The 65,000-nt window shown below is 62.0% G+C and overlaps 2 protein-coding genes across 13 annotated transcripts in view; both read right to left on the bottom strand.

Annotated features, from left to right (window-relative positions):
• The window catches only part of ASB1 (ankyrin repeat and SOCS box containing 1), a 491,590-nt gene extending 468,574 nt beyond the window's left edge, over window positions 1-23,016 (bottom strand). The window contains exons 1-5 of one of the 2 annotated variants that reach the window (XR_009550593.1): window positions 22,887-23,016; window positions 20,886-21,027; window positions 20,068-20,370; window positions 19,521-19,906; window positions 17,682-18,367 (exon numbers count right to left, since the gene is read on the bottom strand). Coding sequence is in view for 1 of the 2 variants with exons in the window: in XM_007536497.3 (XP_007536559.2) it covers window positions 18,240-18,367; window positions 19,521-19,906; window positions 20,068-20,370; window positions 20,886-21,027; window positions 22,887-22,935 (1,008 nt within the window). In the remaining variant the exon portion in view is untranslated. Of the gene's footprint in view, window positions 1-15,929; window positions 18,368-19,520; window positions 19,907-20,067; window positions 20,371-20,885; window positions 21,028-22,886 lie in introns of those variants that run through there. The other variant, XM_007536497.3, reaches the window with a different exon arrangement.
• Window positions 23,017-29,038: 6,022 nt separating this feature from the next.
• Window positions 29,039-62,824, bottom strand: TRAF3IP1 (TRAF3 interacting protein 1). 11 transcript variants are annotated; one of them, XM_060193573.1, is made up of 18 exons: window positions 62,645-62,824; window positions 55,271-55,339; window positions 54,627-54,788; window positions 53,995-54,132; window positions 52,744-53,136; window positions 51,643-51,714; window positions 51,066-51,144; window positions 45,543-45,641; window positions 44,869-44,955; window positions 41,823-41,924; window positions 39,772-39,792; window positions 38,966-39,038; window positions 38,403-38,486; window positions 37,351-37,465; window positions 37,174-37,204; window positions 34,953-35,029; window positions 29,735-29,958; window positions 29,039-29,276 (listed from the first exon to the last, which is right to left on the bottom strand). In XM_060193573.1, the coding sequence occupies exons 1-18, from the start codon at window positions 62,765-62,767 to the stop codon at window positions 29,111-29,113; spliced, it is 2,115 nt and encodes a 704-aa protein (XP_060049556.1). In that variant the 5' UTR covers window positions 62,768-62,824; the 3' UTR covers window positions 29,039-29,110. The 11 variants fall into 11 exon arrangements, with proteins under 11 accessions (XP_060049556.1, XP_060049557.1, XP_060049559.1 ...); XM_060193574.1 differs by having other exon boundaries at window positions 38,403-38,483; XM_060193576.1 differs by having other exon boundaries at window positions 62,686-62,821.
• Window positions 62,825-65,000: the final 2,176 nt, after the last annotated feature.

The raw sequence follows: 65,000 nt of genomic DNA, 5'->3' as shown, positions 1-65,000 counted from the left end.
CGAGACCTGCTGAGACCAAGGCTGCCCTGTGGAAAGTGCAGGCCATTGTGAGACTGCTGACAGCCCATTCTCCCTACCACACACAGACAGACACACACAGACAGACACACACTCACACACACACTCACACACTCACACACACTCACACTCACACACTCACACACACACTCACACACACACTCACTCACACACACACTCACATACACTCACACACACAATCACACTCACACACACACACTCACTCACACACACGCTCACACACACACTCACACACACACGCTCACACACACACACTCACACACACACACAGACACACACACACTCACACACACACACATACTCACACACACTCACACACACACACACACACACTCACACACACTCACACAGACACACACACACACAGACACACACTCACACACACACTCACACACACACTCACTCACACACACACACACACTCACACACAGACACACACAGACTCACACACACACACTCACACACACTCACACACACACTCACACACATACACTCACACACACACTCACACACACACACTCACACACACACTCACACACATACACCCACACACACACACACACACTCACACACATACACTCACACACACACTCACACACACACACTCACACATACAGACACACACACAGACACACACAGACTCACACTCACACACACACACACTCACACACAGACACACACAGACTCACACACAGACTCACACACTCACACACACTCACACACACACACACTCACACCACTCACACACACACTCACACACACACACACACACTCACACACACTCTCACACACACACACACACTCACACACACACACACACACACTCACACACACACACTCACACACACACACACACACACACACACACGGCAGCTTCACCAGCTCTGTTTTGCTACAAAAGATTTCAGAGATGCAGGAGACGGCACATACTGTGTGGGCCTTAGTGGAGACGCCGCTCCTCTTCCGCCACTGTCTTCTGTCTGTCCGTCCCGTCCCGGCGTCTCTTGGGTGTTTTCTCCTCCTTCCCCTCTGGTTAGCAGGCTTCTCCCCCAGGTGAAATCTATCCAGCTCACTCGTTTGAAGGTCTTTGCAAACCTTCATCACTTCCCCGTGAGGCCCAGCTGAGAGCTGCACAATGTCCGTGCACAGCGTGCGCTCGGTGCCTCACGGCCCCGGGGCTCAGGAGGTGGCACAGCGGCTACAGCGTCGGGCCCTCTAGCAGGAGACCCAAGTGCCACGCCAGGCACCACAAGTCCCACAGAGGGATGCACATGCTCTCTCTCACCCGCTCCCTCTCTCTCATTAAAAAAAAAAAACAAAAAAAGAATTCCCTCCATCTGTGTATGTAAGCGTCACATACCCATCTGCCTACTCGCCTACATCCTACCTGTCAAGATGACTGAAGATTTGAATGCCGACCTGACAAAGCAAGAGACTATTTCAGACGAGGAAATCAAACAGAACTCCAGGGCGTGGTGGGCACAGAATAGTTTCTGACCTGTGGGGAGCTGAGCTGCCCGCTGGGTGACGGCAATACACGGCTCTGAAGGAGGGAGCTTCAGAGCTGCGAGTTCTTCCCTCCGTCTCTCTTTCCATCTGAAATAAAAGTCACCTGGTGGGGGAGCCCAGGTGATGGTGGTGGCGAGCTGAGAAAGCCTGAGGCAGCGGGGGAGCTGGAAAGCCCTGGAGGCCTGCGCCTGGGGCGGGAGTCGGAGTGTGTCAGCGTCAGGTCCCTGCTGGGGACACTGGACTGTCCCCACCAACCAGCACGGCATGATCCCGTGTGCAGGCTGCAAACCCCCTGCCCAGAGCAGCGGCGAGTCCAGACCAAGGGGCAGAGCAGTGGGAGCTGGGTTATGTGCCGCCCTGGGGACACGGCGCAGAATGCAGCTTACCGGAGAACAGGCCCAACCAGGGCTCCTGTATTTCTCCCAATATTCTCTTCATTATTCATTTTCTTTTTTCTGACACAGAGCCAGGGAGAAAAACTCACAGAGAAACACCAGAACGCTGTCAGCTCAAGCTAAAGAAGGTGTGAGGGAACGGAAACTGGGTCCTTGAAGCCACAGGCACGGAAGTCTTTGGCAGAACTCCTAAGATAGCTCCTAAGCACGAGGTTGTCTTATTTTATTTTATTTTTATTTTATTTTATTTTATGAACTCATAAATTTTTATACCAAATTCAAATATGGGTAACACAAGGTTTGTTTCTTCTCCTTCTTTTAAACCAGGACACTGCTCAGCTCTGGCTTACGGTGGTGCGAGGGATAAAAGTGGGACCTTGGAACCTCCGGCATGCGAGTCTCTTCGCTGCCTACCCTGCCCTCTTACTTTAAGTAGTTATATTTTGCTGTATTATTGTATTTATATATGGAGAGAGAGAGAAGGAGAGAATGATGTCTAAGACGTCTCCCAGCCCAAGGGCTTCTTTTAAAAATATTTTTATTTTTCACTACTTTTTCAGATATCTTTAGTAATGAGAGATAGGTCTAAAGACAGAAAGATGCTATCTGCCCAAGCTCTCCGTTTTTATTATTTTATCACATTTATTTTATTTTAGTTAGGGTTAGCAATGAGAGCTAGAGATACAGAAAGATACAGAGTGAGTGATATGGGCTGATGCAAAGAGACTCTCCTACCTGAAGCTGTGAGGTTCCTGCAACACCATGATGCAGGGCTGAGCAAGGCTCTGGTAAAAAATAAATAATAAAGGGGCCGGGTGGTGGCACACAAGGTTGAGCGCACATGTTACGGGGCTCAAGGACCCAGGTTTGAGTCCCTGGTCCCCATCTGCAGGGGGAAAGCTTCACAAGTGGTGAAGCAGGGCTGCAGGTATCTCTCTCTCCCTGTCTATCACCCCCTTCCCTCTCAATTTCTGGCTGTGTCTATCCAATAAATAAATATTTTTTAAACTTGTTTAAATTAAAAATAAATGTGTGTGTGTGTGTGTGTGTGTGTGTGTGTGTGTGTGTGTGTGTGTGTGTATCAGAGAGTAGAAGGAGAGTAGAAGTCTGCTTGGGTCAGACTTATGCTGGAGACCTGGGGTTTCAGCCTGAGCCTTTAGAACCTCAGGCATGAAATCTTTTTTTTTTAATTAATTAATTAATTCCCTTTTTTGTTACCCTTGTTGTTTTATTGTTGTGGTTATTATTGTTGTTGTTGTTGGATAACAAAGAAAAATGGAGAGAGGAGGGGAAGACAGAGGAGGAGGAGAGAAAGACAGACACCTGCAGACTTGCCTCACTGCTTGTGAAACGACCTCCCTGTAGGTGGGGAGCCGGGGGCTTGAACCAGGATCCTTGAGCTGGTCCTTGCACTTTGCGCCACGTACACATAACCCGCTGCACTACCACCCACCCCCCTCCTGTGATAACACACTTTTATATGGACAAAGTTCTAATCCCTTCAACAACCAAAACCTGTAAGAACAATTAAAGAAATTCGGTAAAGCTTCAGAATACAAAAGCAACATACACAACCCAGTTGTGTTTCTAGATGTGAAGGAGTAAAAATCTGAAGGAGGAGTAAGGAGACCATCTCCATTTCCAACACAGTGGAAACAGAGCTTATGGAGGAGGAACCCAGCCCAGGAGCAGAGAGATGACACACTGAGAACTGTGAGAAACCCAAGAAGCCAACAAGGAGATGCGTGCAGACACCGCGGACCAGAGGAGCTGACCCTGCTGAGACCCTACAGCCCACATCAGACCAGCCCTACCAAACTCCACCGGCATTTTTCACAGAACTAGGCCAAGAAAGAACTGCCAAAACGTTTATAAAAACTAATTCAAGGCATACAGATTGGAAGAGAAGTCAAACCCTCCCTATTTGCAGATGACATGATAGTATACATAGAAAAACCTAAGGAATCCAGCAGAAAGCTTTTGGAAATCACCAGGCAATAAATATAGTAACGTGTCAGGCTACAAAATTAACATTCAAAAGTCAGTGGCATTCTCTATGCAAACACTAAGTTAGAAAAAGTTGAAATCCAGAAATAAATTCCTTTTACTATAGCAACAAAAACAATAAAATATCTAGGAATAAGAAGTGAAAGACTTGTATACTGAAAATTATGAGTCATTACTCAAGGAAACTGAAAAAGACACAAAGAAGTGGAAAGATATTCCATGTTCATGGGTCGGTAGAATTAACATCATCAAAATGAATATATTACCCAGAGCCATCTACAAATTTAATGCTATCCCCATCAAGATCCCAAGCACACTTTTTAGAAGAATAGAAAAAATGCTACAAATGTTTATCTGGAACCAGAAAAGACCTAGAATTGCCAAAACAATCTTGAGAAGAAAGAACAGAACCGGAGGCATCACACTCCCAGATCTCAAACTGTATTATAGGGCCATGGTCATCAAACTGCTTGGTACTGGAACATGAACAGACACACTGACCAGTGGAATAGAATTGAGAGCCCAGAAATGAGCCCCCACACCTATGGACATCTAATCTTTGACAAAGGGGCCCAGACTATTAAGTGGGGAAAGCAGAGTCTCTTCAACAAATGGTGTTGGAAACAATGGGTTGAAACATGCAGAAGAATGAAACTGAATCACTGTATTTCACCAAATACAAAAGTAAATTTCAAGTGAATCAAGGACTTGAATGTTAGACCACAAACTATCAGATACTTAGAGGAAAATATTGGCAGAACTCTTTTCTGTATAAATTTTAAAGACATCTTCAATGAAACGAATCCAATTACAAAGAAGACTAAGACAGGGTGGGGGGAGACAGCATCATGGTTATGCAAACAGACTCTCATGCCTGAGGCTCCTAAGTCCCAGGTTCAATCCCCCACACCACCATAAGCCAGAGCTGAGCAGTGCTCTGGTGTTTCTCTGTGTATCTCTCTCTCTGCATCTCTCAAAAAAATTAATAAAGTTGGGGGGTCGGGCGGTGGCGCAGTGGGTTAAGCGCATGTGGCGCAAAGCGCAGGAACCGGCGTAAGGATCCCGGTTCGAGCCCCCGGCTCCCCACCTGCAGGGGAGTCGCTTCACAGGCGGTGAAGCAGGTCTGCAGGTGTCTATCTTTCTCTCCTCCTCTCTGTCTTCCCCTCCTCTCTCCATTTCTCTCTGTCCTATCCAACAACGAATTGCATCAACAAGGGCAATAATAATAACCACAACGAAGCTACAACAAGGGCAACAAAAGGGGGAAAAAAAATGGCCTCCAGGAGCGGTGGATTCATGATGCAGGCACCGAGCCCAGCAATAACCCTGGGGGAAAAAAAATAAAAATAAAAATAAAAAAATAAATAAATTAAAAAAAGATTAATAAAGTTTTTAAAAAAAAGACTAAGACAAGCATAAACCTATGGGACTACATCAAATTAAAAAGCCTTTGGGAGTCAGGCAGTAGCACAGCGAGTTAAGCACACGTGGCACAAAGTGCAAGGACTGGCGAAAGGATCCCAGTTTGAGCCCCCGGCTCCCCACCTGCAGAGGAGTCACTTCGCAGGTGGTGAAGCAGGTCTGCAGGTGTCTGTCTTTCTCTCCCCCTGTCTTCCCCTCCTCTCTCCATTTCTCTCTGTCCTATCCAACTATGACACATCAATAACAACAACAATAATTTCAAAAATAAAACAACAAGGACAACAAAAGGGAATAAATTAAAATAAAATTTAAAAAAGCTTCTGCACAGCAAAAGAAACCACTACCCAAACCAAGAGACCCCTCACAGAATGGGAGAAGATCTTTACATGCCATACATCAGACAAGAGGCTAATAATCAGAATAAATAAAGAGCTCGCCAAACTCAACAACAAGAAAACAAATAACCCCATCCAAAAATGGGGGGAGGACTTGGACAGAATATTCACCACAGAAGAGATCCAAAAGGCCAAGAAACACATGAAAAAATGTTCCAAGTCTCTGATTGTCAGAGAAATGCAAATAAAAACAACAATGAGATATCACTTCACTCCTGTGAGAATGTCACACATCAGAAAAGGTAACAGCAGCAAATGCTGGAGAGGGTGTGGGGTCAAAGGAACCCTCCTGCACTGCTGGTGGGAATGTCAATGGGTCCAGCCTCTGTGGAGAACAGTCTGGAGAACTCTCAGAAGGCTAGAAATGGACCTACCCTATGATCCTGCAATTCCTCTCCTGGGGATAGATCCTAAGGAACCCAACACATCCATTCAAAAAGATCTGTGTACACATATGTTCTTGGCAGCACAATGTGTAATAGCCAAAACCTGGAAGCAACCCAGGTGTCTAACAACAGATGAGTGACTGAGCAAGTCGTGGTCTAGATACACAATGGAATACTACTCAGCTGTAAAAAATGGTGACTTCACCATTTTCAGCCGATCTTGGATGGACCTTGAAGAAATCATGTTAAGTGAAATAAGTCAGAAACAGAAGGATGAATATGGGATGATCTCACTCTCAGGCAGAAGTTGAAAAACAAGATCAGAAAAGAAAACACAAGTAGAACCTGAAATGGAATTGGAGTATTACACCAAAGTAAAAGACTCTGGGGTGGGTGGGTGGGGAGAATACAGGTCCAAGAAGGATTCAGAGGACCTAGTGGGGGTTGTATTGTTATATGGGAAACTGGGAAATGTTATGCATGTACAAACTATTGTATTTACTATCGAATGTAAAACATTTATTTCCCCAATAAAGAAAATTTTAATAAATAATAAAATAAAACCATAAGAGACTCTGACTAGCCAAAGCATTTATGAGAAAAAGAAGAGGGGGTGGGGAGCAGGGGACTGCAGGTGCCACCTCTCAGGGCAAAGTCCCCCCAGGGACCTCGGAGCCTCAAGCGGGAGAGTGAATGTGGAGCCTGGCGGTGGCGCACCTGGTTGAGTGCACACACTACAGTGCACAAGGACCCGGGTTCAATGCCCTCGTCCCCACCTGCAGGGGGGAAGTTTCATGAGTGGGGAAGCAGGGCTGCAGGTGTCTGTCTCTCTCCCTCCGCCTCCTCCCGCCTCTCAATTTCTGTTTCTATCCAGTCAATAAATAGTAATAAGAATTAAAAAGAAAGCCTGAATATAAATTGCTGTGCTTTCTCCTGGCCCTAAAGTCTACTTTTCAACAGCGACGACGTCAGTGAAGGCTGACCCACAGGGGGCCTCAGTTCCCGCAGCTGCTGTCCCTGAGATCAGGCTGAGACCCCTCCCACCTCCCACTCTGCTGCAAGATGGACACAGCGGCCCCTGCCCCTTCCCTGAGACCCCAAGGGTATCTCCAAGCAGGCGAGACAGCCCCCAACACACCCTGGCCCGGGATGGAAAGATGCCCCCCTCTCGCCCCACACCCACTGGGCCTGATGCTGATGGCGCAAATATGCTGTTTTTTAGGGGTGGTGAAGGGTCTACAGTCAACAGTAAATGCACTTGTTGGTCCAAGTGTCAAATCTCTCAGTTTTCTGCAGACACTCCCCCCAGCCCAAGTCCTCCCCCACCATCAGCACCAGGACCTGAACCTTTACTTTGGGGTAACACACCAGGCCTAGCCCACGTTCTGCTTGATGTTTCCCCTTCTGTTCTGGTGTCTCCACTTCTGTCCATGAGTGAGAACATCCCGTCTTCACCCTTCTCTTTCTGGCTGATCTCACTTCCCAGGATTCCTTCAGGCTCCATCAAAGATTAGGCAAAGTAGGTGAATCCATCCTTCTTCACAGCTGAGTAGTATTCCATTGTGGACAGAGACCACAGCTTTCTCAGCCGCTCCTCTGCTGTTGGGACACCTGGGTTGCCGCCAGGTTTTGGCTGTTACACATTGAGCTGCTGTGGGGGCGGGCAGGCGGGCGGCTGGTGGTGCACCCAGTTAAGCTCACATAGTACAGAGCACAAGGACCTGGGTTCAAGCCCCGTTCCCCACCTGTAGGGGGGACACTTCACAAGTGGTGAAGCAGGTCTGCAGATGTCTCTCTCCTTCTCTATCTCCCCCACCCGTCTCAATTTCTCTGTCCTGTCAAATTAAGTAAAGATAAAAAGGAAAGGGTGGGGGCAAGTGGCAGCACACCTGCTTGAGCGTACATGGTACAGAGACCCGGGTTCGAGCCCCTGCCCCCCCTGCAGGGGGAAAGTTTCAAGAGTGGTGAAGCAGGCTTGCAGGTGTCTTCTCTCTTCTCTCTCTCTCTCTCCCTATCACCCCCTTCCCTCTCAACTTCTGGCTGTTTCTATCCAATAAATAAAGATGATTTAAAAAAAAAAAAAACACCTCTTAAAGAGAGACAGCTGGACCAACCAATCAATCCATCACCTGGTCCCGGGTACAGACATCTCAATGTCCCTCAGGCTGAGGTGCGACCCCTGGGCCCTGGTGGCCGAGGCCTGGCGGGGGGTGAACGGGGCTGTGTGGACGCTGCTGTGACCGGACGACCGGCTGCTCTCAGGCAGTGGCTGAGGGGCGGTGGTCCTGCCCCATCCGTGACCCCGTCCACCTGTAGACACAGTTTCCTCCCACGGGGTGGGTGGGGTGCACGGTCCTTGCCTCTCCCCAGAGAATCGCCCCTGGTGCTCCCAGAGTAGGGCACGGACGGGTCACCAGCGTCAGGAAGCACCACGGGTCTGTCTGTCTGACCACTGCCAGGCCGAGCACCCCCTCCCCGGAAGGTGGACCCCGGAACTCCACCCCGACCCGGCCGCTTCCCCCTCTGGCTGAAGCGGATTCAGTTCAAACTCAGGGCTGAGCCCCACCAGGAGGGCCTCCAGCAGGGGTGGGCCCCCAAAACGTCTGCAGCCCAGCCAGGGGTCCCGGCGGCTCAGCCGCCCCCCCCAACACACACAGGCTGGGGGCCCCCGGGGACGGCCCTGGCCCTGCCGTGATCGGGAGGCGGATGTTATTCTGATTCTGCCCGCGGAAACTAGTCAGGTCGTAAACGTCTCGGCTGGCACCTCAGCTCGGGACGCAGGCCCCCCACGCGCCAGGCGGGCGCCCACCTGCACAGGAAGGCCACCGGGGCGCTCGGCAGGTGAGGGGGCATTAAAGGCCACCTCCCGCCCCACCGGGGGAGTGGGGCCCTGGCTCTAAGGAGGGGTGCTGAGAGGCGGGGACAGACTCCCCCCAGCATCCACATGGGGGTGCCCTGGCCCAGGGCTCAGTAAGCCGCTGCCAGGAAGGTTCTGTTTCTGCTCAGAAGTGCTCTGTGGGAGGTCTTATGCCCCCCACGTCTTCTGGGCATTAAAAGCAGAAGCAGACAGGGCGTCCACTTAGCCCCCTGCCCACACCCCTCCTCCGGCCCTGGGAGTCTTGGCTGGGCGGGCTGGGCGGCAGCGTCCCCAAGGGGTGAGGAGAGCATCCCCCCGGGTGCGACTCCCCTGGCAGGTGGGAAGAGGAGCCCTAGAGGCAGGGCGGTGGTGCACTGGTTAAGCACATAGTACAAAGCACAAGGGCCCATGCAAGGACCCGGGTTCAAGCCCCCACTCCCCACCTGCAGAAGGAAGCTTCACAAGCGGTGAAGCAGGGCTGCAGGTGTCTCTCTGTCTCTCTCCCTCTCTCAATCTCTCTCCGTCCCGTCCAATAAAATGGAAAAAATTCCCTCCCGGAGTAGTGGGTTCATAGTGCTGGCACCGAGTCCCAGAAATAACCCTGGAGGCAGAAGGAAGGAAAGAAGGCAGGAGGAAGAAATCAGGAAGGAAAGAAGAAAAGAAAGGAGGAAGGGAGGGAGGGAGGGAGGGAGGGAGGATGGAAGGGAGGAAGGGAGGGAGGATGGAAGGGAGGAAGGGAGGAAGGAAGGGAGGGAGGGAGGATGGAAGGGAGGAAGGGAGGAAGGGAGGAAGGAAGGATGGAAGGGAGGAAGGGAGGATGGAAGGGAGGATGGAAGGGAGGATGGAAGGGAGGAAGGGAGGGAGGGAGGGAGGAAGGATGGAAGGGAGGAAGGGAGGATGGAAGGGAGGATGGAAGGGAGGATGGAAGGGAGGAAGGGAGGGAGGGAGGAAGGGAGGAAGGAAGGATGGAAGGGAGGGAGGGAGGAAGGGAGGAAGGGAGGAGAAAGAACACTAGTCAGCTGTGAAGAAGCTAAGTCCTGTCTCCTAAGCCAGACGGGTGGGCTGCAGGCGACGGTGCGGGCGGATGAGTCAGGCCGTGAGGGCAGACACGTGAGGGCGGTCTCGCCGTGTGTGGGATGGAGGAGTCTGAAGCAGACTCGCAGAAAGCAGTGATAGCAGCATGGACCCCGGGCTCTGAGAGCCGTGGGTGGCTGGTGGGAGCGGGCGGGCGGGCGGGGGGCGGGCAGCGGGGGCTCCCCGTGCGGCAGCTCTGGGCCCCGGGCAGCGTCCTGGGGAGTCGTGCCAGCTGACACAGGGGTGACGCTGAACCTGGGGACTGGCCAGCCATGCGCCAGTGCTGAGTGGCTCTGAACCGGAGAGACCCAGGCAGCGTCTGGTCTCCGTCTGCAGCTCTGGGGGCCTGGGGGTGCCAGGGGGGGGGTGTGGACTGTCCCCCAGACAGCATCTGGCTCACAGACAGTGGTTCCTTGTCAAAATGGAAAACCAGGAGGACTGGGCACACAGGGGGAGCAGGTGGCCCCAGGTGACACCCATTCCTGAGGCCCGGGGACAAGGTGAGGCCCCAAGGAGCGCCCACAGCCTCCAGGGTCCCAGCCTCCCTGACGGCTCACAGCGGCCCCAGAGTGGGCAGGGCTCAGTCACACAGGAGAGGGAAGGAGGGAGGGGGAGGGAGGGAGGGAGGGGGACTGGGGAGGCAGCATAGGCATCAGCAAAAGCCTCTCCTGCCTGAGGCTTTGAGGTCCCAAGTTCAACCCCCAGCACGTCCATCAGCCAGGGATGAGCAGTGTTCTGGTCTTTCTCTCTGTATTATTATACAGGTCTATCTCTCTTATTAAAACAAAATAAACAAGAAAAAATTAATTCTAATTTGAATAAACAAAACACATATTTTTTTTTTAAAAGGAACTCTCCGGGCTGTGGTACATCCAGTTAAGTGTGCATGTTGTCCTGTGAAAGGACCTGGGTTCGAGTCATTGCTCCGCACCTGCAGGGGGGAAGGTTCTGAGTGGTGAAGCAGAGCTGCGGGTGTCTGTCTCTCTCTCCCTGTCTCTCCTCCCCTCTCAGTTTCTGTCTGTCTCTAACAAATATTTAAAAAACAAAGGAAGGAAGAAAGAAATCACGGCTAGTGGGAGCAGCAGATTCACAGGGCAGCACTGAGCCTGGCGGCAGCCCTGGCAAATAAACACACGTACAGAGAGGCCGAGGGCAGGGGACACTCGGCTGAGCGGACGGTGGGCACCAGGTGCCAACAGGCCCTGGTGGGCAGTTGGGTGGAGTTCTGAGGGGGCCCGGGCTCCCTGATGCTCAGGGAGACGTGAATATCCGCCTGGTGGCAGGAGCAGAGGGGACAGACCCACAGCCCTCGGGGGGCTGGAAGAAGGCGTGATGCTCGCTTGACTCTGCAAACTCCCGCAGAGAAGAGCGAGGGGGAGAGGGAGACGGAGGGGAGGACATGGAATGGGAACAGGTGGAGGCGACGGGACACAGAGCTCTGGGGGTGGGGGCGGCGTGCAGTCAGACCCCTTATCTCATGACTTTGTAAGTCGGCGTTAAATCACTAATAATAATTGATGACAGACAAGGAGGAAAGACACACAAGACTCCTTCCCAGGCTCAAGCCCCAGCACCACCCTCAGCCAGGAGTGAGTGGTTACTCGATTGATTTATGAGAATAAGAAGCAGCCCAGTGTGGACCACTGCCGCCACAGGTGCTCTGGGCTCAGACCTCCCTCGGGGTGGATTCCTGGGCTCCTCTCACTCTGCGGGCCCACTCCCCTGCTGGGGTGGCCCATGCCTGAGAGAGCTGGGAGCAGGGAGCAGGCAGCAGGCAGCAGGCAGCAGGGAGCAGGGAGCAGGGAGCAGGGAGCAGGGAGCAGGCAGCAGGGAGCAGGGAGCAGGCAGCAGGGAGCAGGCAGCAGGGAGCAGGGAGCAGGCAGCAGGCAGCAGGCAGCAGGCAACAGGCAGCAGGCAGCAGGGAGCAGGCAGCAGGGAGCAGGGAGCAGGCAGTAGGGAGTAGGGAGCAGGGAGCAGGCAGCAGGGAGCAGGGAGCAGGCAGCAGGGAGCAGGCAGCAGGCAGCAGGCAGCAGGGAACAGGCAGCAGGGAGCAGGCAGCAGGGAGCAGGCAGCAGGCAGCAGGGAGCAGGCAGCAGGCAGCAGGGAGCAGGCAGCAGGGAGCAGGCAGCAGGGAGCAGGGAGCAGGCAGCAGGGAGCAGGCAGCAGGCAGCAGGGAGCAGGCAGCAGGGAGCAGGCAGCAGGGAGCAGGCAGCAGGGAGCAGGCAGCAGGGAGCAGGGAGCAGGGAGCAGGGAGCAGGCAGCAGGGAGCAGGGAGCAGGGAGCAGGGAGCAGGCAGCAGGGAGCAGGCAGCAGGCAGCAGGGAGCAGGGAGCAGGCAGCAGGCAGCAGGGAGCAGGGAGCAGGCAGCAGGCAGCAGGGAGCAGGCAGCAGGCAGCAGGGAGCAGGCAGCAGGCAGCAGGGAGCAGGGAGCAGGGAGCAGGCAGCAGGCAGCAGGGAGCAGGGAGCAGGCAGCAGGGAGCAGGGAGCAGGGAGCAGGGAGCAGGGAGCAGGCAGCAGGCAGCAGGGAGCAGGCAGCAGGCAGCAGGGAGCAGGCAGCAGGCAGCAGGGAGCAGGGAGCAGGCAGCAGGCAGCAGGCAGCAGGGAGCAGGCAGCAGGCAGCAGGGAGCAGGCAGCAGGGAGCAGGCAGCAGGGAGCAGGCAGCAGGGAGCAGGCAGCAGGGAGCAGGCAGCAGGGAGCAGGGAGCAGGCAGCAGGGAGCAGGGAGCAGGCAGCAGGGAGCAGGGAGCAGGCAGCAGGGAGCAGGCAGCAGGCAGCAGGCAGCAGGGAGCAGGGAGCAGGCAGCAGGGAGCAGGCAGCAGGGAGCAGGGAGCAGGCAGCAGGGAGCAGGGAGCAGGCAGCAGGGAGCAGGCAGCAGGGAGCAGGCAGCAGGCAGCAGGCAGCAGGGAGCAGGCAGCAGGGAGCAGGCAGCAGGCAGCAGGCAGCAGGGAGCAGGCAGTAGGGAGCAGGCAGCAGGCAGCAGGGAGCAGGGAGCAGGCAGCAGGGAGCAGGCAGCAGGGAGCAGGGAGCAGGCAGCAGGGAGCAGGGAGCAGGCAGCAGGGAGCAGGCAGCAGGGAGCAGGCAGCAGGCAGCAGGGAGCAGGCAGCAGGGAACAGGGAGCAGGCAGCAGGCAGCAGGCAGCAGGCAGCAGGCAGCAGGGAGCAGGCAGCAGGCAGCAGGCAGCAGGGAGCAGGCAGCAGGGAGCAGGCAGCAGGCAGCAGGCAGCAGGGAGCAGGCAGCAGGGAGCAGGCAGCAGGCAGCAGGCAGCAGGGAGCAGGCAGTAGGGAGCAGGCAGCAGGCAGCAGGGAGCAGGGAGCAGGCAGCAGGGAGCAGGCAGCAGGGAGCAGGGAGCAGGCAGCAGGGAGCAGGGAGCAGGCAGCAGGGAGCAGGCAGCAGGGAGCAGGCAGCAGGGAGCAGGCAGCAGGGAGCAGGCAGCAGGCAGCAGGCAGTAGGGAGCAGGCAGCAGGGAACAGGGAGCAGGCAGCAGGCAGCAGGCAGCAGGCAGCAGGCAGCAGGGAGCAGGGAGCAGGGAGCAGGCAGCAGGCAGCAGGGAGCAGGGAGCAGGCAGCAGGCAGCAGGCAGCAGGGAGCAGGGAGCAGGGAGCAGGCAGCAGGCAGCAGGCAGCAGGCAGCAGGGAGCAGGGAGCAGGCAGCAGGCAGCAGGCAGCAGGCAGTAGGGAGCAGGCAGCAGGGAGCAGGCAGCAGGCAGCAGGCAGCAGGCAGCAGGGAGCAGGCAGCAGGCAGCAGGGAGCAGGCAGCAGGCAGCAGGCAGCAGGGAGCAGGCAGCAGGCAGCAGGCAGCAGGCAGCAGGCAGCAGGGAGCAGGCAGCAGGCAGCAGGGAGCAGGCAGCAGGGAGCAGGCAGCAGGCAGCAGGCAGCAGGCAGCAGGCAGCAGGGAGCAGGCAGCAGGGAGCAGGCAGCAGGGAGCAGGCAGCAGGCAGCAGGCAGCAGGCAGCAGGGAGCAGGCAGCAGGCAGCAGGCAGCAGGCAGCAGGCAGCAGGCAGCAGGGAGCAGGGAGCAGGCAGCAGGCAGCAGGCAGCAGGCAGCAGGCAGCAGGCAGCAGGGAGCAGGCAGCAGGCAGCAGGCAGCAGGCAGCAGGGAGCAGGCAGCAGGGAGCAGGCAGCAGGGAGCAGGGAGCAGGCAGCAGGCAGCAGGCAGCAGGGAGCAGGCAGCAGGGAGCAGGCAGCAGGCAGCAGGCAGCAGGCAGCAGGCAGCAGGCAGCAGGGAGCAGGGAGCAGGGAGCAGGCAGCAGGCAGCAGGCAGCAGGCAGCAGGCAGCAGGCAGCAGGCAGCAGGGAGCAGGGAGCAGGCAGCAGGCAGCAGGCAGCAGGCAGCAGGGAGCAGGCGAGGGCGCAGCCCTCCAGTGACTCTGTAGCCACTAGGCCCTGGCGCCTCAGAAGCACTGGCAGGGTTCGAGGCAGGAGCAGCGGGGGGCTTCAGTGAGACTTCAGCGGCCTGCCACCCATGGCTGGCAGACTTCAGTGGGCACGGCGCTGCCTTGTGAAGTGAATGTTCTAGATCAAAAAGCTTCTCTCCTTCCGCCCCAGAGGCCCGCTCGGCTCCAGCTGGCGGTGAGTCCGTCTGCGAGCCTGCTGTGCTGTGTCCCCGCCCCGGAACCTTTGCTCTATGCCACTTTGGTCCTGCCTGCTGGTCTCCTGTGGGACTGTGGGGAAGTCTGGTAGAGCTTAGGGAAGTTCCCCCCACCTTCACGGATGGAGGTCTGAAAAGACACCTCTCTTGTTAGCCTCTCTCCATAGAGATGAGCAGAGACAAAAGTCTATCAGACTCAGCTTGCCTCTGTAAGACTCCCGCTTCACAAAGAGCCTACATCCCCCGCTGTCAGCCAAATGGTTGCACTCACTCAAAGCTCACACATTCCACCTCACCTTTTGATCACAAAGAAGAGCACATCCTGTCACACACTCCTAACACCGGACAAGTGAAAAGCCCCCCAAGACCTTGTTTCCTGGAGCCCTTTTGATGTCTTTAAAGCCTTGTTCTTCCTTCTCTATCTCACCTTACTGGTTCAACCCCTATGCTTCTCTCAAATGCCTTTGGATAATTAAATGCCTGCATCAGGAGACTAATTGTATTGATCTCTATGTATCAGCTCTTGTCATACCAGCCCCTGCCAGAGGGGCATGCTGACCTTTAAGAAACCTGTGAATGCTGACGTATGTGAAAACTGTTCTTTGTCAAGCCTCCTATATAAACCCAAACCCTCCCCCCAATAAAGAGTGTGTTCCTACCAGAATCCTCCCCGAGTCTCTTTCTTTTCACGCAGTCTCTAACCCTTTCTACCTGAGAACCACCCACACGAGCTCCAGCACTCTCTCTCTCTCTGTCCCAGCTGGGTCCCGGGGGACGGGGATACAGAGGCCCCCTCGCCTGTGTCCCCAGGGGCAGCCTCCATGGTCCCATGTGTTTGTGTATTTTTCTTCCAGGGTTATCGCTGGGGCTCAGTGCCTGTACGACTCCACTGCTCCTGGGAGAACCTGAGAGATGAGATGGGGAGGGGGCCTTGAACCCGGTTCCTTGCATGGAGTACTGTGTCCACTTAACTGGGTGCTGCCCCTTACTTCTGACTTTTCAAGAGAGAAGAGACACCAGCATCACTGCGTCTGTGGGGCTCCCCAGGCTGCTGTCCATGTGTGCCAGAGCTCGAACCCAGGGCCTCACACACAGCGGGGTGTGTGAGCTCTACCGTCTACCGGGTGGGCTGGCTCCCAGCTGCGGGGTCCTCCTGTGCTAATCACTGGCCCCTCCACACCCGGGCAGGCTGGCCCCCGAGAAGCACAGAGGATGCAGGGGCAGCTCTCTGCCCGCGAGACCGACCGCAGTGAAACACTAGGGGCGTGGGGACGGGCAGCTTTTATTAAGATGGCAGCAGGGTGCCCACCTTGCCCCTGCACCAGTGATGCCAGCTGCTGCGGCCACACCCAAGGCACGAGGGGAAACCAAGCACAGTGGGTGGCACACAGGCAGGACCCTCACAGTGATGCAGGGGAACGTCACCACACGGCAGGCAGACCCGACCGGGAGGCCGTGCCCCCCAACCCAGTCTGTGCGTGTCCCCAGGGACCCTCCTGGACATCTGCCTGGGATCAGGGGTGAGGCCAGGCAGGGAGGCTGAGGCACTTCTGGGAGGGGTCTGAGGGCACAGGACTGCTCATCCAGCACCCAGCAAGGCCCAGACCAGAGGCCACCTCTGACCATGCAGGATGGAGCCGGGCCGTCACGGGGAGGTGGGTGGTAGGATGACCCCCTCAGAGCAGCAGCTGCACCAAGCGCATACACACACTCACACACACTCTCACACTGACTCACACTCACACTCACTCACTCACATATACACACACACACATACACACACACTCACACATACACACACAGACTCACACTCACACACACATTCACTTCACACACACACACACTTACACTCACATACTCACACACTCACACACACACACTCACACATACACACACTCACACACACTTACACTCACACACACACACTCACACACACACTCACACTTACACTCACACACTCACACACACACTCACACATACACACACACTCACACACACTCACTCACACATACACACACACTCACACACACACACTCACACACACTCACACACACACTCACACACTCACACACACTCACACTCACACACATACACACACTCACTCACACACACTCACTCACACACACACTCACATACACACACACACACTCACACATACACTCACACACACACTCACACATACACACACACTCACACACACACACTCACACACTCTCACACACACACACACTCACACACACACTCACTCTCACACTCACACACACACTCACACACACTCACACACACACTCACACACACACTCACACACACTCACACACACACTCACACATACACACACACTCACACACACACTTACACTCACATACTCACACACACATTCACACATACACACACTCAAACACTCACACACACACTCACACACACTCACACACACACTCACACATACACACACACTCACACACACACTTACACTCACATACTCACACACACATTCACACATACACACACTCAAACACACACACACACTCACACACATACACACACTCAAACACACACACACACACACACACACACGGCTCCCACAGGCACCGACGTATGGCGTCCAAGGCTGACCAGCATGTCCCTGTGGCCCCCACACCCTCTGCTTGGTCTCCGGGTGGGAGCGCAGGAGGATGGGCCAGCAGGACCTTCCCAGGCGGGCAGCCCCCACCCTGCACCCTACAGCCTGCCCAGGGCGGGTTCTGGCAGCAGCCAGGCCTTGTGAGGCAGGGAGACGGGCTGGTCTGAAGTGCCCCTGGGGCAGCAACCTCAGGGTGCGTCCCTGGCTCCTCTCTCGGCCGTGACATGTTCAAACACAAAGCCGAGCCCCAAAGCCGCCGGGACCCCAAGAATGGCGCCCCTTGGGTGGCAGTGCAGCAGCCCCTCTTCTCCCGTCTCTGGGCAGTCAGCACCCGTGGGCCCGTGTGTTGGCAGGGGTCCTTGCCCGGGAGCGGGAGAGGCGGCCTATGGCCACACCTGAGGTGGGGGGGTCGGCCAGCAGCAAGGCCCAGGTCCCCAGGGCGCAGGGACACCAGGTGGCCGCCACAGCCTGTCCCTGGCCCCAGCAGCCGAGAGCACGGGGCAGTCAGAGGCTTCCAGAACCTTCCACCTGTGCAGGAGGCAGCGCGGGGTTCACCCTGTGGCCTGTGGGGTCCGGCGGGCAGCGGGGCCTGCGTGGCGGGCAGGGGGCTCCCGGGGCCCTGAGCACAGGAGGCAGAGCACTGAGCAGCGCTGGGGGCCCGGCCCAGCTCCCAGCCAATGCAGGTGCTCCCTCAGGCAGCCAGGAATCCCCCCAGACTCCCCACAGGGGACTCTGAAGCAGCCGGCAGGGCGCCGAGACCCCCCGACGGGTCCACCAGCTGCCCGACCGGACACCCCTTGTGGGGGGGAGCGTGAGGCTTCGCAGGGCCGAGCAAGCGAGGCGGCGGGGTCTCCGGAGCCCAGGCACAGGGGCCGTGGAGAGGAGCCGCCCCACCCGCAGGCAGTGGGCTGGGCTGGGCTGGCCTGGCCCGGGTCCGAGCCAGGTCCGAACGGCTACTCATACAGCAGGAACCTCTTGACGGGCGGGGGCAGCGGCAGGGACGGGATGAGGGGCAGCCGGGATTTGCCCAGCGCCACCCTCACGGCCACACGGCACAGGCTCAGCAGGCTCCGGGGGGCACCTGCGGGGGTGCAGAGCGGGGTGGTCAGCGGGGCTGCCAGGGGCCTGCCCTCGCACCTCACCTCCCGGCCGTCAGCCCCAGGGCTGGGACCAGGCTGCAGCTCGGACCCACTGAGCTGGGCCCCTCTCCGCCTGGGCAGCCGGCCTTCATCTCTCAATGCCCACAGTGTCCATCGAGGCCTGGCAAGGGCGGGGGTGGGCGGGTGTCAACTCCACACTCTCGAGCCAGGAGGGAGGCCTCACAGCCGGGGGGGGGGGGGGGGGTTGGATGCTCAGGGACTTCCGAGCCCTGAGCCCCCGTCAGCTGGTCCGCAGATCCCCCCACTCCTGGCTTCACCCTCCAGAAGGGAGGCCTCTGGGGGGACTGGCAGTGACCCTGAAGCCCTGCAGAGCTACTTAAAAATGAGGGGATGGGGCTGGGCGGTGGTGCACCTGGTTGAGCACACACGTTACCATGTAACAAGGACCTGGGTTCGAGCCCCTGCTCCCCACCTGCAGGGGGAAGCTTCACAAGTGGTGAAGCAGGGCTGCAGGGGTCTCTGTCTCTCGATCTCCCCTCCCCTCTCATTGTCTCTCTGTCCTGTCCAATAAAATAGAAAAATGGCCTCCAGGAGCAGTGGACTCGTAGAGCCGGCACTGAACCCGAGGTAACCCTGGAAGCAAGAAATTATTGTTTTTAACAAAGGGGCACGTGGGAGAAGGAGACGGCATCCCAGGCACTCGGAGAGCCGGCACGCGCACTGAGCTGAGAGCGCCCACCCGGGGAGTCTCTAGAGCCTCGCTGAGGTTCTGAGCAAGCTCCTGGCGGGAGGCAGCGTTGGCGTTGTGGGTGAGGAGGAGGATTTTAAAGCCAGAGCCCTGCTGAGGGCGGTGCTGGGCTTGAACCTGGGCCCTCAGCGCCTCAGGCAGGAGAGCCTTTTGCAGAACCGAGAGTTTATCTCGCTGGCCCTGATGTGCTTTTGCTTCTGAGAGACCCGAGGCCACCGGCTCAGGCACAGGCGGTGCCAGGGATCGGACCTGGACCCTCAGGCCTGCCACTCCTGCACCCTAGCCACTGAGCTAACCTCCCCTGCCGCATTCTGTTCTCTATCTGCTCTGGCCTTCTGTCCAGGGGACACGGCCAGAGCATGCGGGAGCCGGGCGCGGCCACTTACCTCTGGCCTCCCAGAGGGCCTGCAGGGCGGCGGGGTCCACCTTCCTGCGGCTGCGGACCTCCAGGTTCGAGGGGTCCCAGCGCACGAGGCTGAGGTCAGCCCCAAAGTCCACCAGCAGGCGCACGAAGGCGGGCTCGCAGCCGTGGCTCAGCACGGCGTCCAGCATGCAGCCCGGGGAGCCCCGCTGCAGGCCCCGCACGTCCACCGGGCCGCTGCAGTTGAAGTCGGGGTTGGCGCCGGCCAGCAGAAGCAGCCGGAAACACTGCAGGTTGTGGTAGGCGGCGCTGATGTAGAGAGGGCAGACCACCAGGGAGGTGAGGCGCCGCGAGAAGGGCGGCTGGGGGTCGGCCGCCAGGGAGTGGTTCACGTCCACGTCGGCCCCGTACCTGCAGGGGACGCGGGGGTCAAGGCCAGTGGCCGGCAGGTCCCCGAGGCCGGGGCTCCTAGAGGTCTCCCCGCCAGGAACTGCAGAGGGACCGAGGGGGACACAAGCAGCAGGGGCTGTGGTGGCCAGAGGGGACAGGGCAGAGGCGCAGGGAGCGCTGACCTGATGAGCGCCTGCAGGATGTCGGCCCTGCCCACGCGCGCAGCGTGGTAGACGGGGGAGCTGCGGTGGTGCCGGCTGCCGTTGGGGTCGGCGCCGGCGGCCAGGAGGGTGCAGGCGCTCTCCAGGTGTCCGTTGACCACGGCCATGTACAGCGCGGTCTGGCCCTTGACGTCCACCAGGTCCACCTCGGCCCCCCTGCGCAGGAGGAAGTCCACGCAGGCGCTGTGGCCGGCGGTGGCCGCGATGCGCAGGGGCGTGCAGGGCAGCCAGCCTTGGCACCACACGGACTTCTCGTTGATGCGGCTGCCCGGGGAGGGGGGAGGAGGGAGGGACGGGGCGAGTCAGGGCGGCCCTCTCCCACCCAGCATGCCCCCCACCGCCCACCCGCTGCCCCCCTCAGGCCCCTGCTGTCGGGGGCCTCCCTGGGACTCGGGACACTGGTCCCACGGCGCAGCTGCCACTGGACGGGACGGACAGATGGACGGCCGGCCTGAAGGCCTGAGACGCGGCAGGGGCCCAACAGGCGGCCCCAAGGAGACAGGCTCCTCTCCGCGGCCCCAATGGCCACCCAGAGGCAGACAGGATGGAGCGCTGAGGCCCGGTGCCAGGGGCGGACGGGCGAGGGCACCACCCAGGGATGCCCAGCGGCTCCGGGAACCATCCGAGAGGCCGCGGGGCCTTGCCCAGGACCACCCAGGCCCAAAGACTGCCCAGAATCACCCCTCGGGCAGCCCCCTCCCCCTGCCCCGGCCCCCTCGGGCAGCCCCCTGCCCCGGCCCCCTCGGGCAGCCCCCTGCCCCACCCCCTGCCCTGGCCACCTCCGGTAGCCCCCCTCGTCCAGCAGGCTGCGCAGTGTCTGCAGGTCGCCCGCGTAGGCGGCATCGTGCAGCCGCGAGTCCCCGCAGTGCTCGGCCGGGTGGTCCCAGAACTGCTCCCGCAGCCACTCCTTCAGGCCGGCACCTGCAGAGCAGTCAGTGGTCAGCGGTCAGCGGTCAGCGGGCTCAGGCTCAGGCCGGCTCCTCGCGCGGCAGCCCCGTGGGCAGAGTGCACGCCGAGCCCACGGGAGGCCCTGGGTTCAAGCCCCGCTCCTGTGGGAGCACACGGACAGGACGGACGGGCAGGGGGCCGGGGAGGGTCTGTCCGCAGGCGGCGGGGCAGGGGCAGCACACAGACCACGGGACACGGCGGGAGACCCCCAGTGCGGCCCCTCCCGGGCGGGGTGCAGCCTCTCTGCAGACTCAGCGCAGCTGTGTCGAGACCCGGGTTCGAGTCCCACGGGACATGACGGGGCAGGAGGCGAAACAACTGAGCGAATGAGCCTCCGGGCACCTGCAGCCAGACCGCGGGGCAGGACCAGGCTCGCCACAGGGCGTCTGTCCACGGGGCGTCTGCACTCGGGGTGTCCACGGGGTGTCTGTCCAGGGGGCGTCTGTCCGGGGGGTGTCTGTCCAGGGGGCGTCTGTCAACTGGGGTGTCTGTCCAGGGGGTGTCTTTCCAGGGGGCGTCTGTCCTCGGGGTGTCTGTCCAGGGGGTGTCTGTCCACTGGGGTGTCTGTCCAGGGCGTGTCTGTCTGTCCACTGGGGTGTCTGTCCACTGGGGTGTCTGACCACTGGGGTGTCTGTCCAGGGGGTGTCTGTCCACTGGGGTGTCTGTCTGTCCACTGGGGTGTCTGTCCATGGGGTGTCTGTCCAAGGGGTGTCTGTCCACTGGGGTGTCTGTCCACGAGGTGTCTGTCCACTGGGGTGTCTGTCTGTCCACTGGGGTGTCTGTCTGTCCACTGGGGTGTCTGTCCAGGGGGTGTCTGTCCACGGGGTGTCTGTCCAGGGGGTGTCTGTCCAGGGGGTGTCTGTCCATGGGGTGTCTGTCCAGGGGGTGTCTGTCAAGGGGGTGTCTGTCCAGTGGGGTGTCTGTCCGGGGGGTGTCTGTCCACTGGGGTGTCTGTCCTCGGGGTGTCTGTCCAGGGGGTGTCTGTCCACTGGGGTGTCTGTCCAGGGGGTGTCTGTCCACTGGGGTGTCTGTCCAGGGGGTGTCTGTCCACTGGGGTGTCTGTCCTCGGGGTGTCTGTCCAGGGGGTGTCTGTTCACTGGGGTGTCTGTCCAGGGGGTGTCTGTCCACTGGGGTGTCTGTCCTTGGGGTGTCTGTCCAGCGGGTGTCTGTCCACTGGGGTGTCTGTCCACTGGGGTGTCTGTCCTCGGGGTGTCTGTCCGGGGGGTGTCTGTCCACTGGGGTGTCTGTCCAGGGGGTGTCTGTCCACTGGGGTGTCTGTCCACGGGGTGTCTGTCCTCGGGGTGTCTGTCCGGGGGGTGTCTGTCCACTGGGGTGTCCGTCCAGGGGGTGTCTGTCCATTGGGGTGTCTGTCCAGTGGGGTGTCTGTCCGGGGGGTGTCTGTCCACTGGGGTGTCTGTCCAGGGGGTGTCTGTCCGGGGGGTGTCTGTCCACTGGGGTGTCTGTCCAGGGGGTGTCTGTCCAGGGGGTGTCTGTCCTCGGGGTGTCTGTCCAGGGGGTGTCTGTCCACTGGGGTGTCTGTCCAGGGGGTGTCTGTCCGGGGGGTGTCTGTCCAGGGGGTGTCTGTCCGGGGGGTGTCTGTCCTCGGCTGACCACTGGGGTGTCTGTCCACTGGGGTGTCTGTCCAGGGGGTGTCTGTCCACTGGGGTGTCTGTCCTCGGGGTGTCTGTCCAGGGGGTGTCTGTCCACTGGGGTGTTTGTCCAGGGGGTGTCTGTCCAGGGGGTGTCTGTCCTCGGCTGACCACTGGGAGTCCCGTCACTGGGGCCGTGCCCTGGAGACCCGCCCACAGGACTCGCCCACTAGCGCTCGTTACCTGCGGACCCCAGCCCGGGCCGCCCGTGCGGGCCGCCCCCCTCCGCCATGGGCGCTGCAGCCCCTAGAGCTTCCGGGCCTGCGCCCCTGCCGGCCGGAAGTCTCAGTGGCACTCACTTCCGGTGCCGGAGCTGCGTCGGGGCGGGACTTCCTGCGGACTGGAGCTTCCGGCGGAAGTGGTGCTCGCTCCGAGGGCGGGCGGGCGGGCCGGTGGGGGCCGCTCTGTCGGGGCCCCGCCCTTGCCTTGCCGCAGGGGCTGCTGGGAACGCGGGCCGCCGGGGCCGGACCTCACGCGCATGCGCCCAGCGCCGACGGGTCGGGTCCGGCCCCGCCCGCGGGTGGGCGTGGCTTCTCTGCCCCGGAGCGCGCGGGTTCGAGTCCCCGCCGGGCGAGGTGGCGGGTGTCCGGCCTGTGGCCGCGGGTCTCGCCCGCAGGGCCGCGCCGTCCCCAGTCTGGCACCGCGGATCCCCCGCTCGGCAGGCCCGGGGCGGGGCGGGGCGGGGAGCCTGGGCAGTGACGCCAACTCCGGCCCTCTGGCCCCTGTCGCCCCCCGGAGCACGCGCCACCCCGCGGCTTCTCTGCCGGTCTGTCGGTCTGTCGGTCTGGGGCCTGGGGCCTGGTGCGCCGCCGGACACTCGGAGCCCCGCGCCCACAACCACACCCGCACCGCACCCAGATCCGCACCCGGACCCGCACACCCGCACCACACCCAGATTCACACACCGGAACCCCGCGCCCACACCCGCACACCGCACCCGGACCCGCACCGCGCCCGCTCTCCCGAGGCCGGCGGCGGGAAGCCCGCAAACTGCAGCAGCGGAGACCTGTGCAGGCTGCTGCTGTCTGTCTGTCTGTCTGTCTGTCCGATAAAATAGGAGGACGGCCTGCAAGCGGTGCATTCACGTGCCCCAGGCTCCAGGGACGACCCTGGAGGTGCAGACAGACAGGTGGCGCAGCGTAAAGGAACCCGGGGAACTGTGGTCTACACTGGCTCTCCGGCCGCTCTCGGTCTGCACTGGCTCTCCGGCCGCTCTCGGTCTACACTGGCTCTCCGGCCGCTCTCGGTCTACACTGGCTCTCCGGCCGCTCTCGGTCTACACTGGCTCTCCGGCCGCTCTCGGTCTACACTGGCTCTCCGGCCGCTCTCGGTCTACACTGGCTCTCCGGCCGCTCTCGGTCTACACTGGCTCTCCGGCCGCTCTCGGTCTACACTGGCTCTCCGGCCGCTCTCGGTCTACACTGGCTCTCCAGCCGCTCTCGGTCTACACTGGCTCTCCGGCCGCTCTCGGTCTGCACTGGCTCTCCAGCGGTCTACACTGGCTCTCCGGCCGCTCTCGGTCTGCACTGGCTCTCCGACCGCTCTCGGTCTACACTGGCTCTCCGGCCGCTCTCGGTCTGCACTGGCTCTCCAGCGGTCTACACTGGCTCTCCGGCCGCTCTCGGTCTACACTGGCTCTCCGGCCGCTCTCGGTCTACACTGGCTCTCCGGCCGCTCTCGGTCTACACTGGCTCTCCGGCCGCTCTCGGTCTGCACTGGCTCTCCAGCGGTCTACACTGGCTCTCCGGCCGCTCTCGGTCTACACTGGCTCTCCGGCCGCTCTCGGTCTGCACTGGCTCTCCAGCGGTCTACACTGGCTCTCCGGCCGCTCTCGGTCTGCACTGGCTCTCCGGCCGCTCTCGGTCTGCACTGGCTCTCCAGCGGTCTACACTGGCTCTCCGGCCGCTCTCGGTCTGCACTGGCTCTCCGGCCGCTCTCGGTCTGCACTGGCTCTCCAGCGGTCTACACTGGCTCTCCGGCCGCTCTCGGTCTACACTGGCTCTCCGGCCGCTCTCGGTCTACACTGGCTCTCCGGCCGCTCTCGGTCTACACTGGCTCTCCGGCCGCTCTCGGTCTACACTGGCTCTCCGGCCGCTCTCGGTCTACACTGGCTCTCCGGCCGCTCTCGGTCTACACTGGCTCTCCGGCCGCTCTCGGTCTACACTGGCTCTCCAGCCGCTCTCGGTCTACACTGGCTCTCCGGCCGCTCTCGGTCTGCACTGGCTCTCCAGCGGTCTACACTGGCTCTCCGGCCGCTCTCGGTCTGCACTGGCTCTCCGACCGCTCTCGGTCTACACTGGCTCTCCGGCCGCTCTCGGTCTGCACTGGCTCTCCAGCGGTCTACACTGGCTCTCCGGCCGCTCTCGGTCTACACTGGCTCTCCGGCCGCTCTCGGTCTACACTGGCTCTCCGGCCGCTCTCGGTCTACACTGGCTCTCCGGCCGCTCTCGGTCTGCACTGGCTCTCCAGCGGTCTACACTGGCTCTCCGGCCGCTCTCGGTCTACACTGGCTCTCCGGCCGCTCTCGGTCTGCACTGGCTCTCCAGCGGTCTACACTGGCTCTCCGGCCGCTCTCGGTCTGCACTGGCTCTCCGGCCGCTCTCGGTCTGCACTGGCTCTCCAGCGGTCTACACTGGCTCTCCGGCCGCTCTCGGTCTGCACTGGCTCTCCGGCCGCTCTCGGTCTGCACTGGCTCTCCAGCGGTCTACACTGGCTCTCCGGCCGCTCTCGGTCTACACTGGCTCTCCGGCCGCTCTCGGTCTGCACTGGCTCTCCAGCGGTCTACACTGGCTCTCCGGCCGCTCTCGGTCTACACTGGCTCTCCGGCCGCTCTCGGTCTGCACTGGCTCTCCAGCGGTCTACACTGGCTCTCCGGCCGCTCTCGGTCTACACTGGCTCTCCGGCCGCTCTCGGTCTACACTGGCTCTCCGGCCGCTCTCGGTCTACACTGGCTCTCCGGCCGCTCTCGGTCTGCACTGGCTCTCCAGCGGTCTACACTGGCTCTCCGGCCGCTCTCGGTCTACACTGGCTCTCCGGCCGCTCTCGGTCTGCACTGGCTCTCCAGCGGTCTACACTGGCTCTCCGGCCGCTCTCGGTCTACACTGGCTCTCCGGCCGCTCTCGGTCTACACTGGCTCTCCGGCCGCTCTCGGTCTACACTGGCTCTCCGGCCGCTCTCGGTCTACACTGGCTCTCCGGCCGCTCTCGGTCTGCACTGGCTCTCCAGCGGTCTACACTGGCTCTCCGGCCGCTCTCGGTCTACACTGGCTCTCCGGCCGCTCTCGGTCTGCACTGGCTCTCCAGCGGTCTACACTGGCTCTCCGGCCGCTCTCGGTCTACACTGGCTCTCCGGCCGCTCTCGGTCTACACTGGCTCTCCGGCCGCTCTCGGTCTACACTGGCTCTCCGGCCGCTCTCGGTCTACACTGGCTCTCCGGCCGCTCTCGGTCTACACTGGCTCTCCGGCCGCTCTCGGTCTACACTGGCTCTCCGGCCGCTCTCGGTCTGCACTGGCTCTCCAGCGGTCTACACTGGCTCTCCGGCCGCTCTCGGTCTGCACTGGCTCTCCGGCCGCTCTCGGTCTGCACTGGCTCTCCAGCGGTCTACACTGGCTCTCCGGCCGCTCTCGGTCTACACTGGCTCTCCGGCCGCTCTCGGTCTACACTGGCTCTCCGGCCGCTCTCGGTCTACACTGGCTCTCCGGCCGCTCTCGGTCTGCACTGGCTCTCCAGCGGTCTACACTGGCTCTCCGGCCGCTCTCGGTCTACACTGGCTCTCCGGCCGCTCTCGGTCTGCACTGGCTCTCCAGCGGTCTACACTGGCTCTCCGGCCGCTCTCGGTCTACACTGGCTCTCCGGCCGCTCTCGGTCTGCACTGGCTCTCCAGCGGTCTACACTGGCTCTCCGGCCGCTCTCGGTCTACACTGGCTCTCCGGCCGCTCTCGGTCTGCACTGGCTCTCCAGCGGTCTACACTGGCTCTCCGGCCGCTCTCGGTCTACACTGGCTCTCCGGCCGCTCTCGGTCTACACTGGCTCTCCGGCCGCTCTCGGTCTACACTGGCTCTCCGGCCGCTCTCGGTCTGCACTGGCTCTCCAGCGGTCTACACTGGCTCTCCGGCCGCTCTCGGTCTACACTGGCTCTCCGGCCGCTCTCGGTCTGCACTGGCTCTCCAGCGGTCTACACTGGCTCTCCGGCCGCTCTCGGTCTACACTGGCTCTCCGGCCACTCTCGGTCTACACTGGCTCTCCGGCCGCTCTCGGTCTGCACTGGCTCTCCAGCGGTCTACACTGGCTCTCCGGCCGCTCTCGGTCTACACTGGCTCTCCGGCCGCTCTCGGTCTGCACTGGCTCTCCAGCGGTCTACACTGGCTCTCCGGCCGCTCTCGGTCTACACTGGCTCTCCGGCCGCTCTCGGTCTACACTGGCTCTCCGGCCGCTCTCGGTCTACACTGGCTCTCCGGCCGCTCTCGGTCTGCACTGGCTCTCCAGCGGTCTACACTGGCTCTCCGGCCGCTCTCGGTCTACACTGGCTCTCCGGCCGCTCTCGGTCTACACTGGCTCTCCGGCCACTCTCGGTCTACACTGGCTCTCCGGCCGCTCTCGGTCTACACTGGCTCTCCGGCCGCTCTCGGTCTGCACTGGCTCTCCAGCGGTCTACACTGGCTCTCCGGCCGCTCTCGGTCTGCACTGGCTCTCCGGCCGCTCTCGGTCTACACTGGCTCTCCGGCCGCTCTCGGTCTGCACTGGCTCTCCAGCGGTCTACACTGGCTCTCCGGCCGCTCTCGGTCTACACTGGCTCTCCGGCCGCTCTCGGTCTACACTGGCTCTCCGGCCGCTCTCGGTCTACACTGGCTCTCCGGCCGCTCTCGGTCTACACTGGCTCTCCGGCCGCTCTCGGTCTGCACTGGCTCTCCGGCCGCTCTCGGTCTACACTGGCTCTCCGGCCGCTCTCGGTCTGCACTGGCTCTCCAGCGGTCTACACTGGCTCTCCGGCCGCTCTCGGTCTACACTGGCTCTCCGGCCGCTCTCGGTCTGCACTGGCTCTCCAGCGGTCTACACTGGCTCTCCGGCCGCTCTCGGTCTACACTGGCTCTCCGGCCGCTCTCGGTCTGCACTGGCTCTCCAGCGGTCTACACTGGCTCTCCGGCCGCTCTCGGTCCACACTGGCTCTCCGGCCGCTCTCGGTCTACACTGGCTCTCCGGCCGCTCTCGGTCTACACTGGCTCTCCGGCCGCTCTCGGTCTGCACTGGCTCTCCAGCGGTCTACACTGGCTCTCCGGCCGCTCTCGGTCTACACTGGCTCTCCGGCCGCTCTCGGTCTGCACTGGCTCTCCAGCGGTCTACACTGGCTCTCCGGCCGCTCTCGGTCTACACTGGCTCTCCGGCCGCTCTCGGTCTACACTGGCTCTCCGGCCGCTCTCGGTCTGCACTGGCTCTCCAGCCGCTCTCCGGTCTACACTGGCTCTCCAGCGGTCTACACTGGCTCTCCGGCCGCTCTCCGGTCTACACTGGCTCTCCAGCAGTCTACACTGGCTCTCCGGCCGCTCTCCGGTCTACACTGGCTCTCCAGCGGTCTACACTGGCTCTCCGGCCGCTCTCCGGTCTGCACTGGCTCTCTGTCAGCTGCTCTCCAGCAGGGCTGGGCCCACGGTGTGGGGATGCCCAGGAGGAAGCCTGAGGGGCACAGTGGCCCCAGACGCCCCCGACACGGGGCTGAGCTGCTCCCGGAACCGCGTGCGAAGCCGCAGGTGAGCAGAGACGCTGCTCAGTGAGCAGCAGGCCCAAGCCGCGGCTTAAAGACGAGCTCTGCTTTGAGAAAGACCTGAAACTGGCAACCTGGAGGAGGAGAGGAGCAGCACGAGAGGCCAGCACATCCTTTGAACCAGGCCTCCCTCAGGCGCCCACCTGCACCCCGCTCTGGGGGTCACACCTGCACCGGCCTCAGGCTGAGACCCGCGGCTGGCAAAGCGCAGGCCTGTGCAGGGACCCAGGTGGGGTGAGGCGTGTGGGGACGGGACGGGGCCGCGCAGACTCTCCTCTCTAACCTGGAGGCTTTAGGGCCAGGGGCACGAGAAGGAAAGACCACAGGGACAGACCCACCTGCCGCGGGGGTGGGGGCCCCGAGGAGGCTGGCCGGGCACTGACCCTGTGGAGCGGCAGCCCAAGTCCGCGCCTCTGCTCAGCCTCTGGTTTGGCACAGGGCCCTCGGCAGGCGCCACGCACAGCGCAGGACCTGGGAGCGACCCGGCCCCACGCCAAGGCCGCCGCCGAGTCCGTGCCCAGAGTCCCCGGGCACCGAGGGGACGGGCCGGGCAAAGAGAGTGCTCACACGGGACGTCGGGCAGAGCTGTTTATGAGGCCTGGCACGAGGTGCGGCCAGAGCTCGGCCCCGCGGCCGTGCGGGCGTCTCCTCAGCGCCGGGAGCCGAGGTTGAAGCCGCGCACCATCTTCTGGATCTTCTCCTGGTTCCTGAGGATGTTGGCCTTGACGGCGCAGATCTTGTCCTGCTGCTCCCGGATGAGCTGCTCCAGCTCCCCCAGCTCCGCCTTCAGCGGCTCCACGGCGCCGTTGGTGATGCTGCGGGTGGGACAGAGCCAGCGCTGGGGGCTCGCCGGGCAGCAGTGGGGCCGGGCCGGCTAGAGCCCCGGGGAGGCCGAGGGCAGGAGCAGCGTCCCCTGGCTTTTCAGCCATCAAGTGCAAAGCAAACACGGGATGGGACGGGACGGGACGGGGTGGGACGGGGTGGGACGGGGTGGGACGGGGTGGGGTGGGTGGTGGCGCACCCGGCTGACCACACACGTTACAGTGTGCAGGGGCCCGGGTTCGAGCCCCCGGTCCCCACCTGCAGGGGGAATCTTCGTGAGTGGTGGGGCAGGGCTGCAGGGATCTCTCACTCCATATTTCTCTCTGCTTTGACCCAATAATAATAACTCAACTCAATAACTAAAATACAAATGCTGGGGAGCCCCGCTTCTCCCGTCACAGCCCCCGCCCCGGCCCCAGCCGAGCGCCCGCCCGCAGCCCCCGGGCCGCACCTCTGCTCCTTGTGCAGCGCGACGCCGTGCTGCCGGCCCTCGTCGCGCCAGACCTGCAGCTCCAGCTGCATGGCGTCCACGTCCTCCTGCAGGTAGTCCATGACCCTGCCCAGGGGCAGCGCGCTGCGGCACAGCGTCTGGATGGAGGCCCGCAGCCGCGCCATCTCCTTGGCCACCACGTCCTTCTCCTTCTTCCACGCCACCTCCGACACCAGCACCTTGTCCTGCGGCCAGGACACGGGGCTGTGAGGGGCCTCCCTGCGACCCTCTGCGGCCCCCGGGGCCCGCGTGTGACATGTGTGGTGTGAGACTCACACCTGGGCTTCTTCTTCTTCAGAGCTGGGCAGAGACCCCGGGGGACGCAGCTGTCACTCGCGGCCGCTCTGGAAGTCGCCAGGAGGCCCCACACCCACCCGGAGGCCGTGAGGGGACAGATCCCGCCCTGACCCGGGGACAGGGGTCGCCCCTTCCCTGCCGCCCCGCCCTCGGTCTCCCCCAGGAAGCCCGGCTCCTTGTCACTGTCACCCTCCTCGTCCCGGGCTTATCCCAATCAGCTCCCAGTAGCCTTTGCTGCGTGTGGACAGTTTGAGGACAGATCTGATTTGGTGACTTCCCGGGGCTGCAGGTGGGCTCAGCTCCCCACTCACCCAGTCAAAGCAGAGCCACCCCCACCTTGCAGCCCAACAGGAGGGCCTGGGAGATGTGACCAGAAGGTCACCTCGGGCCCCTCTCCCCCCGGCTGGAAGGCCCCCCAGAGAAGAGCAGCCTCGAGTGGACGTGCCCAGCAACCCAGGGGCCTTGATGGTCAGTGGAGTTTGAGGGCATGAAGGGCTGGGGTGCAGGGGCTGGGAAGACGAGGACCTGGGTTCGACCCCAGCATCCTGTGGGCAAGTGATGCTCTGGTTCTCTCCCTCCCTCCCTCTTTCTCTCTCTCTCTGGTTAATAGATGCATCCTTAAAAAACAGAGACCAGGGAGTCAGGCGGTGGCGTAGCAGGTGGGGCACATGTGGCGCAAAGCGCAGGGACCGGCGTGAGGATCCCAGTTCGAGTCCCCGGCTCCCCACCTGCAGGGGAGTCGCTTCACGGGCGGTGAAGCAGGTCTGCAGGTGTCTGTCTTTCTCTCCCCCTCTCTGTCTTCCCCTCCTCTCTCCATTTCTCTCTGTCCTAGCCAACAATGATGACATCAATAATAACTACAACAAAACAAGGGCAACAAAAGAAAAAAAAATAGCCTCCAGGAGCAGTGGATTCGCAGTGCAGGCACTGAGCCCAGCGATGACCCTGGAGGCAAAAAGAAAAAGGAAAAAAGGGACAAGAAAGGGAGAGAGATGCCTGCAGCCCTCCACCACCACTCATGAAGCTGCCTCCCTGCAGGTGGGGTTGGGGGCTTGAACCTGGGTCTTTGTGCAGTGCCAGGTACGGGCTCAACTGGGTGCGCCACCACCCGGCCCCAGCTTTTAGTGACTTTTACTGCTACCAGGCTTGTGGCTGGGCCCGGTGCTGCATGGTGAATCCACCGCTCCCGGCAGCCATTTTCATCCTTTATTTCATTTGATGGGACGAAGAGAAACTGAGAGAGGAGGGGGTGACAGAGAGGGAGACAGAAACCTGCAGCCCTGCGCCACCACTTGTAAAGCTTTGCCCCTGCAGGTGAGGACTGGGGACTCAAATCTGGGTCCTTGTGCGCTGTGAACATGTGCGCTCTACCAGGTGCACCACCGTCCTTCCCATCACTCCTTGCTGCTTCTTAAGAGGGAAAAGGGAGGAAGTTGGGCAGTAGCGAAGCGGGTTAAGCGCAGGTGGCACAAAGTACAAGGATCCCGGTTCGAGCCCCGGCTCCCCACCTGCAGGGGGGTCGCTTCACAGGCGGTGAAGCAGGTCTGCAGGTGTCTGTCTTTCTCTCCTCTCTGTCTTCCCCCTCCTCTCTCCATTTCTCTCTGTCCTATCCAACAACAACAATAATAATAACTACAACATTAAAACAAAGGCAACAAAAGGGAATACATAAATATTTTTTTTAAAAAAAGGAAGACCCATCCCGCCACCACTTCCCCTCCTGCTTCCTGCCCAGGTGAGGCTGAGATGGAGACTTGAGGGTCAGTGCTGCTGTCGGGGTCCTTGGCAGTTGGCCTTGGTTCTCGGGGAGCTCAGTGACCAGGGTTCCCTGCTATGTTATCTCTCCCTCTCCTCTCCCCTCTCCCTCTCTCTCTCTCTCTCCCTCTCCCTCTCCCCCCCCCTCTGAAATTAACAAGGAAGGAAGGGAGTCCCCCAGGAGTGATGGAATCGCACAGGTACAGACAGCGAACTTCCAAAGCACCTCGGTGGCTCTCGTCTCTTTGAGCACCAGGCCGTTTCACTCACGATTCCTACAGCCCCAGCCTGTGTGACAGGAGGGCCGCACTGCCGTCCTCAGCTCCCTTTTGTAGCCCAGTACGAGCTCCCGGGTTCGCTTGTTTGTTTTATAAAGGAAACACTGACGAAACCACAGGCTAGGAGGGTGAAGCTCCACACAGTTCAGACAGAACTCCGCATCCCACCCCCGTTTCTAAAGAATGGCAGCTGCGGGGGGGGCACTGCCACGGTTCCAGTGCGGCCGTGACACTGACATGTCCGTGTTCGTCTCGGCCACGGAAATGTGAGCAGAAACAACATTCCTGGCCAAGGAGTACCCCGTTCTACCAGGACCACAACCCTGTGAACTCAGTACTCTAGCCTGGGGGGGTCACTTCTCGCAGGGTGAAGCGTTTCTGAGGAAACCTCATCACACCACCTAGAGCCAACGGGAGGACGGCAGGCCCCTCCCTGACGACTGACCAGCCACGGCCACCTTCCATCGGGGGCCTTCCCAGGCCCCGAGGGTCCTGGGGCTCCTCACAGCACGGCCCCAGCCCCCAGCTTCCTCCAGAAGCTTCCCGAGTGCCGCAGATGGCAGACGGCAGACCGCAGACCGCACTCGCCTGCCCGCCTGGGCCCCGGCCCCGTGGAGGAGAGGCGCTCGCTCGTCTCAGGAGCCGGAGGGAGCAGGCCCCAAGCTTTCAGAGAAGGGCACCCACCCACACAGAGAGATCGTCTGTTTACTTCAAAATAAAGAGTCCAAGCAAGAAAAAGAAAAACACCTGAAACCTCAATTTAATTAGAACAAAGGCCAAAAAAGCCAAGAACTTAAGTGAATGAAGAGTCGGCCGTGAGCCCTGTTTGCATTTTAGCTTCGGCCAGTTATTGAATTGCCTTTGAAACTGCCGAACAGTCTGAAGAGTGTTCATTTATAAAGACTAAAAGGGGGAATCGGGCGGCAGTCCAGTGGGTTAAGCACACATGGTGCAAAACGCAAGGACCGGCAAGAGGACCCCGGTTCGAGCCCCCACTGGCTCCCCACCTGCAGGGGAGTCGCTTCACAAGCGGTGAAACAGGTCTGCAGGTGTCTGTCTTTCTCTCCTCTGTCTTTCCCTCATCTCTCCATTTCTCTCTGTCCTAACAACGACGACATCAATAACAACAAAATAATAACTACAACAACAATTAAAAAAAACAAGGGCAACAAAAGGGAAAATAAATGAATAAAAATTTTTAAAAAAAGATTAAAAGGGGCCGGGCGGTGGTGCACCTGGTTGAAGCACATGTTACAGTGCACGAGGACCCAGGTTCGAGACCCCAGTCCCCACCTGTAGGGAAAGCTTCACGAGTGGTGAAGCAGGGCTGCAGGTGTCTCTCTGTCTCTCTCCCTCGCTATCCCCCTCTTGATTTCTGGCTGTCGCTATTCAATAAATAAATGATAATAATAAAATAAAGATTAAAAGACGAGTCACTAACACAAGACACTAATAAGTCTGCTTTCTGTTTGTTTTTAAAACTTCCCAAATGGAAAGGGACCAGGAAGGCTAAGAGTTCATATCTTGCTCAGGACAGTTCTGATCCCTCCTGAAAGGGGGGCAAACCGCCTGGGGGCAGGGGGGGGGTCAGTGCAGGGGGGTCAGGGCAGGGAGGGGGTCAGGGCAGGGAGGGGTCAGGGCAGGGAGGGGATCAGGGCAGAGAGGGGTCTGGGCAGAAAGGGATCTGGGCAGGTGTGGGTCAGGGCAGGGATGGGTCAGGGCAGAGAGGGGTCAGGGCAGGGTGTGGGTCAGGGAAGGGAAGGTTTAGGCAAAGAGGGGGTCAGGGCAGAGAGGGGTCAGGGCAGAGAGGGGTCAGGGCAGGGATGGGGTCAGGGCAGAGAAGGGTCAGGGCAGAGAGGGGTCAGGGCAGGGTGTGGGTCAGGGCAGGGTGTGGGTCAGGGAAGGGAAGGTTTAGGCAAGGAGGGGGTCAGGGCAGAGAGGGGTCAGGGCAGGGAGGGGGTCAGGGCAGAGAGGGGTCAGGGCAGGGTGTGGGTCAGGGCAGGGTGTGGGTCAGGGAAGGGAAGGTTTAGGCAAGGAGGGGGTCAGTGCAGGGAGGGGTCAGGGCAGGGAGGGGGTCAGGGCAGAGAGGGGTCAGGGCAGGGAGGGGGTCAGGGCAGAGAGGGGTCAGGGCAGGGTGTGGGTCAGGGCAGGGAGGGGTCTGGGCAGAGAGGGGTCAGGGCAGATGGGATCAGGGCAGAGAGGGGTCTTGGCAGGGTGTGGGTCAGGGCAGAGAGGGGTCAGGGCTAAGAGGGGTCCAGGCAGGGATTGGTCAGGGCAGGGAGGGTTTCAGGGCAGGGAGGGGTCAGGGCAGAGAGGGGTCTGGGTAGGGAGGGTCAGGGCAGGATGTGGGTCAGGGCAGTGAGGGGTCAGGGCAGGGAGGGGTCAGGCGGGATGGGTCCGGCAGGAGCAGAGACTTCATCTCTACTGGACTCAAAGGCCCCAGACGTGCCGCTCTGAGAAGCCGCCTGACGGGGAACAGTGAAGTGGGCCTGAGAGGCGAAGCACAGGGAGCAGCTCTGCTGGTGGAGCGCAGGCCGTCCCTCCATCCACAGACAGCATTTCTGTCAAGCTGAGTTGGCCGCGGCCCCCACGGTCCATGTCTCTGGAGGCTGGACTGTCCCGTCCTCCCCATCTCCGTGGACTCCTCCCGACAGCCTCCAGCTCTGCCCCAGGGCAGCGAGGCGGACTGGTTGAGGGTGGGCAACGGGCAGCACTGGCCCTCGGGCCCTCCTCTCCCCTCCTCCGCACGGAGGGTGGCCACACAGAGGCCTCGGTGTGGACTGGCCCCCAGGGAGAGACGCCTCTGACTGGGGCCCTCGCCTGAGGGTCCACTTGCAGGAAGCCCTTACCTTCTCGCCCGGCCTGGGGGATGGCTGCTGCTTCTCGTAGTCCTTCTTGGTCTCCAGAATCTTCTTGACGAGACCCCCTGTGAAAAGCCAAACGGGGAGTGGGGGGGTCAGGCCGCCGTCACCTGGCTGCGGAGAGCAGGGAGGTGCTGGCCATGGTCCATCCTGCCCTGTCCATGTGGCGTGGACAGCTCCCCGACACCCAATCTGGAGACAGTAGAGGGAAAGAGGGGCAGGGAGAAGGGGAGAGAGGGAGAGGAAGAGGAGAGGGAAAAAGGGAGAGGAGAGGGAGAGAGAGAGAAGACAGGAGGGGGGGCAGGCTGAGCTTCAGTATTTCGGGGAGTGGCCTCCTTGGAGAATTCTCGAGAATTACAAATGACTCCCTCAGATTTCTTGACACCTTCCACCCAGGTTCACTCCACTCTGGCGACGGACGGACGGACGGACGGACGGACGGACGGATGGGTGGACGGATGGCACCAGGAGGGAGCCTGGGGGCTGTGGTTGTGCCGTCTCCCCGGCTGACCCAGAGTCTCTTTCCAGAGGAGGAAGAGAGGGCGCTCGGCACAGCCCAAGGACAGCCGCCTCCTTCACGTGGGGAGGGTGTCTTGGACTCAATCCATTAAAACACCGTCACCCGGGAGTCGGGCGGTGGCGCAGCGGGTTAAGCGCACGTGGCGCAAAGCGCAGGGACCGGCGTCAGGATCCCGGTTCGAGCCCCACCCCCGGCTCCCCACCTGCAGGGGAGTCGCTTCACAGGCGGTGAAGCAGGTCTGCAGGTGTCTGTCTTTCTCTCCCCTTCTCTGTCTTCCCCTCCTCTCTCCATTTCTCTCCGTCCTATCCAACAACAAAGCAACGTCAACAATGGCAATAATAACCGCAACGAGGCTGCAACAACTAGGGCAACAAAAAGGGGGAAAAATGGCCTCCAGGAGCGGTGGATTCGTGGTGCAGGCACTGAGCCCAGCAATAACCCTGGAGGAGAAAAAAAAAAAAAACACCGTCACCCCTGGAAGAAGCACCCCAAGAAAGCTGTTCTGGAGACAACGTCCTCCCCACGGGCTGCAGGGCAGAGTGGCCTTGGGGAGCAAGGCCCAGTGGCCAGGGCGGTCACAGCAGAAACGAGGGTGGGTGACGATGGCCTTGCACACCCACTCAGGCCCACGCACTCGCTCGGTAGCTCGCCTGGCAGAGCACAGGCCTCACCACACACGCGCGCACGGGCCTTGGGGCTGAGCCCCAGCACCACATGGGGGTGCAGACGGTGGGGCAGACATGGGGTGCAGCAGGCTCCTCCCTTCACCTCCCTCCCTCTCAGAGTCAGCACTGGGAGCTGCTCAGCAGTGCCGCCATGGGGCCCAGCCCGGCTCACACACACACACATATACACACACCCGGCTCACCGTGTGTCTATGGGGCCCAGCCTGGCACACACACACACACACACACCCAGCTCACCGTGTGTCTATGGGGCCCAGCCTGGCGCGCGCGCGCACACACACACACACACACACACACACACACACACACCCAGCTCACCGTGTGTCTATGGGGCCCAGCCTGGCGCGCACGCGCGCGCACACACACACACACACACACACACACACACCCGGCTCACCGTGTGTCTATGGGGCCCAGCCTGGCACACACACACACACACACACCCAGCTCACCGTGTGTCTATGGGGCCCAGCCTGGCGCGCGCGCGCGCGCACACACACACACACACACACACACACACACACCCGGCTCACCGTGTGTCTATGGGGCCCAGCCTGGCGCGCGCGCACACACACACACACACACACACACACACACACACACACACACACCCGGCTCACCGTGTGTCTATGGGGCCCAGCCTGGCACACACACACACACACACACCCAGCTCACCGTGTGTCTATGGGGCCCAGCCTGGCGCGCGCGCGCGCGCGCACACACACACACACACACACACACACACACACACACCCGGCTCACCGTGTGTCTATGGGGCCCAGCCTGGCGCGCGCGCGCACACACACACACACACACACACACACACACACACACACCCGGCTCACCGTGTGTCTATGGGGCCCAGCCTGGCACACACACACACACACACACACACACACACACACACACACACCCGGCTCACCGTGTGTCTATGGGGCCCAGCCTGGCACACACACACACACACACACACACACACACACACACACACACACACCCGGCTCACCGTGTGTCTCGTCCTCCTCCACGGCCGGCACCTGAGCGGGAGAGAAGGGCAGTCAGAGAGCAGGGCAACCCAAATGAGCGAGGTGGGGCAGGAGTGACCCCAGAGGGAGCCCCTGCAGCCGGGACCGGGATGACCAGCTGTGGGGCGGGAGTGACCCCAGAGGGATGCGGGACTCGCCTGCTCCAGCTCGGCCACCTGAGGGCCAGCCTCCACCACAAACTGCTCGTCCTCCTCACTGTCGGAGCCTCGAGAGTCGATGATCACGTTGGCCACGGTCTTGGCGCCGCCCATCCTGCGAGAGGGCCGTCAGCCTCCACAGTCCCACAACTACCTGCATCATTCCCCTTCCGGGGGGGCACCCACCCGCCAGAGACTCCACCAGTGAGAGACAGCCAGTGAGACACCCAGTGAGAGACGCCCAGTGAGAGACAGCCCAGTGAGACGCCCAGTGAGAGACGCCCAGTGAGAGACAGCCCAGTGAGACGCCCAGTGAGAGATGCCCAGTGAGACACCCAGTGAGAGACCCAGTGAGACACCCAGTGAGACACCCAGTGAGAGATGCCCCAGTGAGAGACAGCCAGTGAGAGACAGCCAGTGAGACACCTAGTGAGAAATACCCAGTGAGAGATGCCTAGTGAGACACCCAGTGAGAGACAGGCCAGTGAGACACCCAGTGAGAGATGCCCAGTGAGACACCCAGTGAGAGACCCAGTGAGAGACCCAGTGAGACACCCAGTGAGACACAGTCCAGTGAGAGACATCCCAGTGAGAGACAGCCAGTGAGACACCCAGTGAGAGATGCCCCAGTGAAAGACACCCAGTGAGAGACAGCCCAGTGAGACACCCAGTGAGACAGCCAGTGAGACACCCAGTGAGATACCCAGTGAAAGACACCCAGTGAGAGACAGCCCAGTGAGACACCCAGTGAGAGACAGCCCAGTGAGACACCCAGTGAGAGTGAGACACCCAGTGAGAGATAGCCAGTGAGACACCCAGTGAGAGACAGCCCAGTGAGACACCCAGTGAGAGACAGGCCAGTGAGACACCCAGTGAGATGCCCAGTGAGACACCCAGTGAGAGACAGCCAGTGAGACACCCAGTGAGAGATGCCCAGTGAGACGCCCCAGTGAGACACCCAATGAGAGACCCAGTGAGAGACGCCCCAGTGAGACAACTTCCCAGAGACACTCCAGTGAGACACACCCCTAGAGAGATGCCCAGCACCCCACCTGTCTGGTGTCAGCATCTCGGTGCTCTGCTGCTGCTTGAGCCTGGGTGGTGCTGGCCGGGCGCTCCCAGGCCGGGGGGTCCTTCTGGACCAGACGGGGACACAGAGCGTGGAGCAGGGACAGGAAACGGGCAGAGAAGGCCGTCACTGTCACCCTGGCCCCCAGCATCAGCAGGCCACTCACACAGGCCGAGGAGACGGGAGCCCCCACCCGCCAGTCCTCAAGGTGGCTCCGTCCGTCCATCCGTCCGTCCTCAGGAAGGCGCCAGTGTCAGCAGACGTCCCCCAGCCCAACCACTTACATGCTTAGCGAAGGTGGGGCAGAGACAGAGGAGGCCAGCACAGCACCCCCCATGCACAGAGCCCCCGCTGCCGTCCAGGGTGCCGATGTGGGGCTGGGGCTCAGACCCAGGGCCGTGCGTTAAGGCGTGCACTCTGCCCAGGTCAGTGAGGGGCACACGCGGTGCGGACCGGGACCTCTCGTCGCCAAGCCCCCCTGTGCTTAGCACAAGAAGCCACATGGGCTGTGCCCTCGGGGATGGCTGTGGGGCCCTGCACACACACCTGGCACTGGACGGGAGGTCGCCGGGGACCTCGGGGTTCTCGGGGCCCTCGGACTTCTGGCTGGCTTCTCCTTCTGAGCGGCCCCGTCAGCAGCCCCGAGAGAGAAACAGGAGCGTGGGTGAGGGCCCACCAAGCCTCCGCGAGCCACCCACCAGGCCTCGGGCGGGTGACCGGTCCATGCGATGCACTGACTTTAGGCTCAGGGACTGAGGGCGGGAGGGTACTGGAGCCTCAGCCTGTCAGAGCCCGAGCCCAGAGGGCAGACGAGGCTGCCTCAGGGCACAGGGAGGGGAGACCATCCTGGTGACGGGACTGGCCACAGGCAGCCGTGGCATCCCTGCGCTCAGACAGGGACAGAGGACAGGAACAGCCCCTCTCTGACCACGCGTCCAGGGACGGTTTCTAGAAGTCTGTCCTCCAGGCGGCCGGCAGGCAGAGGGCCTGGGCCGCCCCCTGGCTCCCCCCTGCTTTCCTGCCTTGGGCCTCTGCTCTTTGTTTCTCCAGCCTGGATAATGTCCTCCACGCGGATGAAGAGGACTGATGTCTACACAGCAAGGCCAAGCGTTCAGAAAATCGCATCCACCCACGGGCTCCCTGGGCCAGCGTCCCTCGCGCTGCAGCATCAGAGCGAGGGTGCTGGAAGCGAGGAGACACCCTTACAGTGCCTGCGGGACACGGCGCAGGCTCTGCTTGCAGCACCCTGCCCGGGGGACCCTGAGGTGCCCTCAGCACCGCTCCCTCACTCTGTTCACAAACACAACCCATGGCAAAAGGCTGCCACCACAGTGGCGTCCTCCCCTCCTCACCTGCATCACTTGTGGAGTCACCTGAGAGAGAGAGAGAGGGAGAGAGAGGGAGATCAGGAGACAGTCCCTGCACGGGGCACGGGGGACCTCAGCCGGGGCCTGGCGGCTGGGAGGAGGTGGGATCCTCTCCAGACCGCGGCTCCCTCCCGCCCCCACCACCGGCATATGTACCAGAAGCCGCACAGTGTCACCCCAGGACGGGGACCTGCAGGGGGGCTCAGAGGGGGCCCGACAGCCACAGGCTGCAGGCAGACCCCCGCATCTGTCAGGCCCGGGGTGCAAGCAGAGGAGCCCCCCGCTCCCGGGACACCTCAGGGAGGAAAGCGCTCAGTCACGGGTCACTGCACACAGGGCCGCGTGGGGATGGCCACAGTGCCGCCACCACACCAGGCAGAAGGCCCGTGGACCAGCAGGGAGGGAGGTGGGGCTCCAGGGTGCCGAGGCCCCTGAAGAGGCACAGGAGTCCCCCAGAAGCCGGCCTGCCCTGGAGGCCGGCGGGTGTCACCAAGAGGCGGGGGAGCCCCAACCGGGAGAGCCGGTGGTGGTCGCCCCCAGGTAGTCCTGCCCTGCCTGGCCAGCCGCACCCCTGGGCCCGGGCCGCAGGTCAGGAGTCCACCGCCCCACCAGGTGCCCAGATTCTCAGCTGCAGCTCTGTGTCCCTCCTGACCACGGACGCTGCGACCGGGACACATGTTTCTTCCAGGCAGATGACCTCAGTGTGGCCCCTGCTCTCTCAGACAATTCCGGCCAGATGAGAGACGCCGGACCCCAAGCCACCCACCACAGGCCCTGGCACCCGGCCACCTAGGACACCGCCTCCGACCAGCTGAGAGCTCCGGGCACCCATGAGCATGGGCACTGAGGACACCACCCAGGGGACCCAGGACACTGCCCCGGGCCAGCTGTGAGCTCTGGGCACCTAGGACCCACTCCAGACACCCAGGACTGGGCAGCCAGGATGCCACACCAGGCCTCTCCCACAATGGCTGGGTGTGCCGGGAAGAAAGACCCCATGTGCAGAGACGCAGCGGCAGGGCATCTGCCTTGCCAAGCACACAGCCCAGCGCCAAGCCCTGGTCCCACATGGGAAGGCCGAGGACACTGGAGAAGCCCCAAGCTGTGGGGTCTGGCCCTTGCTCTGAAGGAGGCAGTCGGGGGGGTGGGTATGAATGTGCAAGCCCCCCCCAACCATCAAAAGGAAGAAAAGTGAGGCTGAAGGCAGGCTCCCGACAGCCCTGGCCCCACAAGCCGCAGGAGGGGAGGCAGAGGGCAGTAGGCCGAGCGCCGGGTCACGTCCCATATGAGTGTGAGAGTCGGGTGCAGCCACCACCCCACCCTGCCCTGCGCTGAGACAGCAAAGCAGGCTTCTAGATAGTTCCAGCACTGCCAGGCCCTGACGCAGGACCAGCTCCAGATATGGTCCATGCAGCCCCTCCAGGTGAAGGGGGGGGGGGAACGGACACAGAGACAGAGCAGCACCGCACTGGTGCAAAGTGGGGGTCAGGGGACAGGCCACCCAGAGAACCGCAGGTGCCCAAAGAGAAGTCAGCACCACCAGGCCGCATGCTCCAGTCCCTACCCGGCTCCCGAAACAGGACAGCCCGGGGCTCGTTTGGGGCAGACTCAGGGCTCAGCCGGGGCCCAGAGCCTTCGTCAGCGAGGGCTTCTGAGGACCCCCAGCAGGAGAAACCCCCTCCTCTGGGCAGGGTGGAGGAACCAGTCTCCGACCTCCCCACACGCTTCCGCTTCCGACTGCATGGCTGCGAGGGCTGTGAGGACCAGTCCCTGTGCCCACAGGTGCGGCCTTTGCCCGAGGGGCGCTCAGCACTCCTGAGACCAGACCCAGGGTAGCCAAACGCCTGCCGCCTGCCCCCAAACACGATGACGTGACAGGGATGTGAGAAACAGAGGCCTCTCTGGGGAGAAGGGGGCCTCGCGGGCCACAGGTCAGCACCCAGTACCGGGGGGGGGGGGCCTCGCGGGCCACAGGTCAGCACCCAGTACCGGGGGGGGGGGGCGCAGCTGGGGGCAGGGCCGGGGGCCCAGCTTACCTCTCCGCTTCGCTGAAGGCTCTGGCTCAAGGCTCCCACGCCACAGCCCAGCGGATTGTTCATCAGGGGAGGCGGTGGGCTGAGCCCCCGAGTCCTGGGGTCCTGCCGTGAGTGACACGGGCCACGGGGGTCAGCAAGGGCTCGGTGGTATGTACAAGACGCTACCCAGCAAGCCCTGTGTGGCTCTGGGGCGGGGAGAGGGGGCCCTGGAGTGCAAGCTGACCATGGTGCCTTGGTGTTTGGGAAAACAGGAAACAGGAGATGGCTCAGCCAGCAGGGCACATGGCTTGTCACACTCAAGGCCCTGGATTCAAGTCCCAGCACCACATGGGAGGAAGCACCAGGCACAGCACCCAGGGAGCCCCATGGAGGGTGGGCAGGGCTGTGGGGTGTCTCCTCTCTCAGCACCAAGCACAGCACCCGGGGATCCCATGGAGGGTGGGCAGGGCTGTGGGGTCTCTCCTCTCTCAGCACCCTGCACAGCACCCAGGGAGCCCATGGAGGGTGGGCAGGGCTGTGGGGTCTCTCCTCTCTCAGCACCAGGCACAGCACCCAGGAAGCCCATGGAGGGTGGGCAGGGCTGTGGGGTGTCTCCTCTCCCAGCACCCTGCACAGCACCCAGGGAGCCCATGGAGGGTGGGCAGGGCTGTGGGGTGTCTCCTCTCTCAGCACCCTGCACAGCACCCAGGGAGCCCATGGAGGGTGGGCAGGGCTGTGGGGTCTCTCCTCTCTCAGGACCAGGCACAGCACCCAGGGAACCCATGGAGGGTGGGCAGGACTGTGGGGTGTCTCCTCTCTCAGCACCCTGCACAGCACCCAGGGAGCCCATGGAGGGTGGGCAGGGCTGTGGGGTGTCTCCTCTCTCAGCACCAGGCACAGCACCCAGGGAGCCCCATGGAGGGTGGGCAGGGCTGTGGGGTCTCTCCTCTCTCAGCACCCTGCACAGCACCCAGGGAGCCCATGGAGGGTGGGCAGGGCTGTGGGGTGTCTCCTCTCTCAGCACCCTGCACAGCACCCAGGGAGCCCATGGAGGGTGGGTAGGGCTGTGGGGTGTCTCCTCTCTCAGCACCCTGCACAGCACCCAGGGAGCCCATGGAGGGTGGGCAGGGCTGTGGGGTCTCTCCTCTCTCAGCATCCTGCACAGCACCCAGGGAGCCCCATGGAGGGTGGGCAGGGCTGTGGGGTGTCTCCTCTCTCAGCACCCTGCACAACACCCAGGGAGCCCATGGAGGGTGGGCAGGGCTGTGGGGTGTCTCCTCTCTCAGCACCCTGCACAGCACCCAGGGAGCCCATGGAGGGTGGGCAGGGCTGTGGGGTCCCTCCTCTCTTTTGCTTTGTCATGTGCACACCCAGGTTGACCCAGCCACACACCCTGAAGGAAACTGCAGTGTTACTGTGTCTATTACCATCTCTTTCATTCTGAAAATGTCATCCTGGAGCAGTGAAGGCCCAGTGACACTAAAATCATAAACATTAAAATTAAGTCAAAGGAGTCAGGCAGCAGCGCAACGGGTTAAGTGCATGTGGCACAAAGCGCAGGGACCGGCATGAGGATCCCAGTTCGAGCCCCCGTCTCCCCACCTGCAGGGGAGTCGCTTCACAGGCGGTGAAGCAGGTCTGCAGGTGTCTGTCTTTCTCTCCCCCTCTCTGTCTTCCCCTCCTCTCTCCACTTCTCTATGTCCTATCCAACATTGATGACATCAACAACAATAACTACAACAACAACAAAAAAATGGGCAACAAAAGGGAAAATAAGTAAATATAAAAAAAAATGAAAATTTAAGTCAAAGTAGAGGCTGGAGGCTGAGGCAGGCCACCCCGCAGAGCACAGGTTTGTCTCCCACAAGGACCCAGGTGGGTTCAAGTCCCCAACACCACACGGAAGCACCTTCCCAGAGGAAGCTGTGAGTGGCAGGATGCTGGTATGATGTCTCTCCTCTTCCTGTCTCTTTGCCCCTCTCTGTCTCTGTCTCAAGTTTAAGAGAGAGAGTCACTGAGAATGGAGAGACTGCCGTCGGAAAGCCCTGGTGGGTGGCCAAAGACGACAAAGTACCGTCGGCAGCCCTCTTCTTAAAGGGACGGGAAAGGGGCAGAGAGAGCAGCCATGGCTGGGGGTAGCAGGCAGGCCCACGCCCGGGCGCGGACAGCCCGTTGGCCGTTCCTTTTTCTGCCCAGAGCACAGCTGGGCGGGAGGGAGGGGCCGGGACCTCTGGGGTTTGAGGCCTGTGCACCACCTCAGCTCGGTGCCCGTGGCAGGCAGCCTTCACCTGGCAGAAACCAGTCTGCTCCAGGCTAGGGAGCCTCTGTGCCCCAGACCCTGAGGCCCAAGTTCTGGTGGGCCACGTGGCACGGGGCTTCTGGAGAGGAAGTACCCCGTCGGACACTGTCCCTGCAGCCCCAGAGGGAGGGCGTCACGCCTGTTCTCAGCTGGGCGACAGGGCCAAGGTGCCAGGCCGAGTGCCTGTCCTCCCAGCTCCGGAAGGCTCACTCAGTCTGTCCATGAAGGGAGAGGCAGATGAGAGCCTACACAGGGCCAGGCCGGGCCTCCCTCTTGCAGCAACGCTCCCAGGAGAGCCGGGGGGTAGGGGGGACGCCCACCCCTCTGGTCAGTCACAGCCGCTCTCTCTAGCCGTCACCTGAGCCCTGGCTCTGCCGGGACGATCGGGACCAGTCACTGAGCTGCAGGGGCATCCCCGAGAGGGTCCAGACCGGCAGCGGCAGGGCGAGGACACGGCTGGCCTGCCCCACTGCCCCAACCCCGGCGGGGCCCACGGGACGTGCCCACAGTGAGGCTGGCTGGCAGCCCACCTGCCTTTTCTCTTTTTCAAGAAGAGAAGCAGAGGGGAGTCACTGCGGCACCGCCCCACCCTCCTGGGTCCCTCCCATGACACCAACTGTCACAGGCCGAGGGGCAGGCTGTGGGGCAGGGCTGGTGGTGCCGGGGCTGCCAGCTGGCATCCTGAAACACTGACCGTGCCGGGAGGCTGCTGTCCCCACGGGGCCCCCGGCGGGCGGAGGGCGGGGCTCAACTCGGCGGGCTCCTTACCGGGCTCAGGAGCTGGGCTTGCCGGCTCTGGCTCCTTCCCGGCTCCAGCCTCCAAGGCTTTGGCTGGAACGTGAGCCTCCTTCCCGGCTGCCGAGGGCCAGGGGCAGACGGGTGACAGCAGTCAGGACAGCGCGGAGCCAGTGCCCTGACAGCATCTGCTACTGTGCACCAGAGCTGAGACGGGGTGGCCGCCTCAGACCTGCCCTCCAGAGCTCTGTTCCTAGCAGCAAACGCCTCTCACCAAGCCCAAGGGGCGAGGCCGGCACCTCCACCCCACTAGGTGGGTCCCCGTGTGCCGAGAGCCCCAGCCTCAGCCTCAGGCCTCTGCCTGCTCCCGGACTCGTCTTTGACACCGGGCCTGGAGTGGCGCTGACCCTCCCTTGCCGGCCGCCACCCCCCACTTACACCTCAGCTCCGGCTCCTCTGGCAGGAGTCACTGTCCCCTGGCAGGTAGCTCTGTCACCCAACACAAGGCCACTCCGGTCCATCCTCACAGGGCCACGGGGTCTCTCCCGCCATCGCACCTCTCGACCACCCCACCGCCCCCTGGCCGGCTGCCGGACCCCACAGCTCTGAAGGTGCACAGCGCCCAGCCAGCAAAGCATGTCCATGCGCCCCGGGCTCTGTCCCTGCAGGTCAGCTGCCCAGCACGGGTCGGGCGTGCTGGGTCTTACCAGGCTGCTTGGAGGGCTGTTCCTTCTTAGCTCGGCTGCAGACACTGGGCTCTTGCTCGGGAGAGAAGCTAGGCTCACTGGCTCTAACGTCCCTTCTTCCTGGAGGAGCCAGAGTGCAAGAGGGAGTTAGACAGCTCAGGCACCACAGCCCGGAGGCAGAGGGTGGGCAAGCATCCTCACAGCCTCAAGGGGCTCAGCTGCAGTATGAGCTGGGCCACGCATAATGCAGAGCAGCACCAAGCACAGCACCCGGGGAGCACCAGGCACAGCACCCGGGGAGCACCAGGCACAGCACCCAGGGAGCCCTATGAAGGATGGGCAGGGCTGTGGGGTCCCAGGGAGCCCATGGAGGGTGGGCAGGGCTGTGGGGTCTCTCCTCTCTCAGCACCCTGCACAGCACCCAGGGAGCCCATGGAGGGTGGGCAGGGCTATGGGTTCTCTCCTCTCTCAGCACCCTGCACAGCACTCAGGGAGCCCCATGGAGGGTGGGCAGGGCTGTGGGGTCTCTCCTCTCTCAGCACCCTGCACAGCACCCAGGGAGCCCATGGAGGGTGGGCAGGGCTGTGGGGTGTCTCCTCTCTCAGCACCAGGCACAGCACCCAGGGAGCCCCATGGAGGGTGGGCAGGGCTGTGGGGTGTCTCCTCTCTCAGCACCCTGCACAGCACCCAGGGAGCCCATGGAGGGTGGGCAGGGCTGTGGAGTCTCTCCTCTCTCAGCACCCTGCACAGCACCCAGGGAGCCCATGGAGGGTGGGCAGGGCTGTGGGGTCTCTCCTCTCTCAGCACCCTGCACAGCACCCAGGGAGCCCATGGAGGGTGGGCAGGGCTGTGGGGTGTCTCCTCTCTCAGCACCCTGCACAGCACCCAGGGAGCCCATGGAGGGTGGGCAGGGCTGTGGGGTGTCTCCTCTCTCAGCACCCTGCACAGCACCCAGGGAGCCCATGGAGGGTGGGCAGGGCTGTGGGGTCTCTCCTCTCTCAGCACCCTGCACAGCACCCAGGGAGCCCCATGGAGGGTGGGCAGGGCTGTGGGGTGTCTCCTCTCTCAGCACCAGGCACAGCACCCAGGGAGCCCCACGCAGTGTGGGCAGGGCTGTGGGGTGTCTCCTCTTTCTCTAAACTAGGGAAGGAAAATTTTGCTGTGTGAAGCTGAAGGAACAGCAGCCCTCTGAGCTCACGTCTGGAGTCTGTGGGCTTCCCGAGCAGCTTTAGGTCCCGGGTGTGTCTAGCACCCAGAAGCACTCCCACTGTGGCCCGGCCTGCAGACCCCTGGGTGCAGCACCTGAGCCCCACTGCCTGTTACTCTGGAGGAGGGCAGAGTCACAGGAGGCTCTGAGGGTTCTCTGGGCAGGCAGCGAGGAAGCGTCTGCAGGGCTCCCAGTTCAAGGAGGCAGCAGCCACCCACCCTCCTCAGACTGCAGGGCAGAGGCACCATGAGCATCAGCTCAGCACCAAGCTCAGATCAAATCACACTCATTAGACAACAAACATGGGGAGCTGGGCGGTAGCGCAGCAGGTTAAGTGCACGTGGCGCAAACGCAAGGACCGGCATGAGGATCCCGGTTCGAGCCCCCAGCTCCCCACCTGCAGTAGGTCTGCAGGTGTCTGTCTTTCTCTCCCTCTCTGTCTTCCCTTCCTCTCTCCACTTCTCTCTGTCCTTCCAACAATGACGACATCAACAATAATAACTACAGCAACAATAAAAAAACAACAAGAGCAACAAAACTGAAAATAAATAAATATTAAAATGTTTTAAAAAAAGGAAGAGAGAGAACACACAGATGATAAAGATGCCACCCCACCCCAGGCCCATCAGCAAACACCAGGCGGACTGGAGGCCCGGCCATCTCTCCCTACCTGTGCCTCAGATGAGCCTCACAACAGGGAGCAGCTTGATTGATCCAGGACCCCTAGCATTTCAGAGTCAGGGCCCAGGACCCCCTACCGTCACAGAGTCAGGGGCCAGGACCCCCTCCCATCACAGAGTCAGGGGCCAGGACCCCTACCATCACAGAGTCAGGGGCCAGGACCCCTCCCATCACAGAGTCAGGGGCCAGGACCCCTACCATCACAGAGTCAGGGGCCAGGACCCCCTCCCATCACAGAGACAGGGGCCAGGACCCCCTCCCATCACAGAGTCAGGGGCCAGGACCCCCTCCCATCACAGAGTCAGGGGCCAGGACCCCCTCCCATCACAGAGTCAGGGGCCAGGACCCCTCCCATCACAGAGACAGGGGCCAGGACCCCCTCCCATCACAGAGACAGGGGCCAGGACCCCCTCCCATCATGGAGTCAGGGGCCAGGACCCCCTCCCATCACAGAGTCAGGGGCCAGGACCCCCTCCCATCACAGAGTCAGGGGCCAGGACCCCCTCCCATCACAGAGTCAGGGATCAGGACCCCCTCCCATCACAGAGTCAGGGGCCAGGACCCCCTACCATCATGGAGTCAGGGATCAGGACCCCTACCATCACAGAGTCAGGGGCCAGGACCCCCTCCCATCACAGAGTCAGGGGCCAGGACCCCCTACCATCACAGAGTCAGGGGCCAGGACCCCCTCCCATCATGGAGTCAGGGATCAGGACCCCTACCATCACAGAGTCAGGGGCCAGGACGCCCTCCCATCACGGAGTCAGGGGCCAGGACCCCCTACCATCACAGAGTCAGGGGCCAGGACCCCCTCCCATCACAGAGTCAGGGGCCAGGACCCCCTACCATCACAGAGTCAGGGATCAGCACCCCCTCCCATCACAGAGTCCAGGGCCTGAACCTGCTTGCTCAGTTCATGGACACACGAAGCTGCTCAGGCCATTGAGGGCACCAGCGCTAAGTTCTGATGGACGTCACTGTGCAGGTGCGCTGGCTTCCTGGGTGTTGGTGACCTGGCTGCCAGCGTGAAGCAGCAGGGCCGGACTCCAGACGGCGGCCCGAGAGCGTCTTCACACACGAGACAGCACTGTGTGTGATTTGAAGCAAACATGCTCGGGCCTGAGCCCGGCCCCTGCCCTCACAGAGAGAACTTCTCTCACTGAGACAGACTGAAGGGGGCGCTGCGACAGACCCCTCACCAGGCGGGAAGACTCACTCCTGCCTGCGGCAGACACCTCCAACCAGAACTGTGCTGAGCGACAGGAATCTAAGCCTGAGCCCAGACCCTTTACAAGGCCACCAGCCTGTCCCAGGGCAGCTCCTCACCTCCTGCCCAGATTCTCTCCCCTCCCTGGCTGGTCCTCTCCCCTCCCTGGCTGGTCCTCTCCCCTCCCTGGCTGGTCCTCTCCCCTCCCTGGCTGGTCCTCTCCCCTCCCTGGCTGGCTCTCTCCCCTCCCTGGCTGGTCCTCTCCCCTCCCTGGCTGGTCCTCTCCCCTCCCTGGCTGGTCCTCTCCCCTCCCTGGCTGGTCCTCTCCCCTCCCTGGCTGGCTCTCTCCCCTCCCTGCCCGGGTTCTCTCCTCTCCCTGGCTGGTCCTCTCCCCTCCCTGGCCGGGGCTCACCTCCCTGGCTGAACCTGAGCTCCTCAAGCTTCCCTGGCTACCACATTAAAGGTTCCTTGGTCTATGTAACTGACTCTACTTGCCTCACTTGTGTCTTGTGTTTCTGACCTTTGATGCCGAAACCTAGGAGGAGCTACACGGCCTGCCCCTCTGCTCTCAGCTGTGTCACGTCCCAAACACGCTCAAACATGCAGAGAGCCATATAAGCCCGGGATGCAGATCATGGGAACCAGATGTCACCGAGCCAGGTTAAGCCTACCCACGCTCCCCTGCTGCGCCACGCCGAGGGGGCTTGCATGGATAGCAGCAGCCATCCCTAGCTGGAGCAGGAGACTGCACGAGAAAAGGGGCCCAGAGGGGACTGAAGAAGCAGCAGCTCACAGCCGGGAGTAAGTTGAACGCCAGATAAACACAAACGGAGAAATAAGATGAACAGCCAGCAGCAGCCAGGACAGACGGCACAGGACACGACAGACGGCCACAGTGACGGACACCCCCACCCGCGCCAGCGCCGAGGGCCAATCTCCAGGGACAGCCGGTGGATGGACAGCAGAGCCGTGCTGAAGCTGGCCAGGAGGGAGAATGGGAGAATGGGAGGATGGCAGAATGGCAGAATGGGAGAGTGGCAGAATGGGAGAATGGCAGAATGGCAGAATGGGAGGATGGCAGAATGGGAGAGTGGGAGAATGGCAGAATGGCAGAATGGCAGAGTGGGAGAGTGGGAGAGTGGGAGAGTGGGAGAATGGCAGAATGGCAGAATGGGAGGATGGCTGAATGGGAGAGTGGGAGAATGGCAAAATGGCAGAATGGCAGAGTGGGAGAGTGGGAGAATGGCAGAGTGGCAGAATGGCAGAATGGCAGAATGGGAGGATGGCAGAATGGGAGAATGGGAGAATGGCAGAATGGGAGAGTGGGAGAGTGGCAGAGTGGCAGAGTGGGAGAATGACAGAATGGCAGAATAGGAGAATGGCAGAATGGCAGAGTGGCAGAGTGGGAGAATGGCAGAGTAGGAGAGTGGCAGAGTGGGAGAATGGCAGAGTGGGAGAGTGGCAGAGTGGCAGAGTGGGAGAATGGCAGAGTGGGAGAGTGGCAGAGTGGCAAAGTGGGAGAGTGGGAGAGTGGGAGAATGGCAGAATGGCAGAGTGGGAGAGTGGCAGAATGGCAGAGTGGCAGAGTGGGAGAGTGGCAAAATGGCAGAATGGGAGAGTGGCAGAGTGGCAGAGTGGGAGAGTGGGAGAATGGGAGAATGGCAGGATGGCAGAATGGGAGAATGGCAGAATGGCAGAGTGGCAGAGTGGCAGGATGGCAGGATGGCAGGAGCAGCAGCCCCGGTGCTGGTGAGAAGCGAGGCTGGAGGCTGTCAGCACAGGGAAGTGGCAGCCGGGAAAGAACAAAAGTCCAGAGGATAAGAGACACCAGCCAGCTGGTCAGTGAGTGACCTGGAGGAAGGGCAGGGCTTTCTGTGTGCCACCTCCCACCCTGAACCGAACCAACGAGCGAGCAGGAATCGGCGATCACTAGAGTCGGCAAACGCAGGCCATGGGCAGAGCAGCCTGTGTGTCAGCGTCTGTGTGTGAGCATGCGTCTGTATCCGTGGAGATGCATGCACACGCAGACACGATACATGAGAGTGTGACAGGTACATGTGTGTGTCAGCGTCTGTGTGTGAGCATACGTCTGTATCCGTGGAGATGCACGCACACGCAGATGCGATACATGAGAGTGTGACAGGTACACGTGTGTGTCAGCGTCTGTGTGTGAGTGTGCGCCTATATCCGCGGAGATGCACACACATGCAGACATGATGCGTGTGAGGGCTGACAGGTACACATGTGTGTCAGCGTCTGTGTGTGAGTGTGCGCCTGTATCCGTGGAGATGCACGCACACGCAGACACGATGCATGTGAGGGTTGACAGGTACACGTGTGTCAGCGTCTGTGCGTGAGCCCACCTCACTCTCCATCACCCCTGCGTGCTGTCCCCCAGCCCTGCACAGCGGCTGTGTCAGCCACAGGCCTGTCCCCAGCACAGCAGTACCTTCCACAGAATTCCGGAGTCGCCGTTTGGCCGTCTTCACCGTGCTCACAGACCGCGTGTTCCGGGAGGCACTCTCGGCCTTCAAGGAGTAAGAGGAGGAATGTCCACCGTGAAGGCCCGCTCCGGCCGACACCCACCCTCTGCGGGCCGTGTGGCCCCACCTCCCTGCAGCCTGAGAAAGGCCCATAGTCCACGGCGGGTGGGAAGGGCAGGGGTGGTGCCCACAATTACCCGCACCTGAGGTGGTGGCTCCGAAACCCATGGGCCCCAGCCGGTATCTGAGTGAGGCACACCAAGTGCCCGGCACCACCAGGAAGCCCCTACCTGAGAGCCCCCACCCCGCTCCAGTCCGCACTGCCCACTGGACCTCCCCACCCAGGGCTCCCGCTCTCCACCCAGCCCAGAGCCTCCCTGGGCTGCCTGGCCCAGCCTCTCCAAGACCCACACAGGACAGGGCACTGGACACACAGCAGTGCCCCCGGAAGCTGGGGACAGCAGCCTGCTCCTGGAGCCAGCTGGACATGAGGCCCACGGCTCAGCCCCACCGGCACAGCCACGGGCTCGGCCAGGCGCTCACCTCCAGCTCCAGCCTGGTGTCTTTAGAAGAGCCTTCTGACAGCTTCCGGGACAGCTCCCCTGAGCTTGCTGACTAGACAGAGAGAAGGGGAGAGAAAGTTTCTCTCTGTAACTGCAGAGGAAGCGGAGTCTGCTGACCTCAGACACAGCTGGGCTCATCTCTCCCCAGTCAGCCTGGGGGGCAGACAGGAGCACCGCACGCAGTGTTGGGACTCCCCGGTGGCCCGTCTTTGCTCTGTGGACACGTCTGTCACTGCCATGGTGGCCCCAGGACTTGGGGCCTACACACTAAACCCACTGCTCTGGACAGCTTTTTTTTTTCTTTAAAAAGAAGAGAAATTGAGAGGGGAGGGGGAGGGGGACCAGGCAGTGGGGCACCTGGGGGAGCACACACGTTACCGTGATCAAGAACCCGGGTTCAAGTTTCACAAGCAGTGAAGCAGGGCTGCAGGGGTCTCTCTGTCTCTCCCACTCTTTCTCCTCCTCCCCTCTCAATTTCCGTCTGTCCAAAATAAAATGAAATGGAGGGGCAAGGAGACAGAGACAGAGAGACACCTACCTACAGCACCACTCTACCACTCATGCATCCGACTCCCTGCACACAGTAACTTACTTACTTATTAGATAAGAGGCAGAGAGAAACCAAGAGAGGAAGGGAGATAAAGGAAGAGAGACAACCAGACACCTGTAGCCCTGCTCCGCCTCTCGTGAAGGGTCTCCCCTGAAAGTGGAGACAGGGACTTGAACCCGGGTCCTCGCGCACTGTAACACATGCGCTCCACAAAGGCCCTGCAATGTTCCCCTCACGCCCCAGAGCTGAGCAGTGCTGTGTTCTGCGTCCTGCCAAAGCAAATCCGTCCTCATGAAGAAAAGCATCTGCGTGGCCCCAGCACGAGGGAACCCGCTGTGGGTCTCAAGGCCAAGACGGCCCCCACCCCCACGGACAGACCCCCCTCGAACCTCCCAAGGACACACAAGTGGTTTCGGAGAAAACCAGAGCCCCGGCGGGAGGGGAGAGCTGAGCGGCATGTCCACCCCGGCCACGGCCTCTCATCCTGAGAGGAGGGAGGAGCCTCTGCGCCCGCGGGGAAGTCAGGCTCACCTTCTGGGCCCTGTCGTGCTCCCTGCCCTTCTCGCGCTGCTGCTCCGGGTCCCTGGGGTGCTCGCCAGGGTGCTCGCCACCGTGCCTCAGCCTGCGCCGCTCCTTGTCCCGCTCTCTGGGCTTGTCCCGCCCCTTCCCCCTCTCTTTCTCCTTCCCTCCCTCGCTCCTCCGGTCCCTGTCGCGCTCGGCTTCCCGGTCCCTGGCTCCGCGGTCTCGGTCCCTCTCGGGCCTGGCCCTGGTTTTCTCTTTCTCCCCTTCTCTGTGTCTCTCCTTCTCCGAGTCTCTGTGTCTCTCGCGGTCCTTCTCTCTGTGCTTGCTTTCGTCTCTCGAGTCTTCCCGCTGTCTGTGGTCTTGGCTGCTACTTCTCTCTGCTTTCTCAGAATCTCTTCTGTCCTGGAAACAGGTCAAAGGGGAGAGAGCCATGTCAGTCACCTGTGGAATACTACTCAGCCACGATAAAGGATGAAGCCCGGGATTGCCTTCACTTTGGACAGGATGGGAGGGGCCATGCCATGGGAAACAAGCCAGCAGAGAAGAGAGATGCCAGGGGGGCACACTGCCCTTTGGCACTGGGCACAGTGAAGGGCATAGACTTGGGGACACCTGGAAGCGTTCCCCAGAGACACCTACACTCATGGAAGCAACATCTCCTCAGTCAGGGCCAACTTTTAAAACCCCAAGTGCTAGGAGCCATGTGGTAGCGCAGCGGGTTAAGGGCAGGTGGCGCAAAGCGCAAGACCGGCACGAGTATCCCGGTTCGAGCCCCCGGCTCCCCACCTGCAGAGGAGTCACTTCACAGGTGGTGAAGCAGGTTTGCAGGTGTCTTTCTCTCCCTCTCTGTCTTCCCTTCCTCTCTCCATTTCTCTGTGTCCTATTGAACAACAGCAATAACAATAACAAGAGAAATAAAAATGGGGGAAATGGCCTCTAGGAGCAGGCACCAAACCCCAGATATAACCCGAGGCAAAAAGAAAAATAATGAAAGAAAGAAAGAACCCAAGTGGTGGCCTCGCTTCAGAACGTCTGCAAGTCAACAGGGAATGTGCTTTTCCCTGCTCAGGGCAGAGGTCTGAACCCTGGCACCACCTGGCAGTAGAGGAAGCTCCAGGGTCGTGTGTCTACCTGTCTGTCTCTGAAGTAGAACGAAGCAGCTGCATGGCAGCAGGACGTCCTTGCTAAGGAGGCCTCAGCACCCCAGATCTGCACACCCCTCTCTCCCTGCCTGCCCCGCTGCTGGTGGCAGGCACCCACCTCTCTGTCCCTGTGGCCTCTGACCTCGTCCTCTCTCGAGGCCTTGCTGTCCGAGTCCTGCCTGGTGGCAGCAGCCCTTCCTTTGTTGTCCCCCTTCTCTCCAGCCAGCACCCGCTTCACGGCATCCTCACTGGACAGCTGGGGAGGGGCAGGGGCAGAGAGGTCAGAGCCACGGCCCGTCCAGAGGGGGCAGCGAGATACTCCAGGGTCGGGACCCACAGTGTACCACAGCCACCCCAGTGCCAGCGCTCACGGCCCACCAAGCGGCCAAGGGGACATGTGGGGTACAAGGGCGCATAAGGCTGGGGGTGGAGGGAACAGGAGGCCAGGGCTCGGGGAGGGCTGCCCCCGGACCCCCCTCTCCCCAGAGGGCTCAGGCTGGGAGAAAAAGGGAAGGAAGAAGAGACACAAGGGGAGGGAGGCTGGAGGTAGGGCAGCTGGAGGGCAGAGAGGAGAGAGGGGGGGAGGCAGGGGGTGGCTGTCCGAGCCCCTGCAGGGAACCCATTTGGGAAGCACCCCCACCTTGGCCGGCAGCCCCCAGCCCCACCTGGCCCGCAGCCCCACCTTGGCCGGCAGCCCCCAGCCCCACCTTGGCCCGCAGCCCCACCTTGGCCGGCAGCCCCCAGCCCCACCTTGGCCAGGCAGCAGCGCGCGAGAAGCTGCAGCAGCTCGTTGGTTTTCTCGGGCTCGTGTCCGGCGACGATGCGGGGGGGCCTGGCGGTCACCGGCTCCCCAGACACCAGCGCCAGCACGTCGATGGCCTTCTGCAGGAAGCGGATCTTGGCCTCCTTGTCCTGCGGCAGGACCACACTGGTGAGGCCCGCACCGCACACCCCGTGGGCCAGGGCCAGCCCGGCCTCCTGTCTTCCCGCCTCCCTCTCCCTCTCTCCCTCCAGCCTGGAACCTCTGCTGAAGGCGCAGGCGACCCACCAGGGGCACCGTGCTCAGCTCGGCGGGGCTGTCTGCCTGTGGGCACAGGGGTCCCGAACGGATACGGGAGAGACCCGCCACCCTGTGGTCAGTCAGAGGGGAGAGGCCCGCAAAGCAGCCCGCCCCCGCCACGCCCCCGCCGCAGGCACGCCCCACCCTGCCTCGGGCACGCCACGCTCCTGCAGACACGCCCCGCCCCGCACACACGCCCCCACAGACACGCCCCGCCCCGCAGACACGCCCCCACAGACACGCCCCACCTCGCACACACGCCCCGCCCTGCAGACACGCCCCGCTGCGTCACGCCCCCGCAGACACCCCCGCAGACACGCCCCGCCACGCGCACCTTGACGTTGTCGGACTTCATCTCGGCGTCCGTGTAGAGGCCCTGCATGAAGCCGGTGTTACGGATCACCTGCGGGGAGGGTGGGCGTGCAGGGTCGGCCCGGAGCACCCCGCCACGGGGCCAGAACCTGGCGCCTGACCCGCACCTGGGGGGGCAAACCGAGGCCGGCAGAGAGGGCGGGGGGGGGGGGGGGGTCGAGAACGCAGCCCCCAGGGCAGGGCGGGATGAGGGTCCCCGCAGGAGCCTGGCTGCACCCCTGCCCCGCCTGGGAGCCAGCCGGAGGCCAGGAGCTGCGGGGCAGCGCGGGGTCCGCCCCGGCCACTCGAGGCCCCTGGGCCAGAACCTCGGCGTCCACACTGGCCACTCGGGCCCAGGGACGGCCAGGACAGAGCAGAGAAAGGAGCTCTCCCCCGCCCGCACCGAGCTGGAAGTCACCCTCCCTCCCGCCAGCTCGCCTGGGGTCCCCGGGGCCTGTGCTGCGCTCTGGACCTTACAACTGGGGGCACACATGACAGCCTGCAGGGGGAGGGAGTGGGGAGCAGGAAGAGGAGGAGGAGATTGGGGAGACGGAGGGGGAGGAGGAGAATGGGGAGATGGAGGAGGAGGAGAATGGGGAGATGGAGGAGGAGGAGAATGGGGAGATGGAGGAGGAGGAGAATGGGGAGATGGAGGAGGAGGAGGAGAATGGGGAGATGGAGGAGGAGGAGAATGGGGAGATGGAGGAGGAGGAGGAGAATGGGGAGATGGAGGAGGAGGAGGAGAATGGGGAGATGGAGGAGGAGGAGAATGGGGAGATGGAGGAGGAGGAGGAGAATGGGGAGATGGAGGAGGAGGAGGAGAATGGGGAGATGGAGGAGGATAATGGGGAGATGGAGGAGGAGGAGAATGGGGAGATGGAATAGGAGGAGGAGATGGGGAGATGGAGGAGGAGGAGGAGAATGGGGAGATGGAGGAGGAGGAGGAGAATGGGGAGATGGAGGAGGAGGAGAATGGGGAGATGGAGGAGGAGGAGGAGAATGGGGAGATGGAAGAGGAGGAGGAGAATGGGGAGATGGAGGAGGAGGAGAATGGGGAGATGGAGGAGGAGGAGGAGAATGGGGAGATGGAGGAGGAGGAGAATGGGGAGATGGAGGAGGAGGAGAATGGGGAGATGGAGGAGGAGGAGGAGAATGGGGAGATGGAGGAGGAGAATGGGGAGATGGAGGAGGAGGAGAATGGGGAGATGGAGGAGGAGGAGGAGAATGGGGAGATGGAGGAGGAGGAGAATGGGGAGATGGAGGAGGAGGAGGAGAATGGGGAGATGGAGGAGGAGGAGAATGGGGAGACGGAGGAGGAGGAGAATGGGGAGATGGAGGAGGAGGAGGAGAATGGGGAGATGGAGGAGGAGGAGAATGGGGAGATGGAGGAGGAGGAGAATGGGGAGATGGAGGAGGAGGAGAATGGGGAGATGGAGGAGGAGGAGAATGGGGAGATGGAGGGGGAGGAGGAGAATGGGGAGATGGAGGAGGAGGAGAATGGGGAGATGGAGGAGGAGGAGAATGGGGAGATGGAGGAGGAGGAGAATGGGGAGATGGAGGAGGAGGAGAATGGGGAGATGGAGGAGGAGAATGGGGAGATGGAGGAGGAGGAGAATGGGGAGATGGAGGAGGAGGAGGAGAATGGGGAGATGGAGGGGGAGGAGAATGGGGAGATGGAGGAGGAGGAGGAGAATGGGGAGATGGAGGAGGAGGAGAATGGGGAGACGGAGGAGGAGGAGGAGAATGGGGAGATGGAGGAGGAGGAGGAGAATGGGGAGATGGAGGAGGAGGAGAATGGGGAGATGGAGGAGGAGGAGGAGAATGGGGAGATGGAGGAGGAGGAGAATGGGGAGACGGAGGAGGAGGAGAATGGGGAGATGGAGGAGGAGGAGAATGGGGAGATGGAGGAGGAGGAGAATGGGGAGACGGAGGAGGAGGAGAATGGGGAGATGGAGGAGGAGGAGGAGAATGGGGAGATGGAGGAGGAGAATGGGGAGACGGAGGGGGAGGAGGAGAATGGGGAGATGGAGGAGGAGGAGAATGGGGAGATGGAGGAGGAGGAGAATGGGGAGATGGAGGAGGAGGAGAATGGGGAGATGGAGGAGGAGGAGAATGGGGAGATGGAGGAGGAGAATGGGGAGATGGAGGAGGAGGAGAATGGGGAGATGGAGGAGGAGGAGAATGGGGAGATGGAGGGGGAGGAGAATGGGGAGACGGAGGAGGAGGAGGAGAATGGGGAGATGGAGGAGGAGGAGGAGAATGGGGAGATGGAGGAGGAGGAGAATGGGGAGATGGAGGAGGAGGAGGAGAATGGGGAGATGGAGGAGGAGGAGAATGGGGAGACGGAGGAGGAGGAGAATGGGGAGATGGAGGAGGAGGAGAATGGGGAGATGGAGGAGGAGGAGAATGGGGAGACGGAGGAGGAGGAGAATGGGGAGATGGAGGAGGAGGAGGAGAATGGGGAGATGGAGGAGGAGGAGAATGGGGAGGAGGAGGAGAATGGGGAGATGGAGGAGGAGGAGAATGGGGAGATGGAGGAGGAGGAGATGGGGAGATGGAGGAGGAGGAGAATGGGGAGATGGAGGAGGATGAGGAGAATGGGGAGATGGAGGAGGAGGAGAATGGGGAGATGGAGGAGGAGGAGATGGGGAGATGGAGGAGGAGGAGAATGGGGAGATGGAGGAGGAGGAGGAGAATGGGGAGATGGAGGAGGAGGAGGAGAATGGGGAGATGGAGGAGGATAATGGGGAGATGTAGGAGGAGGAGAATGGGGAGATGGAGGAGGAGGAGGAGATGGGGAGATGGAGGAGGAGGAGGAGAATGGGGAGATGGAGGAGGAGGAGGAGAATGGGGAGATGGAGGAGGAGGAGAATGGGGAGATGGAGGAGGAGGAGAATGGGGAGATGGAGGAGGAGGAGAATGGGGAGATGGAGGAGGAGGAGAATGGGGAGATGGAGGAGGAGGAGGAGAATGGGGAGATGGAGGAGGAGGAGAATGGGGAGATGGAGGAGGAGGAGGAGATGGGGAGATGGAGGAGGGGGAGAATGGGGAGGAGGAGGAGAATGGGGAGATGGAGGAGGAGGAGAATGGGGAGATGGAGGAGGAGGAGATGGGAGATGGAGGAGGAGGAGAATGGGGAGATGGAGGAGGATGAGGAGAATGGGGAGATGGAGGAGGAGGGAGAATGGGGAGTTGGAGGAGGAGGAGAATGGGGAGATGGAGGAGGTAGAATGGGGAGATGGAGGTGGTGGGAGGAGAATGGGGAGATGGAGGAGGAGGAGAATGGGGAGATGGAGGAGGAGGAGGAGAATGGGGAGATGGAGGAGGAGGAGAATGGGGAGATGGAGGAGGAGGAGAATGGGGAGGAGGAGGAGAATGGGGAGATGGAGGAGGAGGAGAATGGGGAGATGGAGGAGGAGGAGATGGGGAGATGGAGGAGGAGGAGAATGGGGAGATGGAGGAGGAGGAGAATGGGGAGATGGAGGAGGAGGAGATGGGGAGATGGAGGAGGAGGAGAATGGGGAGATGGAGGAGGAGGAGGAGAATGGGGAGATGGAGGAGGAGGAGAATGGGGAGATGGAGGAGGAGGAGAATGGGGAGATGGAGGAGGAGGAGGAGAATGGGGAGATGGAGGAGGAGGAGAATGGGGAGATGGAGGAGGAGGAGAATGGGGAGATGGAGGAGGAGGAGAATGGGGAGATGGAGGAGGAGGAGGAGAATGGGGAGATGGAGGAGGAGGAGAATGGGGAGATGGAGGAGGAGGAGGAGATGGGGAGATGGAGGAGGGGGAGGAGAATGGGGAGATGGAGGAGGAGGAGAATGGGGAGATGGAGGAGGAGGAGGAGAATGGGGAGATGGAGGAGGAGGAGAATGGGGAGATGGAGGAGGAGGAGAATGGGGAGATGGAGGAGGAGGAGAATGGGGAGATGGAGGAGGAGGAGGAGAATGGGGAGATGGAGGAGGAGGAGGAGAATGGGGAGATGGAGGAGGAGGAGGAGATGGGGAGATGGAGGAGGGGGAGGAGAATGGGGAGATGGAGGAGGAGGAGAATGGGGGAGACGGCTGGCAGTAACACCCCAGGCAGAGGCACTGCCTCACCCACCCAGCAGGCGCCATCCTGGAAGCACCTTGTTCAGGAGCTGAGCAGGGGGCCGGGTGGTGGCGCACCTGGCTGAGCGCACGCATTACAGTGTGCAAGGACCCAGGTTCCAGCCCCCGGTCCCCGCCTGCACAAGGAAAGCATTGTGAGTGGTGAAGTAGTGCTAGGTGTCTCTGTCTCTCTCCCTCCCTATCACCCTCTTGATTTCTGGCTGTCTCTATTCAATAAATAAAGATAATAAAAAGTGGTCTGGGAGCTGGCGCAGTGGATAAAGCATCGGACTCTCAAGCATGAGGTCCTGAGTTCAGTCCCCGGCAGCACGTGTACCAGAGTGACGTCTGGTTCTTCCTCTCTCCTCCTATCTTTCTCTCTCATTAATAAATAAATAAAATCTGTAAAAAAAAAAAAAAAATGCTGAGTAGGGCGCAGAGTCTGTCCGTCTCTCCCTCTCTCTCACTGCGATGAACACTGAAGGAGGCCAGGTGGTGGAGCCGCTGGTTGAGTGCACACACAGTGCACAAGGACCCAGCTCCAAGCCCTCAACACCCTCAGCTGCAGCTTCACAAGCAGTGAGCAGGGCGGCAGGTGCAGCTGTCTCCTCTATCTCCCCGCTTCTCTCAATTTCTCTCGACCCAAAATAAGTGGACAAAAAAAAATCATATAAAGTTAAAGGCCGGGCCCTGCTCCACCACTGCACAGGTGCTCATCTGCAGGCCAGGACTGCAAGGCAGAAGCAGGGGTGCTGCCTCCCCAGGGCCCTGCCAGGTGTTCCTTTTGAGGACAGCGCAGGCCCTGCTGGCCGTGGAAGCTGCCGGCGGCTGCCCAGAGCCATCTAACACCGTGCTGCGCCCGGGACCTGCGGCCGAGGGAGCGCTGGCCGCCTGGCTGCCTGAGGGGAGGCACTGGGTCCCGCAGGGTGCGAACAGCAGTGCCCACAGAGCATGGGGCCTGGGCAAGCGGGCAGCTCCCAGGATGCCCGTCCCTTCCCGTGGGCAGCCGTCCACCATGGCACACAGCCACACAGCATCCAGCCACCACCTTCAGCAAAGGGGCCAAAAGAGAAAAGTGCAGGTCCAGGAGCTGTCCAGCAGGAAGAGTGCATGCCTTGTGCAGGCGGACCTGCGTTCAAGCCTCAGCACTACACAGGAGCACCAGGCACAGCACCCAGGGAGCCATGGAGGGTGGGCAGGGCTGTGGGGTGTCTCCTCTCTCAGCACCATGCACAGCACCCAGGGAGCCCATGGAGGGTGGGCAGGGCTGTGGGGTCTCTCCTCTCTCAGCACCCTGCACAGCACCCAGGGAGCCCATGGAGGGTGGGCAGGGCTGTGGGGTGTCTCCTCTCTCAGCACCCTGCACAGCACCCAGGGAGCCCCATGGAGGGTGGGCAGGGCTGTGGGGGTCTCTCCTCTCTCAGCACCCTGCACAGCACCCAGGGAGCCCATGGAGGGTGGGCAGGGCTGTGGGGTGTCTCCTCTCTCAGCACCCTGCACAGCACCCAGGGAGCCCATGGAGGGTGGGCAGGGCTGTGGGGTCTCTCCTCTCTCAGCACCATGGACAGCACCCAGGGAGCCCATGCAGGGTGGGCAGGGCTGTGGGGTCTCTCCTCTCTCAGCACCAGGCACAGCACCCAGGGAGCCCATGGAGGGTGGGCAGGGCTGTGGGGTCTCTCCTCTCTCAGCACCATGCACAGCACCCAGGGAGCCCATGGAGGGTGGGCAGGGCTGTGGGGTGTCTCCTCTCTCAGCACCCTGCACAGCACCCAGGGAGCCCATGGAGGGTGGGCAGGGCTGTGGGGTGTCTCCTCTCTCAGCACCCTGCACAGCACCCAGGGAGCCCATGGAGGGTGGGCAGGGCTGTGGGGTGTCTCCTCTCTCAGCACCCTGCACAGCACCCAGGGAGCCATGGAGGGTGGGCAGGGCTGTGGGGTGTCTCCTCTCTCAGCACCAGGCACAGCACCCAGGAGCCCATGGAGGGTGGGCAGGGCTGTGGGGTGTCTCCCCTCTCAGCACCAGGCACTTTATCTCTGTAGCATAATGGGTTAAGCACATGTGGCATAAAGTGCAACTGGCATATGGATCCCAGTTTAAGCCCCCGGCTCCCCACCTGCAGGGGAGTCGCTTCACAGGCAGTGAAGCAGGTCTGCAGGTGTCTGTCTTTCTCTCCCCCTCTCTGTCTCCCCTCCTCTCTCCATTTCTCTGTCCTATCCAACAACGAAGACATCAAAAATAACTAAAAAAGAAGAAAAGTAGTGACTGTAGGACAGCTCACTCCCCCAGCACAGCACATACCCTGCTCTGCATGAAGCCTGGGGTTCGAGTCCCAGCACCCCACGGAGCCCCATGGAGGGCACTAGGGAATCTCGATGAGTGATGGAGCAGGAATGTGGTGTCTCCTCTCTCTCTCTCTCTCTCTCTCTCTGTCTCAAATAAGTCATGGAATGCTCCAGGCCAGGAGGCTGCTGTGCCGGGACATCCGAAGATGGAGACGGGGGCCTGGGGCAGGGGGCACAGTGGCGCTGGTCCCCCCAGCTTGGGGCCCGAGCTGCAGCCTGGCACCAGGCTGCCTCCTCCACTCTGCTGGCAGAAAGGAGCAGAGGGAGGGAGGGAGAGGAAGAGAGAGAGAGAGAGGGAGGGAGAGGAAGGGTAACATAAATCTGCAGGATGGAAACGACCGACCGGGAAGGGCTGCGAGGAGTGAGCAGGGTGGGGGCCAGCGAGGTTGGGTGCCCTCACTCCCCCTGCAGGAGCTCGGGGTCCAAGGTGGCCGGGTGCTGGTCTTTGCCGGAGTGCCCACTGCACCCCTCCTGCGAGGCTCGGCCGGGGTCAGGGCCGGGGTCAGGGCCAGGGTCAGGGTCAGGGCCAGGGATCAGGGCCGGGGTCAGGGCCAGGGTCAGGGCTGGGGTCAGGGCCAGGGGTCAGGGCCGGGGTCAGGGCCGAGGGGTCAGGGCTGGGGGGTCAGGGCCGGGGTCAGGGATGGAGGTCAGGGCCGGGGGTCAGTGCAGGGGGGGTCAGGACTGGGGGTCAGGACCGGGGGTCAGGACTAGGGGGTCAGAGCCGGGGATCAGTCCCTGACCCCACGACCCTCGATCCCGACCCCTGATCCCCCAACCCTCGACCCCTGACCGGCGACCCCCCGGCCCCCTGATCCCCCAACCCCCGATCCCTGACCCCACGACCTCCGATCTTGGGAGCCCCCATACCCCCGACGCCTGACCGGCGACCCCCCGATTCCCGACCCCCCGTCCCGGCCCCGCCGCACCTCGGTGACGATGTCGTGCAGGTAGCGGAACGGCGGCTTACAGAGCAGCTTGTCAGTCAGCGGCGGCCTCCGGATCACCTTCCCCAGCGTCTCCTGCGTCCGCCGCACCACCGCCGCGTTCATGGCGCCCCCGACACCGGACCCCGGCCCTGAACCCCAGCCCCTCCCACACTGCACCGCGCGCGCTCACTGCGCAGGCGCGGAGCTCGTCGTCAGGGCGGCGCGGCCCTAGCAACGGACGCGCCAGGGCCCCGTCCGCCAACGGGCACAGCCCCTTAGGCCCCGCCCACAGACCGGCATCCCGCCCAATCAGAATTGCCAGCCAGCCTTCCGCGCCCCTCAGCGCCGACGCCCCGCCTACACTCGGGCCCCGCCCCTCCGCGGAGATTGCCCCGCCTACCCCTCGGTCCCGCCCCTCCGCGGAGATTGCCCCGCCTACCCTCCGGCCCCGCCCCTCCGCGGAGATTGCCCCGCCTACCCTCCGGCCCCGCCCCTCCGCGGAGATTGCCCCGCCTACCCCTCGGTCCCGCCCCTCCGCGGAGATTGCCCCGCCTACCCTCCGGCCCCGCCCCTCCGCGGAGATTGCCCCGCCTACCCCTCGGTCCCGCCCCTCCGCGGAGATTGCCCCGCCTACCCTCCGGCCCCGCCCCTCCGCGGAGATTGCCCCGCCTACCCTCCGGCCCCGCCCCTCCGCGGAGATTGCCCCGCCTACCCTCCGGCCCCGCCCCTCCGCGGAGATTGCCCCGCCTACCCTCCGGCCCCGCCCCTCCGCGGAGATTGCCCCGCCTACCCCTCGGTCCCGCCCCTCCGCGGAGATTGCCCCGCCTACCCTCCGGCCCCGCCCCTCCGCGGAGATTGCCCCGCCTACCCTCCGGCCCCGCCCCTCCGCGGAGATTGCCCCGCCTACCCCTCGGTCCCGCCCCTCCGCGGAGATTGCCCCGCCTACCCTCCGGCCCCGCCCCTCCGCGGAGATTGCCCCGCCTACCCCTCGGTCCCGCCCCTCCGCGGAGATTGCCCCGCCTACCCTCCGGCCCCGCCCCGTGCGCTGGTTGCCCGCCTCCCTCCCCGCCCCTCCGCCTCCCGCGCCAGGGGCTCGCAGCTGCGCGCTCCGCTGCAATCTCACTTTTTTTACCAGAGCTTTGCTGATGGAGGTGCTGGGGACTGACCCTGCGAACTCAGAGCCTCGGGCAGGAGAGTCTCTTTGCAGAACCCCCGTGCTGTCTCCCCCCGCCCTGCACCCCACATCCTCCTGTTTCTGCCGTGCTGGGTGGGGGTGCATCTCCAGCCTGACTCGCAGCAGCACTGAGCCGCCTCCTCCTGCTTCTCCTCATCCTGTGAGGTGGACAGACAGACGGAGAGCAGAGGAGAAGCACCTGCCCGCCATCCGTAGAGCCTCCACCTGAAGCTGGGACTCGAACCCAGGGCCTCGAGCATGGAAGGCGTGTGCTCTGCAAGGCGGGCTGTGTGGGTGCCCCAGCAGCAGCGGCATGTCCGTGTGTCTGCCTGGGCGAGCTGGGGCCTCCTGCAGGAATTCAGGCAGGGCCCGGTTCAGAGGGAAGAGCAGGGAGGCAGCGCCGCCCTGGGGCAGCACCTCCCATGCGGTGCAGGACCCACGAGGAAAGACATGCTCCCTACCCAGTGAGCGGCCCCTCCTCTGGCCTCCCTCTTTTTTGGTGTGATTACTTTTTTTTACACTTTATTCTATTATTGATAAAAACAGAAATTGAGAGGGAAGGGGGACAGAGAGACACCTGCAGCCCTGCTTCAACAGTCGTAAAGCCGCCCCCCTGCAGGTGGGGACCCAGGTCCTGAACCCCCATGCTCACGCTCAGGAGCTAGGGCGTGCACTTAACCTTTCCTGTGATGAGTAGTGGGCTACCAGACTGGAAGATGCCAGTGCTGACAGCCGCCTGTCTCTTAGTGAACATGACAGCAGAGTCTCTGGGGAGAACCAGACGCCACTCTGCCACATGTGATGCTGGGACTCAAACTTGCTCCCTCAAACCTGCAGACCTGTGCTCCATTGCTGAACCAACCCCACAGTCCAGCTTCTTATGACAGAAGAGATACCACCTCATCCCCCTGGGAATTCCCTGGTGCTGTGCATGGTGCTCCAAGGGTGCAAACCCAGGCTCTCCATGTGCTGCGCCCTCTGAGCCACCTCCCAGCCCCTTCCCGTCCTCTGACCACTGTCTTGTGGAAGATGTGACTGACCCAGGGACCCAGGCTGGACTGTCCTGCACTGCCACCCCGAGCCTCTGCCCTACAGGCCCCAGCTGATCTTGCTGAGCGAGGAGAAGCCTCCCAGCTCGGCTGCACCGTCCGCAGGGCACCCCCTGGGCCAGAGCTGAGGCTT

This window comes from Erinaceus europaeus, chromosome 7 (genome assembly GCF_950295315.1).
Source record: "Erinaceus europaeus chromosome 7, mEriEur2.1, whole genome shotgun sequence".
NCBI classification, from domain to species: domain Eukaryota; kingdom Metazoa; phylum Chordata; class Mammalia; order Eulipotyphla; family Erinaceidae; genus Erinaceus; species Erinaceus europaeus.
This window is presented reverse-complemented; position numbering and strand designations above follow the sequence as displayed.

Excerpts from the sequence above, each read along its gene's own strand:
- TRAF3IP1 (XM_060193573.1), bottom strand. The coding sequence starts at position 62,767 with ATGAACGCGGCGGTGGTGCGGCGGACGCAGGAGACGCTGGGGAAGGTG. Across the intron at positions 53,137-53,994 it reads GAGGCCACAGGGACAGAGAG|GACAGAAGAGATTCTGAGAA; the intron begins GTGGGTGCCTGC and ends ACCTGTTTCCAG. Across the intron at positions 51,715-52,743 it reads AGCACGACAGGGCCCAGAAG|TCAGCAAGCTCAGGGGAGCT; the intron begins GTGAGCCTGACT and ends CTCTCTGTCTAG.